Source organism: Sceloporus occidentalis, unplaced genomic scaffold, assembly GCF_023333645.1.
Source record: "Sceloporus occidentalis isolate IW3139 unplaced genomic scaffold, rSceOcc1.0.p SCAF_43, whole genome shotgun sequence".
Lineage (NCBI taxonomy): Eukaryota > Metazoa > Chordata > Lepidosauria > Squamata > Phrynosomatidae > Sceloporus > Sceloporus occidentalis.
This window is the reverse complement of record NW_028317023.1, coordinates 5525002-5595101: the sequence shown is the minus strand read 5'-3', so window position 1 is coordinate 5595101 and position 70100 is coordinate 5525002. Positions and strand designations below refer to the sequence as shown.

General features: G+C 39.5%; 1 protein-coding gene across 1 annotated transcript; it reads right to left on the bottom strand.

The window, feature by feature from the left end:
- Nucleotides 1-37322: 37322 nt before the first annotated feature.
- On the bottom strand, nt 37323-46201 carry LOC149289757 (BCLAF1 and THRAP3 family member 3-like). The gene is made up of 9 exons (XM_089490268.1): nt 45753-46201; nt 44859-45509; nt 42662-42831; nt 42002-42125; nt 41654-41717; nt 41185-41300; nt 40167-40275; nt 39069-39161; nt 37323-37337 (listed from the first exon to the last, which is right to left on the bottom strand). Exons 1-9 carry the CDS (start codon nt 46199-46201, stop codon nt 37323-37325), a joined length of 1791 nt encoding a protein of 596 aa, XP_089346394.1.
- Nucleotides 46202-70100: the final 23899 nt, after the last annotated feature.

Genomic DNA, 70100 nt, shown 5'->3' with positions numbered 1-70100 from the left:
TTGGAAAGTAGCGAACGTTGTGCCCATTCACAAAAAAGGCAGTAGGGAGGAGTCGGGCAACTACAGGCCAGTTAGTCTTACATCTGTAGTCTGGAAATTAATGGAAACAATGTTAAAGGAAAGGATTGTTGAACATCTGAAGTCACATGGGTTTCAAGATCAAAAACAACATGGGTTTTCCTCAGGAAGATCTTGCCAAACAAATCTTATTGATTGTTTTGATTGGGTGACTAAAGTAATTGATCAAGGTGGTGCAGTAGACATTGCGTATCTGGATTTCAGTAAGGCCTTTGACACTGTCCCACATAGAAGATTTATACATAAACTGCAATCTCTGGGTTTAGATCCCAATGTTGTTGAATGGATTAAGGAGTGGTTAAGTGACAGACAACAGAGGGTTGTAGTCAATGGTGTATATTCAGAACAAGGTCTTGTTACCAGTGGGATACCTCAGGGATCTGTACTTGGACCCATTCTCTTTAATATTTTTATTAGTGATATCGCAGATGGTCTTGATGGAAAGGTATGTTTATTTGCTGAAGACACAAAATTTGCAACAGGGTTGATGTTCCTGGAGTAAGAAGCCAAATGGCAAACGATCTAGGTAAACTGGAAAAATGGTCAGAGCTGTGGCAATTGGCATTTAATGTAGATAAATGCAAAGTAATGCACCTGGGGCATAAAAACCCAAGGGCAGAGTATAGAATATTTGGTACTGTCCTAACCTCAACGTGCGAGGAAAGGGATTTAGGGGTAATTATTTCTGAGGACTTAAAGGCAGACAATGCAGTAGAGCAGCAGGTAATGCTAGCAGAATGCTTGGTTGTATAGGGAGAGGTATTAGCAGTAGAAAGAGGGAAGAGCTCATGCCGTTGTACAGATCACTGGTGAGACCTCACTTGGAGTATTGTGTACAGTACTGGAGACCGTATCTCCAGAAGGATATAGATATGCTGGTTAAAGTTCTGAAAAGGGCTACTAAAATGGTTTATGGATTACAAGATAAACCTTACCAGGACAGGTTAAAGGATGTTAACCTATATAGCCTGGAAAAAAGACGGGACAGGGGGGATATGAAACATTTAAATACTTAAAAGGGAATCAACAAGGTAAAGGAAGAGAGTTTATTTAAAAGGAGAAATACTGCCACAACAAGAGGACACAACCATAAACTAGAGGGGCAAAGGTTTAATGGTAACATCAGAAAATATTACTTTACGGAAAGGGTAGTGGATGCATGGAATAGCCTTCCAGCAGAAGTGGTAGATGTTAATACAGTAAAGTCATTTAAGCAAGCATGGGATAGGCATAAAGCCAAGCTAGATATAGGATAAGGGCAAGTACTAAAGGAAAGTACTCAGAGGTTGGGCAGACTGGATGGGCCTACTGGTTCTTATCTGCCGTCACTTTCTATGTATGTTTCTATGTATGTTTCTATGTATGTTCTAGTTAAGATTCGGTCCATTCCCAGGTACTTATTTGGGCCTTTGAACATTTTTGGTTCCTGGAATTTTAATGATAATGTGGCATTCTGTTAAAGCAATAATTTAATATAGTTTTAAAAATAATGATTTATAGCTTATTGGATGGTGTGTGGGCACAAGAGCTCAACCACGCGATACAATACATGGGGCTGGTGTCCAAATATTTCCAGGGCTGCTTTTCATTCCCAGTCTGGCCCTGTTTGGGGGATACTACAGAATCCCCCCATGCTTTTTTAAAGGGGACACCACAAAAATTTAAATGGACGACACAGCTGCCATAGGAATTAAAGTGCATATTATGGCCAGAGGGCCCCTAAAACTTAAAATAACAGCCTTACTAAAGACAGAACCAATACCAGCGGTATTTAACGAATTAGAGTGCTATTTAGTTATATTGTTAGCCGGTTTATCTCAGTTATCAGTACCATGCTTTTTTGTGCATGTTACATTGTTTAAAACATCTGAGATGCGGGGACCAAGTTCCTATGTTCTATTTTTAAACCCTTTGCATGCTTTTCTTTACAGTTTATCTTGCTCAAAATATTTTGATGAAATACCAGCCCACCAAATGGTTCTGCTTTAAAATATTTATTTTTATCACGTTCCATGGAAGCCTCTCGGTGCAGTGTTAGAAATACAGTTAAGCAACACTAGAAAACAAAATTAACCCTAATTTATTTTGGTTAGCAAAATTCCTGAAAAAGTTGCTGGGCTGCTGTTCAGCAAAGAACGCATCTGTTTCCCTAAAGTTGTATGATGCGAAATTTGTATGTGTGACATCACTGATGACCATTCCATATTAACTCGGATCTGATGCTCACAAAAAGCAAAGAGACTGCAGTTACTCATGGAAACCCGTTCAATCCTTAAAACATTATCCTACCGAACATAGACACTGATTATTCTTTTATATCACAATCTGAACCGTATACAACAGCTAGATATCCATCCATGTATGATGGCTTACAAGGTTCAGTCCTGCCATTGCTTGCACTTTAATGTATATGATTGTAACCTATAAGTTAAATTAAGGAAATTTAAAACCACCTGGTGTGCTGTGTCTATATTGCCCTTTTTTTTAAAAAATGTATTAATCATAGATTTATAGAATTGACAATGACTCACCGCAGCTTTCTTGCATAGACATTCAGGTGAATCACAATGTATCGGTGGTTGTCCATACAGATTTACAATTCCACTTATCACAAAGCAGCCCGTCATGATGTTATTATTCTGACAGCTGACAGACTGCTCACACACACACACATACACACATTTACAATAGAATCTATTACCTTCATAGTTTTATTTCTATGAAAAAATGAATACAAGAGTATAATGCGATAACTGCCAACATGAAGGACATGAATGTGACAGGGATCAGCTGGCAAAGCCGTGATGCCACGTCACTTTATGTGCTAGCACTGCAATATCCGATCACAGTCCAGCTACAATATGTCTAAACTGGATGCTTTTGCTTACATTGTGCATCTGCATCCTCTGGAATATACAGTAGTTGGAAAGTATCACATAAGACCAACATAAAGGGAATGATTGTCTTATATATTACCCTCTCAGATGGCATTGTAAACAAAGCCATTTATTTAGTAACACATAGCAAACAAACATATGTGTCTAAATTGATATTCCATACATTGTGAGTCTTTATCTGGGATCACCGAGCTCCCTATATTCGGTTGGTTATATATATATTGAATTTGGTCCACCTGGTGACATGTTACTGTCATATTAAAATTATACACGTTACTATCTGACTTCCAAGAGCATATTTAAACAAAAAAAAAACCATGAAGATGACACCTATGTACCCCAAGTAAACGTATATATATACCAAGCTTTACAGAATGTCCTAGCAGAATAAACCTTTTATACCACCACCCCTTCAGATTAATCCAATGCCACGCTGACAGCATACTAATATACACTATATGTAATGTCCCTTTAAGGTGATAAGAGATTATAACATTTAGAGAAAAGGGAGTCCATGCAATCTACACCAGGAAGGAGTCATATGTTTAAACACACAGATAAACATTTACATGACCTCTGAGACAGACATGATCTTGTTTGCAGTGGAAGAATATACTGTGGTTTGTAATTGGCCAAATGCATTCTGTTAACGTAAGGTGTATACAAGAAATTGAAGTTGAATTCCATTAACATCTGTGCTGTAAATCCTGAGAAGTGTACACATAATATTCCAAGGAAGGGAATTCAATTTTGCCACCCAGTAAGAACCAAGTTCAACATCTTATTAGTGTCTTGCCCTCGGAGCTGTCTGCTCACCTTACACATTTCTAAGTGTTGCACCGTATGATTGTCTTAGGAGTTCCCTCTAAAGTCAGGAGCTTCCATTGTAAATCTGAGTGACAGCTTTATACATTACACAATGTAACCTATTAAAAACCAATACACCTTTTTTTCTGGCAGGACCTTCTGCCCTCCATTTTGTTCTTCTAATTCAATTCCTACTATTACTACTATTATTCATACTACATATTTCTTATGTCAGCCTATTTCTCGCACAAGACAACCTTAGAGGTCGGGTTTATGCAATTGACATTTCTGGTCTCAGCTATCCCCACCTATCTAGGCTTCCTGTCTTTATCCCATCTTCAATGCCACGGTCATTAATCATACACACCAGCCCTCCCCACAGATCCGTATATAATTGCCAATGTGCTCAATGTTTCATTTTAAACTCCTTAATACTACTCTTTTACATATATACCTTTATTTTTGCTTCATCTTCTTTCTCATTGCTGCACCAATTCTACTGCCCAACCCATCCTACAGACTACACCCAAGTCTTTCTTGAAGTTATGTCCCCCTTTACCATAAGATACCTTAATAAAACCTTCATATCTGTGCTGACGATATTGGTTTATACTTAAAAGATCTACATGGTCTAGTCACCGTGTTCTCACTTGGACCACATTAAAATTAGAATCAATTACCATGTTATCAGTTTCCTCTTCCGCCTTAGACTGCAAGCCTTGGCGAGCTGGGTTCTTCATACCGTTTGGTTCACTATATAGTTGACTGCATGATTTCCAAATTTGTAACATTATGAAAGGGAACACCAGACAATTCTTACATCACTTCTGGTGGTATCTGATTTATCAGTCTGATTTTATCATTTATTCTGTCTGGTTTTGAAAGGACCTCAAGTATGTTTTTCTAGCTCTTTAAACATGGTATACAGACACAAACCGAAACAATTAACAGAAAAGGCCAAAGTGTGCATGCATTAAGAATATCTCCACAGTTCAAATTGGTATGAAATGTATGGAAATTTCTGGAAAGTCTATTTCTCTGCCAATCAGACACTCTACTTCCCTGACTCATAAACCGTCATATTCTGGATTACGATTGTATTCCGGACCAGCGGTCACTGCTAAGTAATGTATTTGTGATCTCTGCACAGAGGTTTAAATCTGTCAAACGTTGAATCCAATGCCGGGTATTTCCTCGTAGTTTTCTAAGCTGTCAGGTCAAACAAACCGACGGTGCAGCCATAAACAGTTCAATTGGCGGTTCTCTGTGCCAGCAGGCAACTAGGCGGCATGCTGTCACACTGTTTTTGTATGGGGGTAGCTTTATTAAAATCATTGCAATGACAATTGTTCTACATAAGAAAACAGATAAAGGAACCGATTTGTTTATAAGACTAGGAAGAGGTACCTACAGATGAGTTTATACATTATACTCTATAACATTACGCACGCACCGTCATTCTGAAGGATCTTAGTTACCTGGTTACAAAGGTTTGTTAATATAATAATATATAATTACAAACACAACTTACCTACCAAACCACAAAGTATTACCACCACTTTATTGAAAATGATACTAAAAAAAGACTCAAATTAATAATAATGCCCTGGTACTAATTCACTGTGAATACTTTAAAATAACCTGTATCAAGGGAATACAGTCATGTACAAAATGTTAGCAGATTTCTAACACTTCTGACCCAAATCCATCAGTCACAATTAGCATAAGGAAGGAAACATACTGAAGTAGGAGATAAAACAACGCTTATTTATTACATTTCGAACAACAACCACCCTCACCGCAAACATACATTTAAAGAGCCATGCATGGGAATGGGGAACATGTATGTAAGATCCTGGTGATACCTTAGATTATGAAGCAGGATCACAGTCTACAGTGACAACTTTGGGAATCAACTAATTCAAAAAGCAAATGTCATCTGCTCATCTTAGTATGCATTGACTTAAACTGGGTATTACCTTAACCAGTCCACTTAACTGAAGAAAACTCTTTCCTCGTTAATTTGGCAACAAGAGAAACCCGGGACACATGTCTGAGGTTTTATACTATGAAGGCCAAACAGTTTTTATAATGTTTCTATCATCTTCACAGATCAGGCAGGTACATGCAGCTCTCTTTATCAATCTTCCGATATGTGAGTTGTAAACATAAGGAAAATAAAAAAGATTTTCTGCCCGATATAAGCATACTGAATCTGGGGTGTGTTGTCCTCCTCAGTCTCATATTCATCGGTTCCCATCTGGAACTCATTGGGCTTTATAATTCCACCCTGGGCTTCGCTCAACTCTACCCATGAAACAGAAGGTTAGGAATCAGTGAATCAATCATGTGACACTGTGCCGTTATCTGCATCTCTCCTAGACTATGTGCAATGGAAACTCTGAACGTATTCAACTGAGAACTCTTATTTTTTTAAATGCCCATATAGATCTATGGGCATTTTATTGTGCTGACTAAGGAAATCAATAAAGACATGCTAGGTTACTAGATAGGTACCCTTTAGCCAATCTAAGATTTGGTGGATACAGAATAGGGATTGGCTTGCATAATAGCTGTTTAATAGTCCTTCCTGTGTATAGTATATATATTTATTTAGCAATAACAGACGTACTTAGTGCTTAACAGTATACAGTGTTATAAAGAGAATGTGCAATAAGTACAGTAGTACAACAGACCTTAACGACCAGCATGCAATATGTATGAATGAATTAGGAGGTCCCTACCACTTGGTGCTTCATAGGGGAAGGACTGCAAAACTTCTTCAATATAGATTATAGAGATCGGGCGATTCACAAATAGTACTCAAACGCACTAAATGCAATTTACTATGTACCTAGCTGACAATAAGAATATCACACTACGATTAAGTCCATTAGGGATGAAACGCAGTAGGTAAACGCTGGTGTTTTTTTGGTTTCCTGTCGAGTGTTCATTGAAGACAAGAATGAAGTCTGACCTTTCATCATTTAGCAAAACAGTTACTTTCTATGATATATTTTAATTAAACAGCAATCTCTTCATATCATTTTCACATTTTAGTAAGTGTAAGAATTATCAGTGTGATTCATAACTAGATCCAAGATCCAAGATATAAGCATACAAATTCTAGAACTGAATCTGGATTGTGCCTTACTTGTTAACAATATCAAAGACCTTCTTTCTATGATGTCAACAATATACAGTAAAAGCTATGAGATGACAGACCTGCACGAGGTTTAACTCCACTAAGCATAAAAAGTTGTAACCTGACCATCTTGTATACAAAGCAAATGCAATTCAAATACAAAAATGCTATGTAGAAAATTGAGAATTTAGGTATAGACTGCTTGAAAAGGCATTGTAAGACTCATAAACACTTGCATATGTTTGTTTTAATTCAGACCCTTTCCACTACTCTTAGGAATGGTCACTTAAAAATCCATCTATAGACTGAGACATTGAGATTACAACCACGTTCAGTCCCACTGCTAATGCGAGGCTTCAACTGACTCACAATACCACAATATTATGTCTTTCAAACCATATGAGTCCACAAAAAAATATCCTTTTGCCTTCACCCCATTACATGTAGAGCCATCTTGCCAGCTATTTATAATTTGGTTCGGTAAAAATAAACTCTGGCCATCCATGAAAGGGTCGTCATCATATAACTGCTACAGTTCTCATTAAATTGTTTTTTTCCCTAAACAGTTTCTGAAATCCGTAAAAACTCAGAAAACGACAACTCTAGTGCAGTTGTGTAATATCTTACTAAAAAGTCACAATGTTCAATAAATTATGCATGTGAAAGTAAATGCATGGGTATAGTGAGAGAAGATGCCAAGGGGATGGGAACTAGCAAAGGGGGCTTGTCTGACCCCTAATTCTGTAAAACCTGCCACCGTCCACACAGTATGGAAGGAACATAGAAGCAAGACCTATTAAAGCCACTGCCTATACACTACTTCACTGACATTCATTTGGTCCCAGTTTCAACGTTCACCTACTTTGTATACATTACATATACATAAACTATATGTGAACACAGCATCTGTGCATAGCCATATGAGCTATATGGGCACACCGCTGTATGAAATGCCTTTGAGACCCACTAGCCAGTTATTTGTGACCCTTAGCTGGTTCCCTATCCCTTAAATAAGGTTGCTATAGTAACTGTCTGGGGTTTATGTCAAGCCTAATGTTGATAAATGATTGGCTAAAATGTTGTTACATTATTCCGGATAAGGTCTCAGTAGGATGTATACTGACCCTCCTGGTATACATTTAGTAATATAGACTGTTCTATGGTAAGCTCATCTTGGAAATGTCCAAAGTGTTTTTATATATACATGGGACATTACGTTGGGGTATTCCCATCAGCAAACCAGAATGATCCTGCTGATAAGAGCGGCCAGGGCCCAAACTGTGAGGCTTATCATCTCCACGAGAAATAACCCATAATTCAGATATGCCCTTCATCCTCTCTTAGGCCTTGTCAGTATCAGTTGGTATCTCTATGTTTAAACTACCCTTTTACATGCATCTTGGGCTGGTGGTTCTCTCCCTCCCATCACATTTCTTGTGTGTTTGCCCAGAACAGTTGAGTTTATAGGTGGGTTATTTTTTGATATACTGATTTTATACGTGGGCGAGATGCCCTTAAGCGGTGACTCAACTGTGTCCTAATATTATGCTTTTCTTGTTCTCAGTCTATGACATTTCAAACCACCAAGGTCTCCAAAAGAGGCTTCCTACACACATGCTAAACACTTATGCACAAATATAACATATGTCAAAAACACTTATTATAAGATCGTGAGCATGTTTCCTTAAAAATATGAATGTGGCATAATGACATGTATAAGAGAAAATTATAAACATATTTCTGTTGACTTTAATAAGCATGTGGTAGCAATTTTTGTCACATATTTCGGGGATTAAAATTGTTAAAATATTTATACCACATTTTTATGGGACGATTATACAAACAAAGGCTGTATAATCAAAGGTTCAAGGTGTTCAGTGGCTTTTCAGGTGGAACTCATGAGTTGCTGCTCTATCTCTCCCCTTTCTCCCCATCACTCATCTTTCTTGTTACCTCTCTCTACTCTATATCTCTCCCTTTTCTTTCTCCTCATTTTCTTTATCACTCCATTTTCTTAGTATATATATGACATCAGAGGTCTGTACGAACAGAACTCGCGTTCCTTTTATTTTTGTCCCATTGAAAAATTAACTGGTCAGTCAGCAACCTGGCTGCATGCCAGAACGGAAGCCTTGGCATGCCCATTGTGGCACATATGCCTTAGGGTCATCACCGCTGTCCTAGAAGTAGGGCTTCAGCCCTATTAAACCACCCCTTACAAAGCCTCTGCAAGGGATATCATCCCATTCTACAAAAGTTTTATTGCTGCTGCTGTGGCTGAAGACTTACACCAGAGATATCACTGCATCACCTGTGATAATTCCGACTGTACACTGCCAAGCAAGATGGGAACAGTAGCACAAGTAACAGGCAACATGGAAGGGGTTCATAGTACTGCTGGAACGCCATATCTGATATTTGCATCAGTTTCCTATAGGGCACACAATAACTGTTGTGTCCTTTAGTACAGTTGCAGACCTTTTTAACATTGGAGTTCAGTTGGAGAACTTCATTGGAGATTTATCCTTAAAATATATAAATCAAATGCTGTTTAATAGGCTCTAAAATGTAATATAGAATGTGTCGGCAGATAAGAACCATTCACCCTATCTAGTCTGCCAATATATAGATAGGGCCTAAAAAACTCAGCCTTTCTTGGCTCCCCCTGTAAGTTATCTTGCTATGCCATTACAATGTGGGCTACATGGGGTATAAAGCGCCACAGAGAAAGCTCATTGTCAAACTTTTATTTGGCCTATCTGGTAAGTTCTTGTGGGCATCGTAAGACAAGAATACCATCCTGGACTTCAAAGAGCCTGTTTTTGTGTACCGCTTGATGTTGATCCTCTGATCTTCATTTGAAAAAACCTAAAACTCAAATTGGACTACATTACTCCATCATCTAGTGTGACACCTTTATACTCTTGAAACAAAATCTTTTGTCCCAGAGGCAGATTAATTTCCTGCAATTTTGTGCAGTCCTTTGAAGAAGTCTTTAGTTCTTGTGTATTTCCCCGAGAACAAAAACATACAGAAGTGAATCTATTTCAATGAGGTTCACTCTTTTTTCGAGAGACCCTGGTGCATTTTCCCTCTGACAATGGTCCTACTTGTCTACGTAATTCATACTAGAGGATTATTTCTTACTGTTTATTCTGATCAATCATTAATTGACATTTTTTGTTAAAAAAGGCAGTAATATGTTAGTACATTAAACCCATGCAACATACATGTTTCCTTCATACAGTGAGTCCAAAAATGTTCTCGTTATACATTACATCTTAAATATCCTCAATTTGGACACTTAGAACATATATGTTAAAACTGACACTTGTTTTACAGTAGCCAATTAAAATACAGATACAATTAAGCAAATGTTAACTATATGTTAGTACGATATATAACAACTGGGAATTGTATTGTGCATTCTGTATAGAGAACGTCTCTGTAGTGCTTACTTCACGTGCCATTTATTTTATTCTCAAAACCGGGAATTAAAGTTGTAACCTAGACGTTTAAAGTCAGGCACGCCATTAGATCTTCACCGCGGTGGTAGTTAAAGGGTTATTTAAAAGACCTTTACTAAAGTTACCGCATTCACTCTCCTTGAAACTTGAAACATACTGTCTCCAGGTAGTGTTTTTTGAGGGCTGTGCTCTGATTTTTAATGATGTCTTAGGGTATCTTCAAAGTCATTCCCAAATCATACCGGCATCAGATGGGAATTTTCCAACAAGACAAATTGTCTCTTTCATGTTACTGAGAAAAAGCACCTTGCACCACGTTGAGTGACAAGACTTCCAATTTTCATGGGCGATCTTTAGAATCCACTTTTAGGTGCTGCCACTCTCATAACCTTTAGCCAGCCTCCTTTCCCTTTACATTTATTGTAATAGACAATTATACAGTGTTATTTTACCTGCCATTAAGGAAGCACACAATGCACTGCTCAACAATGCACTGATGGCCCTATGAAGAAGTAAAAAAGGGTTAATTTATTTGGTGCCCTTTTTGTACAGTAAGATTTTCCTTTTTCGGTAACAACAAACAAAGGTATATTCTGTTTATTCCACAAGCTGGGTTGTCTACTTACATTTAGGGTTTGCCTCTCTAAATGAAATGTACAGGTAGCAGTGGAAAGCCACACACAAACAATAGAAATGAGCACTGGCACTTCTCTTTTGGTTATCAACCAAAGTATAATGCACGCCATGATAAATTATATATATATATATATATATAAAGAGAGAGACATGGATAGATCGATATATATATATATATATATATGTACATGTGTGTGTGTGTATGTATATAGTAAATACTATGCTTGATCCATGGACAAAATCAAAAATCTCTTAAGGTATTATTATGCATTCAATTGATAGGTGTGTTTTGTTGTTTCAGTATGTTGCACAATAATGGGTTAATAGGTACACAATGGCATAGCAATGCCACACAGTGCCACTGTACCATCGCGTGAGAGTTTTAACCCTCGAATGCCACCATCACTACTGATGAGGCGAAAAGCAATGCACTGGGTGGGTTATTTGGCACAGTTAACCCTTTCACTGCCAAAGATTGGGTCAGACCCACCTCATCACGGTCGCTGAACCTGTTATTACTAATTCATGATGTAGCGGAATATTCCGCAGCAGAACACGCTGGAGGTCGGGACACCATATCAGTATGAACGGCAGCATTAGCATGCACCAAAGGGGCGATAACAGATACTGGTCCAAAGAGCTTGCAATTCATAAGAAGCAAATGGGGTATTTGGAATTTGGCAATGGATTTTTGGTCACCGCAATTGCTCTTCGGCAATCATAATGAATGAGCAACAATGATGAGCGGAAAGCCAGCGTGTTTCCATATTTTGGGTCTGATGTGCTTTATTTGCAGGTTATTCTTTGTTCATGGCAGGACCTGCAGATTTCTAACAAAAGCAACTTTTCCTCCTCCATGCCCCAAAAAACACACACAACCCTCAACCCCAATGTGAAATATTAGATGTGTAAGTAACGGCACTCACCCATTTATGTAGGATCTGGACTCTAAATTCAAGTGGGTGCAGCTTGAAAGTTCCCCAGGGGGGGGGGTGAATAACGATCAGAGGTGAGATGTGAAGTGGGGATCAGTATCGAGGCAGACAAGGCATTGCCCCCTCTATTTCCAACAAGCCCCTCTCCTGTCAATGTCACAGCCCGTTAGAATCCCGCAGCATTCTATATCCCGATCGATAACAGATCGCAGTGTGTGTGCGCCGGCACCATTCACAAAAACAGCTCTCCCGGAATACACCTTGTGCTGCAGCTGCAGACAGACCAATAACAGCCAGCGACGTGCTCACTGTCAGCACTGGAGGAGAACTGGCTGCTGCTCTTCAGAAAGTCCCTGTGATGAGGGGCTGCGCTTCCTTTTCCTCTCTATCACCTCCTCCTGCAGCGGCTGCTCGGGCAGAGGATGCTGCGCTCTCTGTGACAGTCGGGGACTGAGCTGTGTGTAGAAAGCATCGCGAGAACCGCCCACCTCCCCCTCCCTCTGCCTCTTCTCCTGGGGCTGTGCGCTGCTTGCCATACTCTGCCAGTCCCCTGCCAGCCTCATCACGGTGTGTGGAGGGAGCAGCTGCATTGGCATGGGTGGCAGCTCAAGGTCTGCGATTGTCTGCCAGCATCTCCTTTATCACCATTATTATCATTTACAGGAATAGCTACAATCTCCAGCATATGCTAGAACTTCACAGGGAGGCAGGAGGTAGAGTATTTGTAAATATTCAGGATCTATTTTTAATAAAGAAATAGGGAAAAAAAGAGATTTTTTTCAATATCTAAAATTCTAAAATCATTCCATCTTAATATATATATATATGCACTGTATATATATATATATATAAATATATACATACACACACTATATACATTACATAGTATATATATATATATATATATATATATATATATATGGAATAATAGTCAAATTCTTCAAGATTGTAAGCTTGCGAGCAGGGCTCTCTCCGCCTAATGTATCGGTTTGTCTTAGTCTGTCAATTCTTAAATATATGTATTGTATGAAGTGCTGCGTAAATTGGCTCTATATAAATAACAAATAATAATAATTTTTGAATGATATTTGCACGGATATAACACTGCCGTAGTAAAATGGGGCTTAGTCATTTTTAAATTAATTTTCACTGCTGCATAATGCAATTGTTTGGTGGTATTTTCTGCTTTAGCCTATTGTATTGAGATAAAGTTTCCAATTCGAAACTCTGTCACAATGGGGCGTAAGAACAGGTCCCAGACCCTAATTTTCACATTATAGCACCGTGTCGGGAAAGTAAGAGTAGCAGGTATGGCATGTTTATGACGGAGTGGTTTAAAGTTTCCTCTTGCGGTTGCATAGTGCTTGTCTGTACCTACAATCAGGGCCGGCCTTAGGGGTGTGCGACCTGTGTGACTGCACAGGGCGCCATGGCAACAGGGGCGCCTGCCCGGGACTTAAATTAAAACATCGTTTTAATTTACTACACTTGATCTTAGCCAAAAGGCTAAAAGGACAGGAGAGAGGGGCAACAGGGAAGGGGAGAGGGTCATGAGGGACTGTCCAAACTAAGCAGGGAGACCTGGCAGGTATAGGGCTGCCCTTTTTAATGCACAACAATGACAGACTGCACCGAACATAGAAACCCAGAACCTGAGGGCAGATCGGCCCTGTTTTGCCCCATCTATGTGTCAGTGTGTGATGACACTATTGGCTGGAGGATTAGGGCACTGATGGTGATGGAGGGTTTGCCGACGTGTCCTCGCTGAATATACCGTGTCCTTCAAAGGCTTCCAGAAACAATTTAATTTCTTAAAAGAGGGTGGGGCCTTTGAAAACACACCCACTCATAAAACAACTGTTACACTGTGCCATAAAGCAATCATTCCTGATGTTCCCTCAACAGCTTCATTGTGATGTCATCATGAACTTAAGAACAAAACACAATTAGACAGGATAATTTATTTATTTATTAAATGCTATTATTTCGTTGAATGATTCAGTGGGTGTGGCTTGATTGTGGGCGGTGCTTTAAAAAAAACACACTCTCTCGTAAACAAACCTTCCTCAAAAACTGGGCGTGGCTTCTTCCAGTCCCGCCCACTATGCCATAAACCAATCATTTCCGGTGTTCCATCAGCAGCCTTATTGTGATGTCATCGGTAGCACAGGCAATGAATAGAGGGGGAGACTCGTAAACAGGTCATTGCTCAACAGAGCAGGCGACCGCAAAGATGTGCAAAGCCGAGCGCGATGTGTATCTGAGCCAACTACTGTGTTTGGGGTACATTGGAGCTTTTATACTCCTCTGTATCATACTATTAGCACGCAAAAAGAGAGACGACTCTCACAGACAACGACATGGACCCGGACTCCATCTGCACCTCGTGCATTCTCTGGTCAACAACTCCATGTTCCAGATGGAGATGGAACACAGACGGTCCATGTTCCGTCTTATGGACAGACTCTCGAGTCTGGAGGAACATCTAAAGTCAGAAGGAGACTACAGGAGGCGGAGGCATGAAAACCAGTCACCGACACGCCGGAGAGAACATTGCGAGATCACCTCGAGAAGCTCTCAGGTGTCACGAGAGGACATATCTCACAATTATTTCAATCTGGCTGCAGACCATGCCCATGGTCTGTCTCAGGAGAACAAAGAGCTCCAGTCAGTTATCAACAGCCTTCGTAGGCAGAACGAAGAGCTGACAGAGCGTCTGGAAGGCATGAGTAAGGCAATCCCCTTGCTTGAAGAACATGTGGCCATCAAAGACCCTGAAATTCAAGACCTGCAAGACAGATGTCATGACATGGAGATGTCCTCACGTGAATCTATTGAAGCGGCTGAGGAACTCGATGATAGACTGTTCAAAGCATTAGAAGCCAACGAGCAGATAGCTGAGGCCAACGATCAGCTACAACAACAGCTGTCTGCCCTCCGACAGGACAAGCGGAAAGTGGTCACAGTCATTAAGGAGTTTGAAGATGCTATGGGAGAAATGAAAGCTTTAGTGCCGAGAGATGTACAGCTGAGCGATCCACATAGCATTATACCTCTCATGATGATGGAAGAACTGATCATCAAAGCTCAAGTCTTCAGTACCATTGTCAACAAGACTCACTATAACTGCTGAATCACCAATTTGGGTTGTGGCCCTCACCACCAAGAGGCTACACTCTAGGGAACTATCATCCAGCCCAGAGGACACTCTTTTGTCAACCAAAGAACATGAGAAGTTTCCATCTGTACGGTTATTTCTTACGGAGAATCTTCTATTGATCTCCAATCACAAATATCCAACCATTAATCAATTTGGCAATAAAACTCAATTTAACATCTAGTATGGATCATACCATTTATTATTCGGACAATGGGGGGATTCACAAGGATGGAGTGAAACCTTCTAAAAAGGGACGGGCAACAATATAATGATGCAAATCCTGAGATCCCACAAGTTAGTATGGTGGCGCCCATGGTATACACACAATACAGGTTTCTTATACACATACAGGAACATTGAACAGCGCTGCGGAATATGATGGCGCTATAAGCATCATTACATAGGTTTATTTATTGATTTCTATCTATACCTGGGTAATACCCAGTGTAGAGTAGTTGGGGTTCGCCCTCTTGTGGGAGCAATGGTGTTGTGGGGGGAGGGGCTATCTGCACATAGGGGTAAATGGGAGGGAAGTAGGAAGGGAAATGGGGACCCTGCACTGAAGTATAAATCCTAAAATACTGTCCGGTCACCCCGAGGCTCAGAAAATGGGGTAAAAAATCTGAGAATCTGCCATGCACCCTAACACCTAGAGAATGGGGCAAAACCCAGATAATCTAACTATTTACCCAGACACTGTGAGGATTGTGTAATAACCCTGAAAATCTGCCCATTAACCCCAAGATCGTAAAAATGTGGTAAAAACACTGAGACTGGGGTAAACACACTAAGGACCAGCCCATACCCTCTGACACCCTGAGACACCCTGGGGTAAAAACCTTGATGATCTACCCATTCACCCTAACACCTTGAGACTGTAATTTGCCTATTTACCCGGAGACTCCAAGACTCTGAAAATCCAAGACACTGAAAATCTGACCACTAACCCTGAGACCCTAAAATTGGGGTAAAAACCCTGATTATCTCCCCATTTCCCCCCGAGATTCTGACACCGGGGTACAATCACTGAGAATCTGCCCATTAATTCTGAAACTGGGGTAAAAACACTAAGAATCTGCCCATTAACCCCAAGATTCTGGGACTGGGATAAGAACCCCTCAAAAATCTGCCCATTTACCCTGAGACTCTGAGACTGGGGTAAACACGTGAGAATCTGCCCATCCCCCCCCCAAGTTCTGAGATTTGGGTAAAATCCTGAAAATCTTCCCTTTAACCGTCTGAGACTGTGGTAAATCCTCACAGAATCTGCCCATTCACACAGAGACTTTGCAAACGGGCAAAAACCTTGAGAATCTGCCCATAAACCCCAACACTCTAAAATTTGGGGTAAAAACCCTGAGAATTTGCCCATTAACTCAGAGATTCTGGGTAAAAAACACTAAGATTCTTATAATAGGGTAAAATCTCTCAGAATCTGCCCATCACCCCGAGACTGGGGCAAAATCATTTATTGCAAACATGGCAAAGTTGTTTATGTGGAATGGTTTCCATGGAAACCGGCTGGACGTCGCTAATGATTTCTGCACTTTGCCCCAGATTGCTAATTCGGAATTTTGCCCCTGCGGCTTCATGGGGCCAATCACAGATTATTATTACCCTTATGCCGGGAACATAAAGATTTTTTTGCCCCATACAGGTGCTTTTTATTACCGGACTTGTTTTCCATTAAAACAGCTTAGTGTACCCAAACTTTTGAACAGTTGTGCATTTAGTAAACATCTCTTTCATTGCTTTTAAAATCCTTTTGCATCATATATATATATATATATATATATATATTGGACATTCTCCTTGTTTAATGGGTAGATATACATTAAGTTAAACGAAGCATGATGCACTTATTATGGATTGACATCTGCATAGGCATTCTGGCTATTTTACAAAGGATGGGGCTCCCTACCTGCTATTGTGGCTGTCCAGGCAGTCTATGAGTATTAATTAGATTTCCAGAATGCCAAAGTGCCTCTGAAAATCTTTCACAAAATGAAATGTGAAACAGTACCTTTGGGATTTTAATGCGTGAGACAACCAATGGACGGATTAGAGTCTGTGTTATAGATTAATGCTTCCAGGAGGAAAATCCAGAGATAAAAAGCACTAAACTAAGCAAATGGAAGCGATAAGGCCATGGGTAACCAGCAGAATGTGCTTCCGGTCTTATTACATTATTCCATCAGGATACTTTGAACAACATATATAAATGCCCCATTATGAAGTCTGTGCCTGTTTAGCTTTTCCTAAAAAAATATTTAGAGAATATGCAAAGAAGAAAAAATTGAAAGGTACAGAATGATCTACAGTAGTCAAAGAAATATAAAACCAATTGAAGCTATAACCCGTTTTCTTCTGAATGCTTACTTAGCTACATAAAAAGTTATCAAATGGTCGTAAAGTCACATCAAAAGACTTGTAAAGGCCTGCCGCTTGCCTAAAAAGTACAAAAAAGTATACATCTTTGGCCATTTAAAAATGCCAGAAAGGACGCAAAATATATGCGCACCGTATAATGCATAAATAACAAAAGTGATTTCCCTTTCATAGCAGGGACTGTCACATTTTATGTGCACCTAAGAATTAAACCCTGAAGAACACGACGATTGAGCATTTATTCGTGCAATAAAAACCTACTCAATCTACAAAAAGAGTCCTAAATGTGAGAACACCTCTTAGAGAAAACACATCACCCTGCCTCTGTAACGCCTTTCAGGTTAATAGCTCATTCTTCAGGCAATATCTACAATGCTGCGTAATATTTCTTATTTGTCCAAATATTACAAAACACATCCAATTGTGTTTCTTGGCAAAATGACCTTGAAAACTACTTTATATGTGAAATCATGCCTGTAAACTTACATCAGCGGGATTAAACATGGAAAGGCTCCTATGGGCTCATACCGTTCAAATTCCTGGATCCCTTGGTGCCTGATATAATTTAGTGCAAATGTTGAAAAATATCAGTATGAATATTCATTGCATAAATATCAAGCATCATTGATTTTTCCATTCTTGTGAATCAATGGAGGATTTTGAACAAGATGCATTTTTGCAGAAGATGACCATCATTTTAATGTAAAGATATATATATATGTGTGTGTGTGTGTGTATATATATATATATATATATATATATACGTATATATGTTAAAAATGTCAACTGTGGCCTGTACAAAAGGCAAGAACAACCAGAAAATAGGGTTTGATATTTTATAACAAGTAGTAGGTATAAAGATATAATTGTCTAAACAGTTCTTATCTGTCCCCTGATTCTGCAGACCTTAAATGGACACTCCAGCCATCATGTGTTCTTTAATGTATGTAATAGCTGAGGTCCCTTTAAATTTACATGGTGTCACTTTTGCAAATCTCCCTATACTGTTCAAGCCCCCTTTGCATGGAAAGTGATCCCATTATTCTCAATGGGAACACTTTTTTTTTACCATTGACTGGCTGTGAAAAGCTGCCAATCAGTGGCAAGAATCCGGAGACCAAGGAGAAGAACAGAAGAACAGCAGCTGTGAGGCTGCAGATTCTACCTCAGTTAGTGCCTTTTCCCCCAATTTGAATATTGCACATGAAAGTACTTACAAAGTAACATAGTTTCATTTATTTCAGAATTTTGCTGTTTTTCATTATCAACATTTATATTTTTTGCTATGTTGTCAGCAACATAATTATCCATGCCCTCTTTATTTCTTGGAATATGTTTGTTGAGTGATCTGAGATACTTTTTTGTACCTAGAACTCATCACTAGGAAAATAACTCTGTTTCTCTGTAACAACATGCTTCAGAGTGGCCACTATTATGGCAGTCAAGAGTCAACACTGCTCAGAGAGTTCTTATCTCTTCTTAAGGCTTGCAGAACAGAAATGGAAAATAGATTCCGCGTACATAATGTTAATGAATATACAGAGGTCAACAGAGCTCAAATTATTTTATGGCAAGGATACAGTTACTGTCACCAATTGCAAATACTCGTTTGGTGCTTTTCTCCATTACTGGTGTCAACTTACATTTACAATACAGATGCAGCTTATATTGCAAATCATTAAAGAGTAACAGAGAAGAAGAATTGTTGCATTACATTGATTACAACATTATTGGTAGTTCTTACTATAAACCAAGGCTTAATTTGCCTTTCACTCACCTTTGAAACATGTTATTCCTGTCCCCTTTTACTTTTAAAGCATGTGGTCACATGTTATCAGGGTTACAAATCATTGTATTAGTCCTGCAACCTTGTTGACATACACCAGAGGTTTTCACATTGTTGCCGTTGACCACAAGACATTTCAAGGACTGTGTTAGGGCAGAAAGGGCAGCTCACCTAAAGGGCCCATGGCAGCTGGAAAAAACTCTTTAAGGATGCACAACATTATGAAGGTCTTCACCACTGCCTGACCAGAGCACAAAGAGCACTCAATCATGGTGTGTTCTACTTAATGTTGTTGGCGGCACAGAAAACCACCTCCAGTACCCAGTACCACCAGGCATAACTGTGTTAAGGACATGGCACTAGGAGAGTCATGTGCAGTAAATTGGCCCCATTTCAAGGTGGTCTTAGATACAGTATATATAATCCAGAGAGCTTCAGCCATCCAGAATCCGGTCGGATTTACAGTACTGTAGTACTGTGTACTTTGGCAGAGCTTTGTTTGTAATTGTATATGTATTCTTATTTATGGAGCACTAGTAGATTTACTTAGCAATGTACAGTTTACAGTATAACAAACCAGAGGTAAAAAAAAGTGCTGTTAAATTATAGGAAACAAAGTCTAGAGACTTTTTGATTGGGGGTACAATAGGTACGTAGACATACATGCAAAGGAGGTCCCTTTCCTAGCTTTCTCATATTTAGTGAATAAAATACTAAAGCAAGGACAACAATATTGATTTATTATATTAACTATGTATGACTAAAGATTTCATTTTGTTGTGGACAAATATCACTATATCCTTTTCCCTTATTATTTGTGTATATTATATTAATCACAATCTAACACGTGAGATTTGTAGCAGTAGCTTTTTGGTTGAGGTGGACCTCCCAGTAGGAACCACATTTAATGGTAAATCCTGGACAAGTACTTACATTGCAGTTTGGACACAACCTTGAATAGAGTACAGTATTTCCAGCTCCATGTTACTCTTAAACCTAATTAGCTGTAGGAATAACAACCATTAATGTCACTCACCTCTTATGACAGAGATATAGTTCTGTAATTATAGTTCTGTAGATTAGAGAACACTGGGATAGATACCAAGAGTGTGCTACAACCTAAATGAAACTAGGTTAGCACTGAATAATTTGCCTATAATTTTTTGTATTAAAACCCATGTGGATTCTTCATATTTTATGGTAGCAAATTATTACAATTCAGAAATCAATGTTAATGGTGGCAGCTAACATTTTGTTTCTTTTGCAAAAGGTCTCAAATTTCCTCAATGTGTTTTCTTGAAGGTAGTAACCATAGTGTGGATGCCTATGGTATAAGTGAGACTACTACTCACAAATATTCCTATTTCAATGGATTTGGAATAGGACAAGAAAGATTTCCCTTGAAATTATGTTTTCTGACTGAAATATGGCACCCTACGGAGAGAGCGCTGCCACTGGATAGAAACACTGGACTCTCAGGTAGTTACCTAACTGCCTTGCTAATTCTCCCTTATATCTGATATTGCACTTTGTATATTTTATCTACAGTATGGGCAAACATTTACTCCAGATTTAAAAAAAAAAGCATGTAGCGTTATGATAAAAATCACAAACAGACTCAAACACAGAACAGAAAAAGAGAAAAAAGACTCCAAGTATATTACCAACACTGGATTTTACTCATATTACGGAAAATAAACTCAGCACTTACAATTGCCAAGTAGTTTACTGTCGTAGGAAACGATTTAACAAGGCTGCAAAAATATCCATGACATACTCTAAGAAATGGCAAATATCAACAAACTGAGATAAACTTATTTATGCCCAACAATATTTTCTAAATGAAATGGCTTATTATAAACATGTGATATGCTCTCAAATTTCCGTTACGATAATGTCCTAACAGTTTTGTAATTGTTAAGGAGATAAACTCCTTATGAGATGTGCTCTATGAGATGTGCTGATTGTGTTGCTGTGTCAATAAGTACATTTCTATTTGGGTATAATTTTTGTAACCATGGGCATATTTGTATCATGCAAGGCCAAAAATCTCCATTATGTGAACTTTATCTCAGTGCACCCCACCATAACTTTTGTTATTGGTATTTCCTGTGCTTCTCCAAGCCTCAAACATAAAGCCAGCATGAGTCACAACCTCATGTTGACAAATCTCATTAAGGAAGAAGCATTTTGGCTATGATCAAGTGAGTACTTGTGAAAGAGGAAAAGGTTAGGCCTGGGATAGCATGAAGCCCTGAGGTTGTATTAGGTCCCCAGTATCTGGTCCAGCACTGGGCACTTGTATATAGTTTTTGTCCCATACGATTTGCCCTTTTTTTAACTTTTTTGAAATTTGATTTTATTAATACTATCCAAAAAACAACACAGGGCATGAATTTATTGAACACTGGAAAGCCATGGTGGAGCTGGGTCCTCTAAAAATGAGGGGGGGTTAGGTAGCTCTCTGAGCGCCCCCCTCCTCTAACCTCTAATTATTTCAGTGGCCCCAACCCTTGCGGGGAGGGACCAAGATGATCCGGCCCTCCTGCAGGCCTTATGGCTGGGGAGGGAAGGAAGGGGTAGGAGAGTGACCCCCAAAGAAAATAAAGAAGGGGACCTGTGGTTGTGACAGCACCACAAGGCTTGTCTGTGGATGTAGATTAGTCCATAAAAATGCTTCTGCTACAGTCTTATTTAAAATCCAGATTTTGAAGGTGCCTGCATTTTGAACCAGATATCTCTCAATTGGCAGCCAAAATATCTTCCAGTGAGCTTCAACAATTGGCACACCAAGTAGATTAAGTAATATTTTATTTTGCTCCCCAGTTTATAAAGGATGTTCTTGTGGCCAGACAGTAATGGGTTAGGTTTTGACACATAGAAAATGTAGATTTGCATTTACTGAGCTAAGAGGCTTTATTAGAGTAAGGTTCTGAACATTTGGGGTCAGGAACCAATAATAAGTTGGGGGTTGTGCCAAGCAATGCAATATATTGATAATTATTGTCTGCCAAACAGGGATGACATCAGGGGGGGTACATCTGGACACAGTACTTATGTGCCAAGACTGGTCGGGCAATTGGGTTGCTTGCAGAAGTGGGCACCTGCCAGCCGATGCGTTCAACGCAGCAGTAAGGAAGCAGCAGAACGGCAGCTTGCATGGAGCGAGCTGTAGTGGAATCAGGTAAAAGGGAGAGGGAGGGAAATTGTGAGTATAGTGTTAGTCTGTGTGTGTTTCTGTGTGTATACGGTTAGTCTGTGCGTGTGCATAGTGTTGGTGTGTGTTTCTGTGTGTATAAAGTTATTCTTTGTGTGTTTCTATGTGCATAGTGTTAGTCAGTGTGTGTGTATATTAATACATTTAACATATGTACTGTATGGTATTAGCATTTGTGTGTGGGCGGGTGTCAATGTATGGTGTTAGAGTGTATAAAAGTGTATGTTAACAAGAGTGTTTTAGTATTTGGTGTTAGCATGTGTGTGTGTGGGTGTCAGCGTATGGTGTTATCATAAGTGCTTACATAACAGTTTGGACACAACCTTGAATAGAGTACAGTATTTCCAGCTCCCTGTTACTTTTGAGTCTACTATAGCAATAACAACCATTAGTGTTACTTTCCTCTCATAAATTGTAATTTTCTGCCCAAACACAGTTTTGCTCTTGGTATAGATTAGGGAGCAGGTAGATACCAAGAGTGAGCTACAACCTGAATAATAACACGAAACTAGGTTAGCACTGAATAATTTGCCTATGAGTTTTTGTATTAAAAACAGTAATGTCCGCCGCTAGAGGAGCAGGCTCGGTTGGGGAGATCAAGGATCTCCCTCCAACCGGCTTAAAGTCTGTTAATACAGACATTCGATCCTGCTCCCTTGGGATGCGCGCGGCAACTGATGCTGTGCGTCGGGATTTGATGTCATATCCTGGCGCACAAGACTGAAGCCGCGCCCACCGCCTTCTGCGCTCACTGCACCAGAAGGACACAGATGAAGAAGAGCCAAGAGGAAGAACGAAGAGGAGGAGGAAAAGGAAAAGGAGCTGTAGCAGAAAAAGTGACAGTGACAGAGGAAAGGTAGGAAAACATTCAGTAAGCGTGGAATAGTAAGTGTGTGAGAGTGATGGGTGTTATACTGTAGCCTGTACCATTGCCAAAGTCTTGTTCATTATATAATTATGGGAGTTATGCTCTAAAGTACATCATAACTCCCATCACTATATACTATGCCAGACATTACCTGAATATGAGTATGACTATATGAATGAGTGAATGAATGTTTGTGAATGAGTGTGTGTGATATCATGGATGTGTAAGTGTGGGGGGGGATACCATGGCATAGGGAGGCTGTAATCACACTCCTATCATGCTCAGGTTCCAGCATGTACTGGCTGCCTGGGCATGATAGGAGTGTGATTGCTGTTAGCAATCATATATATTAATATTGTTATTGCATTCTTTGTCAATTGTTTCTTACTTTAAATAAAAGTGTGTTTAACACACCAAAATTCTCGGTTTCCGCCAAGTGAATGCGGAATTTTCGGTTTCAGTCCAGAATTTCCATTTTTTGTGCATCCCTACTATACTAAGCCAGACACTGAAGTGGTAGGCCTACACCACTTCAGTGGCAACTGGCCATGTTGTTCAGTAATAGAGTTACCTGAAACTGCCGAAAAGGCTCAATTACTAGCATTGATTTTAAAGAATGATCAAACTCTTTAAAGAGTATGCCTAGTAGGGCATACACTAAACATTTGCAAAGAATTAGGGAGTCAAGGGGTACTGCTGCATTAAGTTTACAGGGCCAGTCCTGTTATAAAATGACAAACCTGTTTCTTTAATGTTTGCTTTATGCGTATTTTGTCAATTTGAGCAAAAGCATGAACTATGATAGAATGTAAGGAAGCAGAACCATGACCCATGTTGGTCTAATTGTATATAATCTGCCAAAACATCCAAGCCTGTTGAACATTTGTTTTTTAAGATGATCACTTTAAACAGATTACAGCAATCAATTAACCCTTTTTTACTTGCTTTCAAGAAAAAAACCGTAGACAGACATCTTTTTTATCTGAGATGTTGGTATTAGCTCAGCACTTGAGCTACATTTTCTGTATGAAAGTAAATAAAAAATCAGTACATAAATTTGTGGCAAACATTTCCCTTTAAATACCACACATTAAAAATGATGCTTTTTCAAGTTTAACTGGCGGCTTTAATGTACCTCACTAGAATTTGTTGGTTTCTTTTCCTCTGCAGAACATACTTTCAGTATGAATTCCTGCCCCACTATTTTTAGGCATTAGACGCCTGGCTCTGCTGAAACTGCTGACTCTGCAGCTATGCAAAGATCTGAAAATAATTTGTTTGATAACCCTTTAGTCATTTTTTGGAAATATAAGAGCCAGAAGGTTATCCTTGTGGAAAGTACCAACTTTAAAATATTAGGAAACACTGAGATGGCGTATAAATGAATTTACATGTCATGGGCCTCCCTTAATAAGATAGCTATACCATGGTCACTGTGTGTTTTATTAGGGAAAAATAAGCAATTCTTATAATCAAAGTAAGACCCTTCCTGGCTTACACTGCCTATCCTAAGTTCTCCCCAAAGGTGTACATATTATGCTGGGCAACTTCTGATGCAGCCAGTCACTGCAGGAAAGTGCACCCTCTGAAATCAATAATGCCAAATGCGTATTCCAGTGAGGAGGGTCTCATTAGACCCTCTTGAAAATGTCTGGTGCTGGGTGGAGCTGAGAAAGAGAGCCATATTCTGTGTAGTCAGGCATGGCCTGGACCTAAGGGGAACATCAAACTTATCCCCCTAACTGGTTCTCTTATGCTATGGAAGACTGTGCCTAGCCAGGCCCACTCACCATAGCACACAGTTCCCAGACATGGCGTGTCCTTAATAGGTGGAGTGTCATATGCCAACGCTCAGCAGTAAGAATGGATGATGGGGAGTGAGCTACATAGAGCATCGTCCTGGATCCTGCATAGGACAGCACTGAAGATAAATGGTGCTAGTGAAAACCGAGGGCGTGTGCAAAGCAATAGAAGTTGCCTTCGACTGAGGCATTCTGATAAATTGAGGGAAGAAACACAACTTGACATTGGCCTATTTGTCAGCTGAGTGTTCAGTGAATTCCCTATTTGAATATCATGCTTTCAGTTGTTAGAGTGATCATCAGGGCCGGCCCAAGGCAAAATGCCGCCTGGGGCGAATTTTAAAATGCCGCGCCCCCCCCTTATCTACCCTTCCTCTCCCTCTGTCCCTGCCGCCCCCCCCATTATCTACCCTTCCTCTCCCCCTCCCCCCCTTGTACTTACCTTTCAGCAGTCCTGCGGCGAGTCTCCCTGTTCGGTCTCGGTGCCGGCTTGTAATGCTGAGCGCCGGAAATCTTCCGGCACTCAGCATTACAAGCCGGCACCGAGACCGAACAGGAAGACTCGCCGCAGAGGAGGAAGAGAGGGGCGCCGAGCGGGTACTGACAGCTTGGTAAGCGAAAACCACTCGGAAAGCCCCTTTCTCTCTCTTTCGCTTTAAAAAAAAAAAAAAAAAAAAAAAGTGCCGCCTGGAGCGGTTGCCCCACTCGGCTCCATTGTCGGGCCGGCCCTGGTGATCATTTCTGTAGCGACTGGGTTCAAAAGACCAATATGCAGCACCAATTGTCTCCATGGGTTATGTGTCAATCTCCGTTGCTAGTTTGGAGTTAGGTTGAGAGCACAGTTTTGGAATATTTTAGTGAGGATATCCTGAATTTTAGGGCTCTTCCTTGGCCATCTCAGCTACATATATCCCAAAGGGCAGTTGCAAAGTAGTAGAAATGGCACAATCACCCTATCAACCAAAAAATGTTCGTTAACATTTTTTATTCCGTGAATGTTATTTATACATAAATAGGTTGTCGATTCGGTGAGAAATCAGATTACATGCAGTAAGGCGCTTTCTCCTTTTCAAGGAGAACAATTGGAAGTTGGGTGGGACCTGATGGTCTTTTTTCAACTTAAATGACTATGTAATATCACATATTTAACAAATATATTTATACGAGAAGCAGAATCTAATCTGATTTAAACAGGCAGGAAGAATTATACTATTAAAATTTATGGGATTTTTTAGTGCGTAGTAGAACATCTTCTGCTCCAGTTTTACTTTGTGAAAATGATGTATTATACCTCAGTTTATGGCAGCTCTGTGTTATGTGTCCACACGGTCTTTATATCCATGGAAGTAAACATAATCATTGTTATGACAACCGCATCAACCAATGGTGGTTAATTCTGCAAAAGAGGTCACAAAGAAATGTCTGTGATGTAGCTGTACATGATGTCATATTGAGCCACAATGGCAACCTTTTTTTTTTCTTTTCTTAAAGGCCTCATGGACATTAATGACCTCTACAAGCCTTGTCATAGATGGTGCTGTTGTGGTTGTACAGACGCTGTTTCTATCCCTGCTTATAATATAATATTAGAAATACTGGTAATAATAATAACTACCTCTAAATAGAGGTAAATTTAAGACAAAGTATAATGTGTCACTACTATACCTGTAGATGAATTATCGATTGGGCTATGAACAGCTTTTAGATGCCGGCTGGTTACTGGTGACAGACACGGAGCTATTGTAATCCAAACAAGACCTTTAATTTCCTCTCTGTATTTTATGTAAAGATATGAAAGTCCCAGACTATTGTGTGCTGCAGTATCACTGGTCCAGGTAAGATGTAAGAATTCAAAATATTTCAGAAAATAAATTCCTAAATAACAATGTGTTTCCTGAACCTTTCGCAGTTGTTTGTAATTCTACCTAATAAAAAAGATTTTGGTTTAGTCATTTTGTTATATTTCTTTATTGAGCACTAGCATATTTGGTAGCACTGTTACAATGGTGGCACAATCAAAACTAACTATAAAATTAAAACTATATATACAAAATTGACAATACCTTTAACACACATTACGACAGGTACAGAAGGAGAAGACGACCCAGCTCTTCTGAGCTTCCAATCTATCAGGAGGTTGAGTATGTAAAGCTGTCAGAACAGAATGATTGGCTTTTTATTATCACATGACCACCATTTATTCTCATACTTTGACATTCTGTGCCCAAATTCAGATAATGCCAGGATGTGGATGAAAGATCAGGTACAAAAGGGTGATGAGCACGTTTACAATACATGTATCAGGAGGATCCTGTGATTAAACATTACATATATATATATGGGTGCAGATGACAACATGAACGTGTTGTGGGCAACAACCTGGGACTAAACACAAGCATGGCCATCTTACGCACATGAACCCATGTCCCGTGTGTCCCTGATATCCTAGACACATGCCTAGTCTGCCTGGTGAGGAACCCACCCCTGAAAATCCAACACATGGTGTAGCTATTTAGTAGTAAAAAACCTGTACTCGTGTCAACACTGCTCAGTATCCTCCCCACATGTGTCAGTCTCACTTAACCCCTTTCGCTCAATCACTGCAGTTTTCTTCAGCAGGGAAGTGTCCAAATGGCACTTTGCTACACCTTGATTCCGCACATAGTTACTACTTAGTTACGCTACCATCATGGCAATTGCTTTTATAGCCCTGTTAACTTATGTTGACTGTTACTCTGGCTGAAAGAAATATGGAACTAAACATTTAATCAATTGCCTTTCTAATGAAAGGGAAACATTAAAATTACATAATGTCAAATTTTATGCTAAGAAGATACTTGCGAAAAATTTAATCTGTGTCCCTCCCTTGCTCCTTCATGGTTGTATCTCCCTGGATAAATTTTCCTAATTAGTGTAAAGCTGTGGCTTTGCAGCAAGCATCAAGGTGCTATTGCTTTTGACAACAGAACTGTTGTTTAGTGAAGCTTTCTATGCCGAGATAGATAAATGATTCTTGTCCTGTCCTAAGCCAGCTTTAGAGCTGTTTCTAGCTTCTATCATAAACTATTTCTAGAAAACTTTACACTTAAAATGGCTTAAAGCAAAGGGCAATACCGAGATTTTATGTTTCAAATTAAATAAAAACGCATTGGATACACGTCTGTCCTGCTGTGAAAACGTCATGGAAAAAAATACATGGTGGGTAATAGGAACATCATAAGACTACACAATTTTTAACAAAAGCACATATTTACTAAACAATGAGCTCAATTAAAACAAAATAGTTTAATCCCGACCTTTAAATCAAGGTCACAATGTGCCAGATAAAAAATACTTTAGAAAATCTGACTTCTAGTATGCAAGAAGGAAATATTCTCATGGGATCGTAATTTTATTAAAATCTGTGAAAGATGACTCATACATTTGCTCCACGTTTCATGAAATTCACATATAAAACATAGTTAATCATTACCTTCAGTATACAGAAGTACACAGCTCTATTATTCATAAATCTAAAGGGGAAATGGAAAATGGAAAACAATTTACTTCAAATACAAGAAATGGAACACAGAAGAAGGTTCACAGTCATGGCAACATTTTTACTAAAAAAAGGTGCAGAGTTTTTTAAGAGATGGCGTGAAAAAAGGTGTGAAAAAAGGAATTATTATAAAAGATAACATGAAAATACATAATCATTACCTTTAGCATACAGACAGCCTTTACTCTTTCTGTGCCCTTACACAGCTTCAATGCTTGCCACAGGGCAGCTGTCGGGGACATGGGTGGCAGGTCAGGTAGGAGTCCCTGTGCAGGGGCAGGATCAGGTGGAGGCAGATGTGCCTAGTGGTAGAGGACAGTCTGCTGTAGCCTTAGACCTTTTCTTTGGCGTCATCTGTGGACACAGCTGGAAGAATCAGGGAGTCTCGGAACCGGCAAACACAAACAGGGTCTGTGGAAGAGAGGTAACAAGGAGAACAATAGCACAGTATTGAAGACTAATCGAGAAATGAAATCAGTCCACATCAAAAGGAGAGAGTCCAGATTATCATAAGCAACACGATGCAAAGGAGTAAACCAGGATCGTTGTCGGAGTCCACGCCATGGGGTCAAAACCGGAGAATCAGATGCGGTACAAAACACCACAGGATAACAATCAGGGCCAGAAACTATAATGTTCAAGGAAGCTAAGAGCACCCCCATGTTATAAAGGTTTTTGAGTGCTGGAACAAGTAACAGGTGAGTCAGGAGCAGGCAGGCATCTTATGTCCATGGGGAGGCAGAGAGTCCAGCAACCCAAAAGCCACCTGGTGGTGTAAGGAATAGATGCACTACCTTTCATATGCAGAGTCGCATGATTTTGCCCCTGCGTCTACATTGGCGGCCAAGGTCTCTCTGTTTAACTACTTTCCAGATTATATGATCCTCTTCATCGATTTAGTGGTTTAGGTGTTGGGGCATTTGAGCCTACTTTTTAAGTTTATTGTTGCTGTAATAACCTTAAAGATGTAGCATATCTTTGGTATTATGAAGCTTGCTTTGGTCATAACATTCCTTCAAAATCACGCAGAAGTGTTACTCTGGACAAGACTGGGTTTCCTTTACGTGCGTCCTAATCTATGCTTCTGTCATTAAACTCACTAACCTATACATCATGAAAGGCCAACCCTGGAAGTTTGGTCTGCATCGACTGGGCTGGCCCCGTATAATGCATAGTTCAATCATTGGGGTGACTTTTAAAAAATCTAAATTATTCAGCTATGTATTATACAGTGCTGAGTGTTGCTGGTGTTAATCTTTAATAATAAACTTGTGCATTCGGATTTGTATAAACTTTAACCAACTTGGCCTGTTCTGTGCATTATCTCAGATAAAGAGAAGGGTCCCAGACAAAACTTCCTAAAACAAATGGCAAAAACCCAGACATTTTGGCAAATGGCAAAAATTCAGAGATTGGTCCATTGGTTTGCAATGTTTACAAGTCGTTTTGAAGCCATTACAAGCCGTTTTGGCCCTCTTTGATGAGGTAAAGTGTGTAGGAGGGAACATATTAATGACTGTAGAATTAGTTTGGGGTCATTGATGGTGATGTCTATGACTGATGGGTCCAACAACCTGTGGGTGTAGTATTTTCCGTGTGCAGATTTAAGGTGGAGAGCAGTGACAAGCACTACTAACTAATACAGGCACAGAGCAGATCTGAATTCATCTGCCATGCAATTAAGAAACTAGCAACTGAACAACTGAGACCAACCTTAAAATGGCCGCCGACCATAGAGTTCTCCCACCAACAGTAAAAGTGTACCAGAGTGCGCTTTTTCCCCATACTTTTTTTCCACTTTGACCAATCGGCATTTACAATGGAAGGGACAAGCATTAGATATATGTGTGCTGACGCCATTTTAACAGTAACAAACTGATGAGAGTTGGAGTGAGAGGCAGTTAGTGCCAATGACAGTTACATTAATATATACCTACCATACAGTTAATTCAATAGTTTAGTTCAGAAAATTTCCTGGCATGAGATGGATTGGAAAAGCTGTAGTGACCTGTATATCAGTTAACTACAGACATTTTTTGCCCATTTTATTTTAGGGCTGTTTGTTTACTTTAAACACCTCTAGGTTTTGGTCAACACAAAGCAATACATTATTGAAAATATTGGCGACAAAATTAGGCATTTCACTTTGCTTGCAGTGTGTTTTAGTTGTTTAAATAATAAATACTGTTCCTGAGGAGAGTTTAGTAAGATAGTTTGTGGAGAACACAACATTATTTTTATATTATTATTATTAAATTGACTAATAAGTATTGGTGACCGAATCACAGGGATTTGAGTTTGTGTAATTCCTGAGTAGGGTTCTAAGTTATATTATTATTTTTACCGAAAAGTACAAAACATTTGGAAATGTCTGTGAGGAGTGATTCCATTTTTCATGGGTTAGGCAGAGCTGGCAGAAAGCATGTCCGAAAAAGTAGACAGGTGACCCCTGGTATACCAGTTCCAAATAGGCCCCCCCCAGTGTACAAAACAAGAGGGTTTTTCTGTGACAGGCAACATACTCAATAAAACCCCAGAGAAGACAGTTCTCCCCACACCTGGTGAAGCAGATGGCTTTCGTGAAAGTCAATCTTCCCAAATTAGGTTACTAGTACTCTATATTTGAAGTGAGGGAGGTACTAGTGTTGCTGCTCTATCTCCTTCTGTACTCTGGGGAATCAGTTCTGCACCAAGGGACTGCATGTGCCTATCTGTCAGTGCCTGCCCAGGCCACAGACCCTTCTACTGCTCCTGTTGCTCCTCAATCTCTTTCCTTACCTTGGAGAAAACAAATTTCTCTGACCAAAAACAAATGTGGCAAAAATGAAACAACAATTTTGCTTGCCGTGCATAAGTCAATGACAATGACACCAGGGAGCTACTCTCCTGCAAGCTCCTGCTAGCTATTAGTTACTATAGTATAGCTTATACTCCGTTACACTACTATGGGTTTGCACCGGTTTACTTACTGTTGTGGAATTGACCATTGAACGTGACAAAATATGGGACATTAACCTGCTATGATACAATTTTCAGTTTTACAGATTTCCTATAGTTAGGTTGCATCTGCTACGTTCTGAGAATACCTGACAGCTTTTTTTGTAACAGGGCAAAGTTCTAGTTATCTGCTTATGATTTGCGTAAAAGGAAGCTGGGTGGGGTAATTGAGCTAGGTGGAAACTTCCTCATTTAAGAAAGTATGAACTAATATGTGCATTCTATAGCAAACATACAGCATTGCAAATAGTATTTTTTATATTAACTGTTTCCTAGATAAAGTATAACTGGGAATATTTACAATTTCTGAGTGTTTTATATTATGCAATCTCTAATCACAATTGCTTGGTCATTTCAGATTCTAAAAAAATATTTTTTTATCAGAATAGTAACATGGTATTTTAGGTTGAAAAAATACCTAAATCCATCAAGTTCAACCCTTCTATCAATCCTTCCGGTTTAGGAATAGATATGAGATTTAAAAACCCATAAGGACCTAGAGTTCTACATGCCCTCCAAGAATCCATGAGTTGCCTTCATAATCTGTAATACGGAAATAAGCAAGCAATACAGAATATTCATCTTGGAACCATAGAGGTTCCAAATTGGTTGAGTCCAGGACCATAGTTGGTTGAGTCCAGGACAAATTGAAAGCTCTTTTGGAAATGGCTCAGCTGAGGTTAAACCAATCTGCAGACTGGATACTGTGATCTTACCCTAAAATGATAATCCCTATGACTTGGTAAACTAAATGAAACTTCTAGATGTTTGAAGAATGGTAAAAGAATCTGCAGTCCATTTTCCGGAACATTTCGATGTAAAACTGAAGGCTTTGCAAATTCCCCTATGACTATTGTGATACTTTTTATAAATATTACTGCAGCCCTGGTTGACGTTACCATGATAGAACAGATGTCTCTCCATCCGCTTCTCTTTTTGTCAGGGTTACAGATTTCAGAGTATTTATTGACCATTTCTGAAGCTATATTCACTGGCTTGTTTCACAGACAATTGGTCAGACGCATCAATCAATACTGGGATGGAGTTCAATAAAAATCATTCTGAAAGCCTGGAGACCTCAATTGACCCACATAGCTGACTCAGAATAAGTCATTAGCTCAGTAACTATTGTTATCTTATTTAACTGCATTAGTACATCACACTCTAATGATTCAGAGAGCCCCTCAAAATGGAAAATGTATGCGAGTTAAAGTATTATTTGCTACTATTAGTTGGGTATTTTGCTTTGTTTTTCAAGCCCCTAGCTCCAGCAGGAAATCCTAGAAATCAATCAATGTATACATAAGCAAATGATCTGGCTCTAGCTAATCCATTGCATCATCACAAACAGGTAGATCTTCCTCTCTTGAATAATCCAAACTATAATTACCCTCCTCACCCTTTGAACTAGTGATCTTCTTCCTGTCATCTCACGTTGAGGATCTGCACACTTTAGGCAAGCTCTTTTGTGTTTAGGTCCACCAGGGTAATTTCCAATTAGACTACCAGAGGGGAATCCTGTTTTTTAACCCCCTGGAAGTTCCCTGTAAACAGAACCTTTAAAACTGGAAGGATATGCCCTTATGGCACTTCTATAACTAAAACGTGTATCTGCTAAATCTAATATTAGACAAGACCTAGTTTTTAGTATTTTGCCAACGCTTGCTGTAGGAGCTGAAAGGTCTGTTAGAAGTACAAGAGGGACCTCTGGTGATTAAACTCACAGTTACACATTTCCTTCAGATGGCCTTCATCAGATTACAACCTAACTGTGCTGGATAATGTATTACAAAACTACATCGTTGTATGTATCAAACAGAGATGTATGGACATTATATTATGTTTTTCCCTGTGGAATGAGGCAGCAAACATAAGACTTGTTTCTATAATGACTTTTTTTTATTAACTTACTCAAAATATAAATTATAAAATGATGATAGTTACACGTAACCTGGTGGTCCATACAGAACAAAATATATAAAACCAAGTGCATGGTTGTGGTCCACCCACAAAAGCAAGACAGTTGGGAGGCATGCCTTCAGTGGGTGGTCAAGGCGTAGGCATGGCCCAATGCTGCTCCTCAGCCCAGACAAAGAAAACATGGAGACCCTGACTGACAACTCAATCTTTAGTGAATAGACCTATAAGGTCTCAACCAATGTGCAGAATCTGTCCCCAATAACGTCTAATATCATAGATTGCTTGACTAATTATAGTAGCCATCTTATGGCAATTACCAACTAGACATCCTAAGACACATCTTATTTACTTTGGTTCTACTTTTGGTTAATGGCCCTTTACTTTGGTAATTTCTTTTTAACCTACAAGAGTGAATTAGTTGTGCTCTCATCTATAATACCATGGAGTCTACAGAATCTCAGACCTTCTAGCAGGTAGCCCATGTGAATTCCTCAAAGATTATTGAATTGAGATTATTAATAAACGGCACAGACAGCTTTACATGGCGGCTAATAGAGACTACACTAAGTGGCTTGGTTTACATTGGATGTCAAGTCTTAAGTGATTTCCACGGTAAAGATACAGGTGCAGCCACTGTCTTTGGGAATATAATTACCTAACATTTTATTACATGACAGAAGAGGCTTCAATGCACTCAGGCTCCGTAGGCACCGCTAGTCTAGTATTTTTTTTTACACTAAGAACATTAACACATTGAATGCTAAAGGGGTTAGTATTTAGAATATCCATACATAGATTTGTGACAGGAGAATGAAGAATACATTTACGGATAATTAGGTTCGCCTTCAAGTATGTGCGTAAATTCTTAGTAACGAGCAGCTGCCGTAAGGTAACTTTAGGAAACAGCGATACAGTATAACGAAGCAGTAAAAACAGACATTCCCTGAAAAGTGTGTGAAGCCTCACAGGCTTCTAGATCGTTGGCTCATCAGCAGGGAAGAATGGATAATGAGAATATGGACTATGAATCGGCTCTTGTTAACTGCACAGCTTTTGCCTAAACCATTAAACTAGATCGTAAAGATGCAGGCAATCATTTAATACAATCGCTCTCTTTGTGATAGTAAAGTGAATATGTGCCTTCTTTGTAGAAGCTTATTATAATATCACAGAGACACAGCAAAATGATCTGGCCTGCATAACGCATTTTATTTTAAATAGTCTGACGCCAACCGGCTCCATAGTCACCTTTGTAGAAGAAGGATGGCATTTTTTCTCTTTATTTGTAGCAGAACAATCATGCTTAAATCTTGTGGACCCCTTTCCAATGGATAGTTTCAAATGGCATTCTAGAATAGACCTCCAATACTGCATCTTATTCAGTCATTTCTTGCTCATATGCGGTAATTTTAAAGAATCTCCGTAGTACATAAATGTTACAAATATCCACTCCAAAATGGCTGGGAATTATCTATGAATCAGATTGCAGTTAAAAAAAAAAAAAAATAAACACTTCACACCAGATGCCAATTTCATCTTTGTTGCTTTTATTTTATTCTATGGATGGATGTCTCCATTTGGAGCAGCACAGGCATACCCTGTCTTCAAGAACACTCGCGACGAAGGACAAAGTTGCAGCACAACCATTCCAGATTAAGTACGCTCGCTTCGTGAGGACACATAACAGCATGTCGCCAGAGCGTCTTCTCATCTTCTGAGCGTCTTTTAAACGCTTCGTCTTTTGTGGTGTAACTAGCCTGACGATTGCAGTGTAGTACATTTTTTAAGTACGTTAATATGGAGTATGCCTATACATACAACTGTCTCTAATCCTTGCAAATAGCACTGTTGTATTAACTTGATGGCCCCTATAGAGAACTTTGTCTTTGATCACAAATCCTGAAAATCCATCCTCACCTCAATATTACAAATCTTTAAGATCCCATCAATTCACTTTACATTTACGCATCCTTAAAGACTCATCTGCTTCAATTGAAGGCCTCCAAGAAATGAGATTTCAGAAACTATCGATGTGGTTTTTAAAGATGTCACATCTGCAAATGACGCATGTAGCTGGTAGAACAGTTTCTAAATTATCATTGTGTCACAAGCACAATTTTAGGTGTTTGGGACTAAGTCGAGTAGTCAGTTAAGGGAAAACATGACTGACTAGACTTGACTGCAGTCGTGACAGTGTGGGACTTCACTTTTTGCGTGTTACAGACGAGGGCAAGCAAGTTCAAGGGAACTTGTATGTCCTTGCCTGAACCTCACAAAATTATCTCCAACCACATAATGAAATAATAACAAAAATAATAATAAATGGTTCAAATAATTGTTACAGCAAACAAAGTGGATGTGTGCTGTGCCATGTGTTGGGAATTGTTAACCTTTTTGGACCAATTAAACACATAATTTTTGCTTTCTTCTAGATGAACAGCTGGGAAGGATGTTCTAACCACACGAGACAGGTAAGCTTACTGCAGTAAAGATATCCTGGAAATGCTGACCCAACCCAATGTAAACAATGTAAACACAACCTACATTCAACTTTTATGCTCAGGTGATTAATGTAGAGGTCTCATATGTGATGGCACCCAGAAGAATAATAGGTGGCAGATATTGTAGGTTACAACAAACTGAACAAAGCCCTATTTTATTTTCAATGGCAAATTAAAATAAGATTTTGATTCATTGTATTCATTATTTCCAGGGCACTATTTGGGATATGACAGGCATAGAGACATACCCCATTAGGTTAATGAGATTTTACCGCACATCTTTACACGTTTTTTTATCATATAATTAAATACTTAAAATGTTATCTGTCATCAGTCTATTGCATCACACATCATATAAGACCACACTGCACTGATTTTAGCAGGATGTCAAGACAACAGTGTTACATCAGGTTTATACATTTTAAGAGGAAAAAGAGGAAAATAATTTTTTGCCCCAACAACTATCCAGACAGAGGTGGTTGCAATACGAAAGGTTAGAAAGAAAAAAGTGGAGGATTTAAACACACGAACCACAGCTAAACGATTCAGGCACTTTTATTTTGTTAATACACAAAACATTTGAATGCGTGAGTCTTCTGAACAAACACAAAAAAACCCTATTTTAAAATGAAAATACTGAATGAAACAAGCTTTTTAAAAGATAAAAAAAGCAAAAACATAAGAAAAATAGGTATAATAAATAAGACAAACCAACAAACCCCACATCCCCTCTGAAAATGTTCTTGCAGAAACGTAATAACCTGATACTAAAACTTTCCAGCTGAACACCGCCTGGCAAAAACAGCAGTAAAAAAAGTATAAAAGATTGTGCAGCATTCCTCTAGAGAAAAATAGTATTTTTTTAAGATTAAGAACAGATACATTTTAGTTGCAACTCTCAAAAACATGGATACGATGGTGGACAACTACAATCATCCTTAGCCGCGTACGCTGATGGATTATAACAGGTCCAATAACAGTCTGAAAGCCACAGATCAGGCAGTATCTCTCTCTCTAGAAGATGTCCAGGAAAGGATGTCCCCTTGAAAGACACGATCTTCATTATGTTCGAGGTACTGTGTTATACTCCCATGGCAGCATTCCCGCGTCCCTATAGAGAGAATCAGAGTATCTTGTAAATAAAAAGTGAAATAATTCCCATTTTCTTATAGCGCACTTCTTAAGAGACACCTCTCTGTAGAGGAAATGGGTTGTAGAAAAACATAAGGTACAGAGAAAGAGGGAGAGTAATGTGGGATTTGTATTAGTGACTGTATATTCAGTGTATTGTATAATGATCTCTTTACCTATAATAATAAATGTCCGCATACATAACACAATCACTTCCTCTCATAGAATATTTTACGGAAAGCACTCCAAAAATGTGAATAATTATGCAGTTTGAGACACGTCCGTGATGATCATGAACTACTGTATTTATATATTATTACGTTTAAATATTATTATTAGTTTCCGTTTTTTGTTTATGTACTTGCAATGCCATCTGAGGGCAATGTGATATTTCACTAGTAATTTACCGTACTTCACCGTATTTATTAGCAGCAAACAATTAATGTCGTTCTGTGCTAGCGATGTATATGCACAGCGTGTTTGTGAGTCCAACTTAACATTTTTAATAAAAGCTCAACTCATGTTCGTTTTGTGAGTTCTCCTACTCAATGCAATCACTTTTTGGTGTTTTGAAGATATCTCACTATTGTAGTTCCTTTAAAATTTTTGTGCCCCTTTCTTAGTCTGTTAGAAAATTCATATCGAGAAACACGACAACCGTATTTTAGATTTTATACAAAAGGAATGGGAAATATACAAATAATAGTGTCAAACACAAACAGTTTAGGGATTGGATTAGGTCAATTTCTGCAAAATTACACCATGTCTGTAAAACTTAAAGGGACGCCCCAGCCATCATATGCCTTGTGGCCCATTTAAATTTGTGATGTGAGTTTCACAAATGCATGGGGGGGATTCTGCTGACCCCCCATATGAATTTGCCCCCTTTCCCCAGCCTCTAGCTAAACACCCTGCAAAAGATTTAAGCCACCCTACACGTGATGTACTCACCCCTGGTCAGATCCAGCACTAACTCTGGGAATGCTGTAGGCAGGGGTCTTTTAAGACCCCCGTGAACACGCGTGAAAAGTGTTGCCATTGACTTTAATGGGAGCACTTAACTATGTGGAATAACTGGACCATGGAAGGGGGCTGCTGTTGCTGCAGGGAAGCCTCTTCTGTTTCAGGGAAGTGCTATATTTTCATTTGGGGGGGGTGTACATATTAACATGTCTGATGAATCACACAGCCAAGCAAAGCCAGGTTTATCAGGGACGGCTACTAGTTAATAAAACACATTTTAGATGTTATAAACCGAGACCAAAGAGGTTTAAAAACAGGCCGTATTGGGTATGGATCGCCTTCCAGTTCATACTCTGGGAAGTAGGCGACAACATGAGCGTGGATTTAAGGTTTTCAAGCAGATGTAAGAGCGAACAGATAATTGTCCACCTGTTCAGAAGTTTCAGAGCGAGGCATTTGCGCTATGAGGCCAGTATTATAAAAAAAGAACACAGACCTCACATACACGCGGGAGAAGGACAGCGACAACTGCTGGCTTGTGTTTGCTTAAAGGGTCTTAAAAAAACCAAAATGACTTCTGCTCACCTTGCGTGTTTATGTGTAAGAGCTGTGATCCCAACCTATTCGCATATCATCCAGTCTTATCTTTCCATTCCTTACACGCAATCGCAATGCTAATCGATGAATCGCTGTAACCAGCAAATGACTTACTATATTTTTCTTAGTTGTATGCCATATTTAGTGTGTTCTTAAAAATATGTGTTTCGGTTTTATTTTTTTATCTTATTGTTTCATTGTTTTTGCCAAGCTGCAATAATTCAAAATTACATACCGTGTATGGCTTTCGAATATTGTTTGCGTTTTCAGAATGGCTTTGAGAAGAATAAGACGGGTAGTGATTTCTCCTATGATAAGGACCCTGGAGCTGAAAAACAGATAAGAAAAATGTAAGTTCAAAAATTAAAAAAACACACTTTGCCCATTTTTTCCCCGTTACGTTTTACTAGGGATCTTGGCATCTGATACAAGGGCAAGTCGCATCCCGTGCAGATGTTATCTCTACACCCAGTAAAGCAAAAGGGCATTATAGGGGGGGGGGGCATCTCCCCTTATGCTGCTGAAATTACAGCCTTATATATAAAATTATATATATACACACAACCGACCTATTTTCAAAGCATACGCTGTAAGTGGTTTTCTTTTTAAATAGCTGCAACAAATGGATCTTCATGGATGCTGCTTTGTTCACCCATAAGTGTAAGCGAGTATTGGACACCCTGACCGCAGAGTCTAGGATGATGTGAGTTGCTAGTTTGAGAACATAAAGGCTGCAGACAGCCCAGACTGTCAAGCCTCTTAACCCAGACTAGTTTTTTAAAGTGTGTAATAAATTAGCAGCTCACAAAGATGCTTGTGAAAATAAGTCTTTGCCCAGAACTAATTTAGAAATGACTAATGTTGTGTTCCCAAGGTCCCAGACACAGGACATACTGGGAAATAAGGCGTATTTTCTTCCAAAATAATGTGTTTGAAAATTAAATAAAAAGCTAAACGTATGGGAAGCTAGAAAGCATGGCTAGATACTATACATTAACACAGTGTGGATCTGAATCGGTATCACCTTCTTTTTCCCAGCATACCTTACAATTTGCTTTTTTAGGCTCTTTTTATTTTATGCGAGAATGGCAAGACTGTCAAACACAAGCAATCGGGTTAAGTTAAGGAACACTTCAGTTCAACATTCAACCTGTTCAAACATGTACATCACAAAAGAGCTATATTAAATATCGCTGCTTTTATCCTTAAAATGTTCAGACGTAGATATTATTTCATTAATAATTCCCCATTTATTCTTTGAACAATATAAAGATGCATTTTTTGGTACCAAGCACACTATTTAGTACAAAAGAAGAACTGTAGTTTTTCTTACTGGAGGTCGCCCTGGAATCTTTCGGAAAGGAGGTCTGGGACCCCTTGAAGATTCGTGAAACTCGCCACTTCCGTTGTTCTGTGGTCTGTATGAGCTGCCGGATGACTCCCTTTAAAGGAAAGATTAGTTCATTATGATTAGCCAGCAGAGTGCTCCCTAGTACAGCCACTACACCCTCCTTCAATGGCCTATGGTCCTCCTCCCAGTAGCATCTGTAAGACCTTCCATGGTCTTCCCTTGTCATCTAGTGTGCACTGCCACAGAATGATCTTCAACCTACTTATCTTACAAGAACTAGGTTTAGTCTTTACTAGTTGGCTACTAAGCAAGGCCTTGGTGATTTGCATCCTGTTAAGCATCAAATGCTCTCACCTTCTCCAGAAACATGCCGCATGTTGCCTACAATAAAGGCTGGACGCCAAATTTCCACCTGTGTTACTGTTTCAAAAAAGTGTTGGTGTTCGATGCACAATGGAGCTTCATGGTAAGCAGTATAGCCATTTAAAATTAAATGGCTAACGTGACAGTATTTGCTAGGGTGTGCGCTGAATTTTGTTTTGTTTTATGCACATGTTGGTCACTTAAGCAGCACCCCGGAATCTGAATTTGTATGTACTCTGGCCATTCTGTGAGCACAGGATCTCAGACAACATGTATGGAAATGAGAAAGCCAATGTCAGCGAGAACGTCGGGACTTGAGGAAAAAATGTATTGGTCCGAGAGAAGATGGATTTTGTAGTCAAAGTTGATACTTTTTATTGGAACAACATAACAAAAGATGTAAAGTTACATAAGTTTTTGGGATCTGAGGTCTACTCTATTTGAAGAAGAGACCTCTGATGTCCAAACTGGATTCAACATAGCAGCTGGACATATTATGACATTTGATAACAGCAGACATTTTCCCGAGTGTATGCTTTAGGGTGTGATACTTTAGACATCTGAAAATCAAGATAAACTATATTTTTACAGTTAATTAATGAATTACTAATGGTTTGCCGGGCTCAGGATGACTAACCTCTCATGAAAGCTGACATCACTACTACCATTCTCTTCACTCTGCAGCCTCTCTTTTCGACGCCTCTCTATATCATGACGTAAATCATTTGGATCTTCGATCACCCTCTGGCTAGGCTGAAAAAAACATTGCAAGGACGCCTTCAGCATTTCACCAGCTGCTCTGGTTCTATACAAATTAAAAACATCACCTGCCAAAAGTTCTTAGACTAACATTACATGCACTCCTTCAAAAGATCTCATTGGGTTTATGATCTAGGTGGGTTACAATGCCACTGCTCGTGTTAGGAAGGGGTCACCAGGCTACAGGAATGTAGTCTTCACCTTAGCTATAGACCATGTAACTTATGGTTCCACATTGCATGAAAGAAGGCTGAGCCGCCTTTTACAGAGAATGTTGAATAGCCTTCCAAAAACAAAATAGTGTAAATCGGGTTCTGTACTAGGGTACATTAAAGGTGAAAACTTACTGGTGGCACATCAGTTCTGTTAAGAGTCTTTTTCTGAAGATCTTCTAGGGAAATATCAAATCGCCTGGGATAAAAATCAACGAAGAGAGAGAAACATCAATTTCAATGTAAAAGAATATGTATATTCGGTGACATGTATAAAACTGTGACATGACTTCAGCTCAACGCGGACGGGGGTCTACATTTTGTGGGTGCTAGACCATGTATGCAGGTGATGAAAATAACATTTTGAAAGACAAAGCCATGTATATTGACATTGATTCTAACTGCATGTGATCAATGAATTCTCATAGCAGACCTTAGAAGTTTACAGATACATGTAGCCATCTGACATTCAGGGATGCTCACCTGTGGATCTCAGGATTAGTTTGTGGTGTGACTTGCTTTGCACTCAGATCTTGTTTATTGCCTTCTGCTTGCAATTTGGAAAATCGCTCATGAAGTGTGATATCAGCAGACATAAAATGGTTTGCTAGGAACAGTAAAAAATGGAAATACACAAGTAATAATTAGGGATCCACCGAAATGAAAATTCTGGATTTTCTAAATTCAGGACCCCCCCCCACAGCTTTAAAAAAAAAAAAACACTTATTAAGTAACACCAAAATTGGACAAAAATCAATAACAATATTAATATATACTGTGTGTATATATATATATATATATATATATGATATAATATATATCTTGTAACAGGTGACAATATTAATATATATATATGATTAACAGCAATCACACTCCTATCATGCCCAGAAATACCCAGATTCCAGCATGTAGTGGCTGACTTAGCATATGAGTGTCATTGCTGTTAATCCTATATATATATATATATATATATATATATATATTAATATTATCACCTGTTACAAGGTATAGCTATGATCTCACCAAGCATCCCATTTAGTAAGCTGTGTTCCTGCAAGCTTGATTGCCTGTTGCCCCTGACCTGCTGCTGTTAGCCAGAATACACAATTAAATATACTCCTGTGTACAATGTGAGTTACCTACCTTTGATTTCATGGATAATAGTGATAATTTCCTGAGCGAATTCAGTTTTGGGTACCCCAGCGGAACTTGCAGCGGCAGAAACTCCTTGTTCCAAGCCCGGTCGAAAAGTCTCCTTTTTACCTGTGGTCACCAAATCCTTAGACATCTGTCTATCGCTGGAATTGTTATGTCTGAAATGACCATGCAGGAACAACCGGTTAAGACCTGATTTTCTAACGTAACAAAGAATAAATAGTCAAGAATATATTTCCACATAAGGGTGTATATGTATATATATGTATTTTGAATGGCAATCCAAGTGTGAAATCCAAGTGTGTCAATCAACATAAGCATACAACGGTTGGCTCTACGCCCGAGTCATGTGGGAAAGCTGATATATGGACTTAATGCCTGCATTTAGGCGTTTCTGGATAGATAATGTCTTTGGACTGGCTTATCAATGGACAAATAACGGTTCTTTGAACCTAAAGGGAAAACAGGGGTATCCAGTAAAACAATTAGGATCAAAATGTAACACTTTCCTATCCCAACGAGACAATATTATGAGATGTGATTAATTATATGACACAATTTTTCATAGTGTCATTATACCTGAATTGGTTGTCTCATATGCTCATCTGTTATAATTATTGCTAATGGAATTAATGTCAATTTTCAGGCAGGACTTGAGAACATGATGACAAATAATTTAGATATGTTGGAACAGTCTGCGTAACCACGTCCCATCATATATTCAACCTCCAAGCTGATATCTATCTATCTCTATCTATATATAGATATATATAAATAAAAATCTGTAAAATGTATTTAATAACCATAACATTTACATACTTGCGCATATGTCATGGATCTAGCCAACAAACAAAAAAGCTCTTGGAAATTCAGTACATTCTGCTTTTACTTTTTTAATAAGCACACAAAAACAGCATCTAAAAATATATAAAACATTATCTTACCTTATCATATATCTTGACCTTTTTACGTCATATAATAAAGGTCCAAATTGTGGGCATTTTACAGGGCAACAAATGTGGCCACCCAATCAGAAATAATTATGTTAAACTTTGGTACTTTTTCTGTGTTAATTTCCAGGAGTTGGAGGAAAAAAACTATAATTTGCACGAAGGCGGAAAAAGTTTGCAAGGCGAGAAAAATTTCATGCAACTTTCGAGATTAACAACAAAGTGATTTTCAGATAACGCTGCTTCACTTTAGACAGGACGAGTGGTGTTTGTGGGAAATGATCTGCGTGAAGCTGAGCAACAAACTTTTTCATTTATTTTGCAGAATATCAAATAAATTATTCAGTATCCCATCCATAAGTGGCAAAAAAGGTAAATTATTTCCCATTATTATCCTCTTTTCACGTTTCTGTCTAGACCAGACATACGACAAGAGAAAAGTCCAGCAATGCTATTCTTCCTTCATCCCGCAAGATATGTTTTAACTAACTTATAATTTATTTTCTAATTTATGTGAACTTTGCTTCATACGGGCAAATTTTCTTTCCCTGAACATTTTCATATTCAAAATAAAGTCAACATTTCCATGTAACATGCAGTCCGTTTTGATTGACAGAAAGTTTTCCAGCAAATCTGATTATGTGGAAAGAAATTCAAGTTTTTTTTTCTTTGGAGAATTAAAAACAACATTTATCCAATCATCAGATCTTCTTACGGCTTTCCAAAGATTAATGAGAGTGAAGTCACTGTATGTGTAAAGCATTCCTACGGATGTTTATAACAAATTTAATAATTTCCCAATGTTAAAAATATTAGGTTTGGACGGATGGTGTTCATTTGATACTCAGGCGTCCTATACAAAGGGAGTGAGTGAGAAAATGCTTGGAATTTCCACTTTAAGCAGAATAAAACTTGTCTCAACCATCTTCCATCTTTAATTTTCTCTGCAGCTCTTACAAAAAAAGGTTCTTCCTATAAATCTTGATTATTTTCCATTAAAAGAATCCTGGCAAGCTGTTTTTGTATTTTTTAAAAACAAATTACTGGCACAAAAAGGTGAATTTAATTATCAAAAGCAACTCCAAACGATAAACGTTATGACCCGTTTCATCCTAAGTTTGCACGTGTTGTCATGAAAGAAGCATGAACTTTTTAACTCAGCCTCACCAAAAACCCAGGACATATCAAATATGGCATTTATCATAAAAAAAAAAAACTGTTAAAAAAAGAAATACCTATACTTATCCGTTGGTTTCGTCAAATCCAAATTAACTGTGATTGTTTCTGTTGAAGGGATGCTCTTTGAAGCTGTGTTTGATACAGAAGACTTAGGACTGTGGCCTTTTTGCTCTTTATGGGGAGTTGGTCCCTTACGCGAGTCTCTTTCATTTCTCTCCATTTCCTTGTACTTATGATTGTGGGCCTTTGTGGTATTATTTTTAAACGAGTCCCTGTCTGCACTATGACACTTCTTCAGACTGTGTTTTGGAGAAGACTCATTGTAATTTCCCTTTTTCCTCACGTTTTCGGTTTTTCTGTGGTGGTAGGAACTCTTTCCATGAACAGGTTTTCTTTCCTCCGGCCGGTTGTATGTGTCAATACAGTTAACATCGGACAACAGTTCCACACCAGCATAAGGAGGTGATTTATGACTGTAATCATATTTTAGCTTTGTGAACTCCCCAGAGTTTGCGCGGTGAAGGATGGGGCTGGGTTTTCTCACGTCAGCGTCTTTTGGCCAGTCGTTGCCATGATACGGTCGAAATGTATGTTCTGACTTCCACTGGGAATTTCTTGGTGGCGGTCTGAACTCAAGTCTTTCAGCTTCCCTAGGTCTTTTTGAGAGAGGCTGACCATGCTCTCTAAAATTACGATCCTCAGGATACCTGTGTTGACATAAACTAGTTTATATTTCTGTGTTTATAAATGATAACAGCAATGCCTTATTCTTGCATATTACTATTACCATTAAAGGTGCCAATATGGCTACTTTATAATTAGTTTCACAGTTAGAAAAGGGAAACTTAGTTAACTAATTCTAGCTGGCTGGCAAAATGTGTCTCCCAACTTAATAGCCACACCAGGCAAGAATTTACTTCACCATATATACATGAAATCGATTATTGTACCTCTTCTGAAAACAGCCATGCTCTTCTGAATTTCTTCTTGCTGGCGTGAAATAATTATCCGTGTGTACTTCTTGGTTCCAGTGATTTTCACTTTCACGTCTTTCCCAGTCATTTTCTCTGTGGTGAGGTTCATGAAAGTTGTCTTCTCGTCTTCCCACCTGAAAACCATTTGAATCACTGTGTGCGTTTCGTCCTTGGCTCCGATGTGGATAAAAATCACGATCATGATCTCTGTGTGGGACATCATCCGGGTATTTTGCAGGGAATCTTTTATTGGGTTCCCCATGTCTCTCTGGGGAATAGATTCTTTTTGGCCGATTGACAGGTTCCAAAGGAGGTTTTCTTAGGTCTGGGGTAAGAAAACTCTGGTCATTTGGTCTGTCATTGAGCCGATTATATGGTGGTATCCGTGAATTGTTTGGTTCAGGTCTTTCTTCATCCCAGTGCATGGGTCTTCTTTGACCTCTACAAAATCCTTGATTGCTCAGATGTCTCTGCCTGTAGTGCTCAGGGCTTCTATGAGTTGGCAGCCTACAAAAATACATAAATAGCTTGTCAGCTCGTTTGAGCAGGGTCCTCCTCAACTGTAGTTTCTGTAAGTCTTCTCGTTTTGTTATATATTAATTGTTATGTCCTATCTACCCTTTGTACAGTGTTGTAGAGTCTGATGGCGCTATATAAAACAATAACAATAACCTAGTTTGCCTATTTTTTCTGAAGTAATCACCCAGACCATGATCAGTACTTGGTCTTAGCTTAGCTAGTTGTTCTACAACTTACTATTTGAGCAGACAGTAGGACTTCAACAAAATCCTGAGGGAGAATTTGTGACTGCATTTGGTGGACAGGAACATAACATAAACCATACAAAATAGCAAAAAAATGTACATTCAATAAAAACAACGTAATTTATAGATGTTTTGATGCTTGATTAGATTATGATTTAACAGGTGTAACAGTTTTGCTTTGTAAATATCTTACATATCAGTCTCAGGTAGGGTTTCATTTACCTGTGTTTCCAATGAGGCGACCTGGATCTCGATTTTGCCATTGTTTTACTTTAGCCCTAAACAAGGAAAAGATCCAAAATCTAAACATACAATACTCAAACAAAAATAGCATTCATTAACATTCTATTTATTGATTGCTTGGTTGTTTGTTGCAAAAGTCCTGGGTTGTAAGGCTATAACACATCAAAGTTTATAAAACCTTTAAAATGGACTGTTATAGATTATAGGTAAAATTAGGGTAAAAAGAGTCAGTGTGCGTATATATATTTACTCACAAAGTCCATTGCACACCATTCCAAATCAAATATTCCAAGCCGGGTGCTAGTAACCAGCAGTTTCCAAAGCACTCTCAAAGGATGGTCAGCACTCCAGATTCAGTGTGTGTGTCTATAGTGTGTGTAATTTTATATATGTATAGTGTTAGCCAGTGTGTGTGCATGTGTATAAGAGTGTGGTGCTAGCATGTATGTTGTTTATGTTAGCATGAGTTTGTATGTCAGCATATAGTGTTAAGAGATTGTGTATTAGTGTATGGTGTTAGTATGTGTGTACATGAGAGTAAAATGTATGTAAGTGTATGGCAAGGCTCGAAAAACTCCTGGCGCAAGGAAAATAAAAACATGATTGAGGAAAAAAAGCTAGCAAACCATAATTGGCAACCCCTGCATTAGTCACTTTCATCTATTTTTTTTTCTTTATATTAAACCGCTGGCACACTATCACAATTACATTAACATACTGACAGACTTAACACAGAGATACATATTAACATACTAACATACTTAAACACACACCCCCTCCTTTTTTTTTTACCTCTACCTTGGCTCAGGACAGCTCTTCTGGCCAATGCTCCCTCAAGGTCCTTACACGCTGGTTGTGTCTGAGTGCTGGGAAATTTCGTCAGCATGTGGAGACTGAGTGAGCACGGCCTGCTGGTATGTGGCCCAGTGGGAAAAGGTTCGGTGGCCCTGATGTCGAAGGCCGCCCTTATAATGCAGAGGCTTTCATTACCCCAGTGGCTTTAAGCTGGTGAGGTGCTGGTAATAGCTCTCCCTGAAACCTTAGGTACCAAGAAGGGACTTCTGGTCACCATGGTGACCTGGGGTTTTTCCCTATATATTTTAACACATTTGCCTATACAAAACTATGTGTTTTTTTACATGACAGATGTGTCTCTTACCTCTGGTCACACCAAATACTATAATAATGTGTTTGCAAGTCTTGACGTCCGAGAACAGTCCAAGGATTTGCCTTCTTTAACACGCTTCTGTTTCATTCCATCCCATCTCTTTGTGGCTCAAGAAAGGCGATAAGATCTGCTGAATGTTACAAATGTCAGGTGTCAGTTTGGACAGACACGCACATATAAACATTTGTTACAAATACATTTTTAAAATATAGAAGAACACTTCAGCATATTTAGCAAACCCATTAAAATCAGTGCTATCCACCCATTTGGGGAATTGGCTATGTAACAAATATAAGTCAATTATGAATCTCCAAGGACAACAGCTGGCTCCCAACACAGTGGGGTTCCTCTTGAGTAAGCCAGTTTCAAGGAATTACACTTGGGGCAAAACCCAAATGTCCAGGAACTGCCAATACATCAAAGAGCTATCTCTCTACCAGGTGGGAACAACAAACAGGAGATACATGTGTTTCTCCTACAACAAAAAGGATTGCAGGAGACAATATCAATATTCCAGAGAGCCACCCTGAATTTGCCCTGAGGACCATCAACTTCACTGAGAGCGATCTCTACAGGCAGCTGGTGTAGGTACAAGATCGTGCCTTCCTAAGGAGTATTGGACAGAAACTCAGAAGATGATTGGCTGGGGCTGTTTGGGCATGCTGGCTACATACACACAGAGTCACTAGCATAGTGTAGTTAGAGTCATAGAGCCTTGTATTTCAGACGCTTCTCTGTATACTCACATATAATTATTTGTGTAAGTGGAGTTTCATACAACGAGGAATCGATAGTAGTAAAAGGGAAGCCAGACGGGTGAAGGTTATAAATCCCGGTATTTAAGGGGCTTTTCTACAGGCTACACCTTTTGTACACTGTACTAGCGATAGGTCTTTCAAGTAATAGTGTGTTAAAAAGTTACATAAGTCTCTTGAAGGCCTCGGGCCATGGAAAAGTAAGATCTAATTAAGCTTGGCACCTCAAAAGACTTTCTTTTCATCAGTGACAGCCACCTATGGGCTGATGTGTAACTGACAAGCTGACCTATAAATAAAAAAAATAGAAAAAAAAAAATCTAATTTTTTTTGCAGTAAAATCATATATATACCGTATTTGCTCAATTATCAAACAAGGTTTTTTTCAGAGCATTTGAACTCAAATAGAACTCAATTAGAGGTCTGACTACAAGACCCAGATCCCCCGCAGCGCTGCAGGGGACTTGGATCTTGCTCTCCGGCAGCCGGTGGAGGTCTGTGCAATGCGCGCAGACAACCCCTACTGCTGCCGGCAGTTATGCCGGGGCTTCTACGACGGAGCGCTGGCCTCACATGTGCTCAGTCATAGAAGCCCCGACGGAAGTGCCGGCAGCAGCAGCAGGCGTTGTCTGCTCGCATCACACAGACCTTCACTAGCCTTTACTATGATAACAGTCCAAACAACTTCCGCAGAATATGTACTGATCCATGAACAAGCTTGGGCATATAGTATTTTCAATCACCTGTGAAATTCCATCGTACAGAGTAAGGAACGATGGGCCAATTAAATTCAAACTGCCTGACAAAAAACGGAACTATATGTTACAATAACACATTGGAATGACGCTGTATTCAAGCTAATAGCAATAACACACATCCTCTCCTAAGTCACAATCTTTTACTTTGCTTTAGAATCGACGGCTGTAAACACCTGTGTTGTGGACATGGATTGCGTCGTCCATTATTAGTGATTCACGTCACAGATGCAATATCTGTATCTCCCTTTGGATAAACCACTCCCCTAACTGTGGCATATATTATAATATCAATTAGTTCTATTGTTTATACTTCTATTGTTTAAGAAGTGCATTACTTCTACCACCAGGTAGCACTATAGAGTGAGTAATGTGTACATCTATTGTTTATCTAAGACCATAGATAATGGCTACCTACATGAAAAGCCATGTGGGCTATACCAAGAACAATGGGATATCAGGAACTCCAGGAAGAAGGGGGAGGAGCAGAGGAGACTGGGAGGACAGGAAGGAAGCAGCATGGCAGAAGCTAAGGGAGCTGTGAAAGTTTGCCAGAGAAAAAGTATGAAATAGAAAGCTGCTCTTTCATCTTGGGCTAGTTAAGTGCCAAGAAGCTAGGACTAGTTAAGTGCCTAGTATTGTAACTAAGAATTAGAAAACAACTACTGAAAGAATCCTTTAAAGTCTTCTATATGATCCTGGTATCTAGAGCCATTTTGGAAACTGAACACCAAAGGAGTGATTTGATATGCTGATACTCTCTGAAGTTAAGTACATATGTTATTACAATGTTATTAGAATATAATTGTTGACTGTCTGTAACTTTGTTATGGTAACCTTTTTCGATATATTGTTTTTACCGCTAGAGGTATTAATAAAGTATATCATTATATATCATAACATCTGTTGGTATTCGTCTTTACATAATTTAACTGTATTCCTGAATCAAATTTATTGTTGTATTGTTAGATGTGTTTTGTCTAAATTGTGTATTTAAATATTAGCATAATTTTGCATAAAACAGGCCACGACCACAACAACCTGCCACACCTAATTATCACTGTCACCGCGTATGTGTTGTAAGGTCTCAGACAGCTCATCAAAAAATGCACCGTACCATTACAATTTAAAAACAGGTTCTCTTGTGGGAGCCAAATATATTTTTCAAATGCTCTCACAACTTTTGAAGTTACAAGCAACTTTCTTGGAGTAATCGCTGAGAAGGAAAAAGCTCGAGAAGACTGCTTTGTGGGTGCCGGCCAACAGTTCGGTGGTTACACAGAACAAAGGTGTTTCTCATGAAATATACCTTCTTTTTAAAAAAAATGTAAAGCGGAAACGAAGCATAACTTGATTTTTGGTGGAGAAGCCAAATGTTATTTAAAAAATGTACTGTTTTAGTAATGCGAGGTACGTGTGAAAAGACTTGCCAAAGGCACTGGTTGACAGTAAATCATTACAGGGGATTTCTGCAAGTCATTTGTCTCTGTCAAAGAAGGCGCAATAAAGTGGATGGCAGGTTTTCTGAGAGTCTGGCGACAAATTAATTGGCAATACATAGTTATCCCATACTTCACAGTTTTACGGATTATGGCTTTAATCCTAAAATTAGCTGTTTCTATGACACATAGGAAAGTTTTCCGTAAAAAAAAAATCTTACTTCAAAAACCATAGACGTGTTACTGAAAGAGACAGCAAGAGGAAAATTAAAACTAAATTTTCTTTTAAAGGACTTTTTCTTTTATTCACAGCACAAAATATTCCATAAATGTAAATTACATTCACCTTGACATCCACCTACCCATGCATTTGAAAAGCCATTTTTTTTTTTATTTTCCAGTTAACCGCTTTTTTATGTTAAAACGTATTTCCCTGTATATAACAGGGACTCCTCCATATACAGAGTTCTATGGTTTCAATGCTGTCCGTGACATGGGATTTCTATTTTGCCACAAGGAAACAGCTAAGAAAACCTAATACTCCCTCAGGTTACATAAGATTTTTTTTTTTAAAAGCCACTAACATATGTTGATCCATTACTGATATAGTCTCTAAAATACTTCCCCAACATACAAACATCGAAGGTAGATAGATCCCAATGTGTGAAAATCACAAAAATGTAAAATAAAAAACATGCCAAGAACATGCTAAGAATATACGAATGATGTAGCGGTACATAAACTGTTGGGACATCAGATGATGGAACAAAATACTCCAAATATTCTGACAAATACACCACTGAGCTCTTGAAACTTATTTTGGGTTTTATGTTGGTCTTGTGAAAAGTATCTCTTTCTACAAGACTCCACAAAAGTTAACACTTAGATTACTAGGTTCTTTAAGAGTGTTTTTGGTAGGCCTTTCCTAGGTTCTTCAGCACAAGCACCCTCACCTTCTCATGCTTGCGGAAGCAACCTCAGTTTTGGTTGCATTACTCAGAATTCTTTCTGCGTTCTAGCAGGGTCCAAACTAAGTGGAGTTAACAAGAATGTAGAAATGTGCAACACCTGCTAAAACCCCTTACACTTACAATCTCAAGTGTTGTCAAGTCGCTGCCTAAATACTATAGAACTGGTAAACAAATAAAGGTCGATCACTATAAGATGCTGTTGTACGGACATATCTGCAGAAGCAGTCGTTATGTCGAGACTCACTGACACCCCAGGGTCAGTTAATGATTTCCTCATCTTGCCATTGTTGTTAATCTGAGTAATTACCAAGACTCTCTGAATTTGTCCATAGCCTTCAAAAGGACTAATGTGTGATGCCTAAGTTTTGCATCTTATGACAAATGTCACATTTACAGTACACATTCATACATCTGTGTGTTACTTGACTTGACTTCTTCAATTTATCTGAATGCGTTAACCTGAAGAACACTCAAAAAAAACCCCATGATCGCTGGTGGTGCCCAAGGTTCTGTGACACAGGGAATGAGGTACATTGAGATGTCACACCAAATTAGCTCCAGCTCTTCAAAAAAACAGCAGGAGGGAGAGGTTGTTTGCATGAAATTTAGGAAATTATAGATGACGCGAGAAGAAGCAATTTGCTAAATGTAATTCTAAAATAACACACAGCCGTCGATTTATAGATCAAATAACGCACAACAGAGGTGGACACAATTATATAGAGTTTAGCAGTAAGACACTCCCAAAAGCCAGAGGAGAAGCTGATTCATGGAGACTTTACATACATTCCTCATCAGTTAGACATATTTATTAAAGTCAGTAGCTTGTGACCTCATGGTATACCTAATATATAAACTGACCAGATGTGTTTCAGCAAAATTTGATGTAATTCTATAAGTAATATCAGGAGAGAATGAGATAGTTGGGTGGGTTACGCTATGTCAGACTTTGCACAATATATACTTAACAGTAACAATTTGAACAATAATGAAAATTATTTAATTCTTAGAAATTCTGTATTACTAGTATGTTATTTCATTTTGTTTATTGAGGCTTTTGACAGATTAAAAATAATGGGTCTATCTTGTGGCATTTAAACCAGTTTAAATAAAATGTATCTTTAGACCTAACCTAGGGATAGATGTCTCAATCAGGGGGTCGTCCTCCCAAATTACCTCCTTGGAAATAAGGTGGAGGCATTAAGTAACAATTCACAGCTTAACCTTTGGGTTTTGTAACCGGAAGTCTATTCCAGGTATCTATAACCCTTTCTGTATAGTAGAATTTTCTCATCCCACAGTCCCCTATGAAACGTATATTATATATATGGTCATACCACTTGAATGTATGTACTGGGTATAATATATATGGTTAATAATACATGACTAAAATACAAAGTGCTGAATGGAATAATATAAGTGTTATAATAGAAAAAGCCATAAACACGAGTTCAAATGTAAGGAAATCTGATCTAATCTACAATCGGCACTTTGCAGGAAGAAAAAACACCTCAGCATTATCTGTTGTTATTTTCAGTATGAAATATATGCCAGCAGATTCTCAAACCAGTCCTCTTTAAACCCTTAATATGCCAGGACATATTATACAGGCTTTTAGAGACTCCAAATGCATCCCCTCATTTTTAGTATAAAAATGATTGCGCTTTTTAACAGTTCTAGTTTTTGCTTAATATTAATAAGTGTGGTGTTTTTCATAATGCCAGTGATTTTATTTAAACTTTTTTAGATAGAAAACATATAGGAACCTTCTTGTCGATAGAGCTCAGAATCTCAGTCCAGAGTTTACAGATAACTCTGTGTTTTTCCAGAAAGAATCTAGATAAAACCAGACTTTGATGTTTCAGAACCATTCTGCTAAAACTTGCACAGTTTCAATTGTTCTGTTCTCTTAAGGTCCGTGATGGAAGGTAAACTCAAGAGATCTAAATCCACAACCAAGTTGGGCATCAGTTTGCTACCATACTTGGAGGTATCTACATCTCTTCAACCTGCGGTTTTCGGCGACAACATGCTGCGAATAGAAGATATACAGGGCACCGTTTCCATCTCGCTACATGAACAGTCTTGCCATTTTATATGATATTTCCCAAGATGATCCAGCATGCTTGCCTGTCTAGTAGGGTAGAGTGCTAGTGGCATGGGCAGTTCTTGGCTGGGTTCAGTGCTGAACGAGTGTTCTCAATGACTCAAACCCAAATCTGCTGACTTGATGTCTTTTGACACAAACTAAGTTTGCTTCAATGATCCCTGAAAATAAATCTATACGGCTACTACTTTAACCATGTACAATATACCAATCCAAGACTCTGCTGTCCTATGATGAATTGCCAACACTAGTAAACAAAAAAAAAAATTTACATAAATATATATATAATGTGTTTTGTGAGCTCAATTCCACATCGGTCGCTACTGTACTGTAGGTTTTGACGTATATTTGTAAAAGTGATATTACCGGGACCGTCTAATGTCCTCAGTAGCCTCACCAACTTTGTGAGTACTTTTGATATGCATCTTTAAAATAAGAGAAGCTGCAGCGGAACCCATCCTCTGACAAGCCAGCGCTGGAACTCACTCCCAGTAAATAAATCATATGGCAGGAGATACGTTTGTCCGAACACATCTCCTGGACAGCAAGGAGGGGGAGCAGAGAAAATTCAAAGGGTTAATATTATATCACACAGGGGAAAGTGCAATGGCTGCGTTGCTTTTCCTAAATGTATTGCTTAGCCTAGTGGAACCAAGAAACCCAATCCACACCGGCTGTATTAACCTCTCAGTCCTGCAGCAAACAATCATTCAGTAGACCTTTAACAGTTTTTTTTTTTTGCCAGCCTTCTTTACAGGTGGTTTACTTTGCGGTAGTCATCATTATTATGTCAGAGGCAGACAAACAAAGACAGGCAGATATCGAAGAAACAATACACCAAGGTTTAGTGCGGTTTTTCGAAAGCATTATTTAAATTCCCAAACTTAGATCAACAACACGGGTGGTGCTTTTGAACAATAATCCCTATTGTATGATGTCATCATACCTGGGCAGCACGAGGTAAAAGAAATAGTTTTGCCAAAGTAAACATACACACGTAGCTATCACTACGGCCACGGATTCTAAATAACCTGCACTGCACAGCGGAAGCCATCTGTGGGAAGTAGTTGTGGCGCAATGTCTGAAAGTAGAGTTATCACCATAGCAACCAATAAAGTGTTCCAAAAAGTACCAACTGGAGAAGCAACCATTCATTTAATGACCTCAGAGTATGATTAATAAATAATTTTGAGAACTACTATGGAACTGCACTCTGAAAAAAGTATCACTTTTTTTTATTGTACGTCTTTCTGATAGCGTTATGTTAAAATATATACATTTACCATCCACCCCCTTCCTCTAGAGACATGGCGTTTGCTAGTTGCTGAAAAGTTACTCTAAGGTAGTCACAGAGGTACGAGTAGCTCAACAAACACCCACTGGACCTTGTTGTGGAATAGATAATATATCTGTCACGACGGCCACGACCCAGGAATGACCACCGCAGAAGCTCTTCATCGTGAAATTCTCAAGATTGTCAGACATGGACTTTGATGATCCCAGCCGGATACCTGTAAAGGTAGAGCTTCAGGTAGAAATGCAAAGCAGGCGGTTAGCCAAAGCCGGGTTCGGCACACTTAACGGGTAGTTAGACGAAGCTAAGGTCGGTACACAGAGTGGGTAGTCGGGATACACCATGAGTCAGAGGCTAGCCAGACAAGCCAAGAAACGTCAGGAACCGATACAGCAATCACCAATAGCAGGACCACACTAGGGCCCACCTGCATAGCAGCGTCTAGCCGGCCCACCCCTTGCCGCGCGTCACAGATATACATCCTTCCCGACAGGACCACGCAACAGAAGGCCGCCTGCCTTCCCATAGCAGGTCTCAGCTGTGACAGTATTACTTTGATGCAAAGCTGGCTGAGGGTTTTTGGAACCAGTCTGTTGGATTTTGGTGCATTTACCGTATTACAGGCCTCAGTACACGTTTGTTTTTTGTTTTTTTAAAGGATAACCATTTTTGTGGTTCAGACAATGCAGAGAACGGAGGTTGTTTAAATTCTGAAAGGATAGTAGCTACAAGGAAACGGAGGCTGAGTTCATTGAAAAGAAAGGTGAGGCTCTTTGTAATGGTATTTTGAGCGTGAAATTCCTGGGTGTCTACATGTCTTAGACATTACAACAACACAGAGGAGCGTGTCAACCACACAGATACATGTAACCTTACACGTTTAGAGCAGTACCCTAACCCCAGAAGTAAAGTAAAGCCTTAGTGTGATTTTTGGGCCCCAACACTAATACTTATGTCTAGAATATAATCTTAATTTTAGACCTAATCAAACATTTTGGAAGACATGGCGCTATAGAAAACAAAAAATAATAATGTTCTAGAGCCGAAGCTGGAGACATATGCTGTTCCTTGGACTTGATAAGCCCACACTTGGGTCGCACGCCCCCATATGTCCAGGTATCAGGCTTGGCAAATGGTTAGAAAACATAGAGACTTTGAGGTCTATTCACTAAAGGAAGAGTTGGCAGAAGAGTTTGCAGAAGAGTTGTGGTTTTAACTTTCACTTCATTATTAATAATGAAGGGCCAAAACCAGCATATTTCTCTAACTAATGCGACATTCACAAGACATAGATAGATATAGATATACGGGAGAACTTGGAAAGTTAGCCTGTGAGGGCGCTCAGCCACCCCCTCTGGAACTACAGTCCGCTGCTATAAATTTAACAGTACTTTTGGTATAAATAATAAAAAAGAAATAAAAATGTAAACAGTAATGCACATATTTGAAATCAACTTTCTGCAGACTTCTGTCCGATCGTCAATTTTATTAACCGCATGACAAGTTTTATCTCTGCTTGGTTCACATTTGCATAGTTATGCCAGTTATACTTAAGACAGTTTTATGTTTATTTCAGGAAAGGTGTGATTGAGACCAAGTTATATTTTCTGATGCAGATCTGAGAATGATTCGTTGTTGTAGAATTCTTTTGAAAGAATAAGTCAAAATGTATGGCCCTACATTGTCACCTGGAAGATAGGAGGTTCTAGATCAAAATACAAACCTTGATTAATCCAGAACTTCTATTCTGTGCAGTCTTTAATGAGATACAATGTTGTCTAATTGTTTGACGAGCAGCCTACTGGTCTGGACCCTATCTACCATATAGGCAAGGGGACATAGAGATGGGATTTCACCTTCTCTGCTAATGTTTCAATGCTATATAACACATTAACTCTTTCATGAGAATATAATATTTGAAAGTATGCCCCTGAAACTTGATTTATCATCAGTGCAGAATCAGGGGATAGGATGTGGGTTTGAGAGATGTCCTAAGTGTCTATACCAGGGGCGTCCAACATGCGGCCCGCGGGACCTCGAGGTGCGGCCCGCGTGAGATCGGCAGCCAGGATCACCAGAGCCCTGCTGCTTACTTGTGGGAGGGTCTATTCTCTGCTCCAGTCCGGCCTCCTCTGTGGGGAGAACGAGGGAGGCCGCGCCCCCTGCTGAAGTCTGTGATCGGCATTGAGAGAGCTGTAGTGCAGGTAAGGGGGTGGGGGAGGTTGTGTGAATGAGTATGCCTGATTGAGGGAATGAATCTGTGAATGAATGAATTTATGTCTGTGTGATAGCATGGATGTGTAAGTGCTGGAACCTAGGCATGATGGGACTGTGATTGCTGTTAACAATCCCACTCCTATCATGCCAAGTCAGCCAGTATATGCTGAAACCTGGCTAGCTGCCCCCTTGTGTATTGATGCTGCCAGCAGTATGGGGTCTGCACTTACAGCCACCCTGTTCCAGCATGTACTGGCTGACTTGGGATGATAGGAGTGTGATTGCTAACAGCAATCTGCTAACAGCAATCACAGTCCCATCATGCCTAGGTTCCAGCATTTACTGGTTGCCTGGGTATAAAAAGAGTGTGTTTGCTGTTAGCAATCAGACTCCTATCATGCCAAGTCATATTGTTGATTTTTTTGTCCGATTGTGGTGTGTTACTTTTAATAAAAGTCTGGTTACACACTAAAATTGGACAAAAAATACAATGCCCAGCCAACCAGTACATGCTGGAATCTGGGTATGCCTGAGATATATAATATATAATTTTTTGTACAATTTTGGTGTGTAACTTACTTTTATTAAGTGTGTGTGGGGGGGCCATTTTCAGTTTCGGCTAAGTGAACCCTGAATTTTCGGTTTTGGTCCAGAATTTTCATTTTAGTGCATCCCTAAAATAAATAGAACTATTTTATTTTTACTTATCCAGAATCCTGCATTTGTAGTCACAAAACTTTCTAGGCCCAGAAATCAGTGAGAGGAAAAGTAAAGGTTTTGTGTCATTTAATTTATTTTAATCTGCATATCTTATTAAAGGCCATATTTTCTCACAGTGAAAAATGAGTGCGGCCCGCGCACGGATACAATTCTGATGAAGTGGCCCACTGCAGAAAAACCTTGGACGTCCCTGGTCTATACCATAACCAACGGCTCAAGTGTTTCTTTCCAAATAAAAAATTTTAATTTTTTTTTTTTTTTTTTTAGAACGATCACTGAACAGTACGCCCACATAATTATATACTTCATCGACTAAAATTCTTGGACTAGACCTTCAAGTTTCTGCTGAAATAAGTAAGTATATTTATTTCTTAATATGTAAGGGGAAACAACCTGTTCTGGCAGTAACTTTGATATGAGGACACATCGTCCGCACAGATAAAAGAATTCTAACAATGGATCTCTGTTGTCATTAAAAACAACAAGCAGAGACTGGTAAACATTCTTTTTCAAGATTTATATGCAGAATTCTGGTAGCCGTGCATGCCAGAGAATGATACGTGCATCGATACTGCAAAGGGCAAATATGCCTTAGCGTGTTAGATCGTCGTTGCGGAAGTTTCGATGGGATTGGGTTTTTGACGTAGGGCTCATCTCATTGGGGCTGCACGTTCTTCAAGGTTTTTTGTTTTTTTAAAACAGGAATATATTATTTAATCAAGGAAGACATTACATATGCCATCTGGATGTCACGTGTATCATCAGGGATATTCAGTCCTATAACCTTAATCTTCAAAGACCGGCAAAGACATAGTAATAGAAATGGGGTCTAACCAGATACTATCTGTTGCTTTCCTGTCTATTACATCACAACTGATTGTTCTGTATTTTTGACCGTGTGAAAACATTATGTTTGGATCCTGATGCTTGTAACTCTGTGAATACGGTATGCAGGCTTTTTCACTGAAACAAAACCATTTTCAACTATCGAGAAATAAGATTGCACGATCTACACTAACATAGTCAGAACAAATGTACCCCTAGACGAAGGTGTGTCGGCGCCTGGAAACCCCTTTTTCCCTATATATATATATATATATATATATATATATATATATTACGCCCTACTGCAAGCTAGTTTACATAATAAACAATGGCTGGTATCCCAAATCAAATCAAGCCTTGTGACAGACCCATGAGTCGGGACACATCTTCACCTCTGGGAGTTCAGGGTAATTTCCATGGCTCTGCTGTAGTTACACTATGGTGAAAGAATTACTAACTACGTAAAATGGAACTAGGGACACTGAAATGTCACATTTTACATATTTATTCCCTGAAAAGCCCCACCACCCTAAGTAAATGTATGCAATATATGTGGCTGTAAATACCGTGTACACACAGCCCATGTAGGTCACAGTACACAACACATTGAAAGAACATAAGGAGTTAAATGCCATAATCATGCTTAAGAAACAAATTCTAGGTACAAAAGACACATATCCACAAGTATGGCAACCAGATTGCACCCTCTTCATCAGTATACCAGCTGAGCGTGGTTGGAGTTATAGAAAATAAAAATCTATTGAGCCCACTAATTGTTTATTTTGATATTTATATGAATTTATGTGTCCTTGATGTTTTACTTTACATTTTTTTCATGGTGGCACCTAAGACATCAATCATTGATCCCCACCTTTTTATACTCCAGTGGCCTATTCTGTATCTCCTATGTAGCTGGCATTCACATGGTTAAAGGAGATAATATTAGACACTCTAATATTAGACTCTGATTAGATAATCTGGTCCTAAAACGTCACTTTCAGCCTGTCTTTACAGATAGAGTCTTAAAGGACTGACAGTCTACGTCGTACAGCACTGTTCCAGCAAACATACAAAAGGAAAAAGAAACTCCCATGAATATTTTTGTAAGCGACGTGGAAACGCTCCGCAAACATCCGAAACACAACACAATAGGACGGGGCCAGAATAATAGATTTGTATTCAGGTCATAGTTCTTCTTGCACCTTATTGTATAAAGCTCTGCGTAAATTGTTGGCGTTATATAAATTAAAGATAATAATAGGTGTGTGTATTATATATATATATATATATATATATATATATATATATATATAGCTATTTAAGGCAAATATGATGCATAGGCAACTCAATTCAACTTCTAATAGGTTTCCCACGGTATGTGAACCACTCCGATATGACGTATATACAACTGACATTCATCCTCTGGCATCCTAAAAGCAAAGCCAGGGGCAGTCAGAGGAGTAGTCTACTAGTAGACGGAGTTAAGCCTAGTCCTTAAGGTTACCTTCCTTTCCTAGCAGTAGGCTTGAGGAAGCACTACTTCTTTGGAGAGCTGCTTAAAGCTCTCCTAAGCTGCTTGTGTCAATTGTTACTTCAAAGACAGCTCAGGTCCACAGATGAACCTGGAATATACCTTCAAGCTAACCGAGTTGCTACTGGCTCCTGCGGAGTTTGCAGGGCCAGTTGGGCACAGAGCCCAAATCACCTTCAACTGCAAGGCTGCAGGATCACCATTAGATATAATTATCCTTCAACTGCTCTTAGCTGACAATAATGCGGTAAACAAATGCATTGTTTCGGCAAACATAACAGGCAACGACATTACGGAAGGCAAGTGACGTCACAACGTAACGATTGTCACACGGCCGGACGTGACATCACAATGCAGTGAGAACTGCTATCTATGTGAAAGATATTAAACCGCTTCATTTAAAATACTGGAGCAAAGAGCTGATGCTTGAACGTTAGAATGGCGTCTTGAAGATGTTCCACTCCGAGCTCCTGCAGACGCTGCTTGTCTTGCAGCATCAGAGTACGGATGGATTGAAGCCTAATGTAGCAGTAACTAAAAAACACACCGATATTTACTACTGAGCGGGGCTGCCTCTGACCTCAGATATATTTGGAATGCATATGTTCTATGTGTGTGTTGAGAGCTGTTAACTCAGCACAGACATACTATGCTCTTATCATACTGCCTTGCGTTAGACAATAAAATTATATATATATATATATATATATACACATTTTTGAATATTTTGTTTTGGGGGGGGGAGTTCAGATACTGATATGTACCTTAAAAATATACAGAGAGGGAAGCATTCCAAGGAAATGCTGAAAAAAGTTAAAATTTAAGGCGAGCTGCGTCTCCGGCATGAAATCCTTTCTAACATAGGAAGGACCGTAGTGGTGGAACTATATTTAACGGACTATATGGTAAAAGAAAAGCATCCGTACTTACGTAGTGCTTGACAGTAGGTGTAAAATAAGACCCCTAAGAAAAACAGCTCTTAAGTTTAAGTTTCCTGCCCGTGATTGTATAGGTAGGGATGAGTTGGACGGTAAAAAGGGGAGCGCAAAGTGTCATTCCTCTGAACTTGTCAGTTTATGTTACTATATCACAGATAATTGTACACGTGTACAAACAGGCAGAGGTGAAACCTTCTAAGTAACGCAAGGTGTCGGCGGGGGGCCTGGAGGAAAGCTAGTAAGGAGGAAATAAATACGCTTATTCCACGTGATTTGCAGGAGAGCTGCAGTTTCGATTCACCAACTTCGTTTAAAAAGGATAAATCTGGGGAGATTTTCCTGAAACAATAGCTGGTGTCCCTGCATGACACACAGAACATATGTAGCTAAGCTATCTCGCATTATAATTATTATTATTAACGGCATTAAATGATGCAACCGTCAGTTCTATATGTACATTCTACCACTGCCAGGTACACGTATCATCCAGGCCATTTTCTTGGGGGACAGAAGTCCACAAAATACTCAATATTTCCTGTAGGCCATCCATCTGGCTCATACTTACATACCTGCAATTAACTAAATGAACTAAACATTTAGCGCGCCTCCGATGGGCGCCAGTCCCTTTATAAGTAAAACCATCAATCTGTTGTACATCCATCAGGCTGTTAAAGGGACAGTTTACGACATTGACTGCCCTTCTAAAGCAGTATTCATGCTGAAGGGGGGTCTCATTAACCCCCCCCATGACATTCACAGAGCCAGGGCTGAAGCTGACACATTAGCAAGGTGGGCTTTACAAAATCTAAAGAAACTTCTCAGCTATTGCATTCATTCAAACAATGCAAATCGCTCTCTAAAAGAACATTAAACAAGTTTAAAAAAAAAATATTAGCTTTGGCCGTTGGCCCCGACTGCAGCGGATTCTCATATATAGTTAAAAGCTGCCTAGCTTGCCTCGGCCCCGACGGACACTTTCCTTACACATACAGTATCCCCGCCTGTTTGGAAATGGATATTGTACATTGTTGAATTCTTTATACGTTATACCGGATATTGTATACGCTACAGTGGATATTGTATACGGGATACGTTTTCTTTTCACTTACTGTAACTGAAGCGCAATGATCTTCTTCAAATAAGGTTTATAATAATTAAAAAAAAACTATTAAAGTAATCATTTACTTAGGAAGCCGTTTAAAGGTTAATTACACATCTACGCCTTCTTTGTATGGCCACAAAACCCAAAGAGCATCGCTACCATACTTCAGCTGTCGCTGCCTGTGGGCAAGGACTAATGTGCACGCACGCCATACAAAACATAATTAGGTGTGCTGGGAATTTTACAAGTTGTGTGTTTTTCTCGTTCACTCGCCGCGCATGTATCCACAAGGGCAACTACAACACCAAACTGCTTGGAGACCCCCAAGGAATGAGTCCCACACCGTCACCAACAGAACAGCGGCAAATGGACCGCAAGACCCGCTTCAAATCCTCATCTAGTTTTCTTAAATCTGTGACCGGCATTAACCCCTTCGTGACACAGGGTTGTTGGTTTTTTTTTACAATTTTAGCGTATCTTTTTTCACCCATAACTCCTTGTCTATGTTTAGTGTACCCACACAAACGGGGCTCTCTCTGTATACCGCTTTTTTGTGTGTAATCTGTCATTTGGTATGAATTAAACATTAAAAAAAAACATCAAAAGCACTTAAGAAAAAAACCCACATTTTTTGCAATTTACTTGGGATTTCTTCCATTTTGTAAAAAATTTATAAAAAAATATTCTTATTATTATTTATTTATTTTTATCAGAGTCTTTATCGACCTATGTGAACAGGGTCTGAATAGACCTTTGCATGCAGCGTTTGCTGGAAGGTGGGGAAAGCGAAAATGCATAGGGGGGATTCTGCCAAAAATGTAAAGTGACCACGGGGCTATCACATGCATTACAATGCATGCATATGATGGTCGCAATGTCCCTCAAGTGCATATATTTCCGAGATGATGCAGGGGGTGGTTGTGTATAAATAGAGATCCATCCTAGAACAGCGGAATGGTCCTGAATGGTCCCAAGTGATCAGCTGGAGCGTTCCTTTAGTGGCGGCGGTGAGAAGACCACTTTTCTCACTCAAGGGAATCATGATCTGGAAGGACTAAGAAAATGGCTACTTGTCTCCTGGTGTTTCCCCAGTCTGTCAACCAACAGATCCAAAGACACGTCAAGTAAATTAATTGTTCTAAACCGGGGCTGAAAACTGACTTCTCTCCAGCTATGGATGGCCCGCAGCTCTCGTTTCTAATGAGGCCACAAAAAGCGACTTTTATCTCATTTTTTAAGGCTGACGTTTGCATTTGGAAGGAAAAGCACACAACATTAATTACATTATACCAATAAAATCTGTGTTTACAGTATTCACAGATACAAGCAAAAAGCATACCGCTTATTTTTTGTTTTCCTTGGAATTACTGCATTTAAGGTGTGCAACTTATTTTTGCCCGGGTGTACATAATACTGTAGAAGAGACCTCTGAGGTCCCAAAATCTTACTTTACATCATGTCGTCCCAATAAAACATATCAACTTCTACTAAAGACTCCTTTTTGGGGCTAGTATGGCTATACCAACTTTTCCTATCTACAAGAGTAGCAGATGGTCATTATTTTGGAATAACTGTTCTGCGTATATGACGGGCGGTATACAGGGAAAATTATAAATACTTTATTTATCAACTATTACGGTAAATCATGTTTATTTACATAGCTTTAGTGTTAATTCCTGACTATTAATAGGCATCGAGCTGCTCGGGCACTTCTTGGCATGCTGTGGAAATGGGCATTTTGTAGAAGTTTAGGTGTTTTTCGGTAAGAATGTGATTTGGGAGATGGGGGAATGGATTAGGAAGCAGAACAAAAGGAAATTACAGTGAAGAAACGAAAGTGCGATGGAGCAGCTTCCTGTGGGGGGAGATGAGGGGGGAGATCCCATAGGAAACAGCCGGGGGGCATTAAACATAGCAGCACAGGGACTAATCGGATTATGGGGCCTCGGTCACTGCAGTCCCGGTGCTTCACTGCACAGGCTCGGGGTCACACTGCTGCATGACGGCCAGCATGTCCCTGCGCTGCCCCAACGTATCCGATCTCTAAGAGCCCCTGTACCCCAAACAGATGCTGCGGGGACATACGGGAGATTTACATACACAAGGAGAATGGTGCCCCGCCGCTCGGTCACTTACCCGGGAGGCGGAGTGGCGGCTCTCTCTCTCTCGTTATTAGGGGATGTGGAGGGAAAGCAGAGGTCGGACGTTCAGTGCGGTGTGCGATCGCCTGGTCACCCCATCCGATCCGCTGCTCCTGCTTGCTGGCTGCAGCGCTGTGTCCGCCCCCGGAAGTGAAAGCAGAGCTCTGCCCCACTCACGCACTCACATGCTGCTGAGCTCTGCTGTCAGGAGGGGACGCACACAGGCGGCACCCATGCCTAGCATGCCAGGAGGGGACACACACTGGGGGGTACACGGCCCTAGCATGTGTCAGGAGGGGGCGCACTGGGGGTACGCGGGCCTCGTATGTGCCATGAAGGGACACACGCTGATGGGGTACACGGGCCTAGCATGTGCCAGGAGGGGACGCACTGGGGGTACACGGCCCTAGCATCTGCCAGGAGGGGACGCACTGAGGGTTACACGGGCCTCGCATGTGTCAGGAGGGGACGCACTGAGGGTTACACGGGCCTCGCATGTGTCAGGAGGGGACGCACTGAGGGTTACACGGGCCTCGCATGTGTCAGGAGGGGCCGCATGGGGTTACTAGTAGTGATGGGAAGTTCGGATCATTAAAGTGAATCGGATCATTTCGATTCGTTCACTGAAATGATCCGATTCATGATCCGGATCTTCGGATCACTCAGTGTGTCTGCACGGAGTTACTGTTTTCCAGTAACTCCGTGCAGGCACACTAACGATTGGCCCTGCCCCTTTCATTATGAATCCTCCCCCCTGCCTCCAGTGATGTCAATGAAGGCAGAGAGTCGTTCAAAGATTCGGATCTTACAGGGATCCGAATCTTACAGTGATCCGGATCACTGTAAGATCCGGATCATTGTAAGATCCGGATCATTGTAAGATCCGGATCATTGTAAGATCCGGATCTTTGAACGACTCTCTGCCTTCATTGGCATTGTAATCATTCAGAGAATGTCACCATACTGTTATAAATAATACATTCATAATCACTGCCCCCAGGATTTACATCCCCCTTTACCTGCAACTGCACCTTAAGCTAACTTTATTAAATTAATTAAATTAACCCTCACCATTAAATTAACCCTAAACACCCCATCAACCATGACTGCCCTAAAATTAACCCTTAACACCCCATCAACCATGACTGCCCCTAAAATTAACCCTTAACACCCCATTAAGCATAACTGCCCCCAAATTAACCCTAAACACCCCATTAAGCATAACTGCCCCCAAATTAACCCTAAACACCCCATTAAGCATAACTGCCCCAAATAAACACTAAAGACCCCATTAAGCATAACTGCCCCCAAATTAACACTAAAGACCCCATTAAGCATAACTGCCCCCAAATTAACCCTAAACACCCCATTAAGCATAACTGCCCCCAAATTAACCCTAAACACCTCATTAAGCATAAATGCCCCTAAATTAACACTAAAAACCCCATTAAGCATAACTGCCCCCAAATTAACCCTAAACACCTCATTAAGCATAACTGCCCCTAAATTAACACTAAAGACCCCATTAAGCATAACTGCCCCTAAATTATCCTTAAACACCCCATTAAGCATAACTGCCCCTAAATTAACACTAAAGACCCCATTAAGCATAACTGCCCCTAAATTATCCTTAAACACCCCATTAAGCATAACTGCCCCCAAATTAACACTAAAGACCCCATCAACCATACCAATTTATTAGGTAATTTATCTGGAGTACATGCAATTAATTTAGGGGCAGTTATGGTTAATGGAGTATTTAGGGTTAATTTCAGGGGCCGTTGTGGTTAATGGGGTCTTTAGGGTTAATTTCAGGGGCCGTTATGGTTAATGGGATCTTTACGGTTAATTTCAGGGGCAGTTATGGTTGATGGGGTATAAGGGTTAATTTTATGCTGATGATTGAGGGTTAATTTAATTAATTTAATAAAGTTAACTGTAGGTGCAGTTATAGGTAAAGGGGGGCAAACTCAGGGGAATCTAAATCCTGGGGGCAGTGTGAACATTATTAATGTATTTATTTATAAAAGTATGGTATCAGTGATTTTCTCTGAATGATTCGAATCTCTGTAAGATTCGGATCCTTGTAAGATCCGGATCCCTGTAAGATTCGAATCATTCGACTCTTCGGTTCATTCGACTCTTCGGTTCATTCGACTCTTCGGTTCATTCGACTCTTCGGTTCATTCGACTCTTCGGATCATTCGACTCTTTGAACGAATCTCTGACTCTATGAGTCATCGTTCCTGTGAGAATTAATGAGCTGTAACCTGACCCCAGAGTGCTCTGCAGATGACTCACAGCTCTAGGATCAGGTTACAGCTGCATGATGATTCACAGACTGAACCGCTACAAACGAATCGTTCAGTCTAGTGAACCGACTCATCCGGATCACTAAAAAGAACCGGATCAAATGAACGATTCGTTCATGATCCGGACATCACTAGTTACTAGAATACTGTTACTGCTGTTGTCGCTGACGTCACTATTGCAATGCAGACAAAGAACCCGAATAACTGTTACCCAAATACAAGGTGTGTCTGTGCTGGAGTGTCAAATGTATACTAGAATCTGAGAATATACACCTGATTTTTTTTGGTGTGCTATTTTCGTTTGCTCTGTTTGATATGTATCCATCCAAATATATACACATACATATACACACACACACACAATATTTAAGTATGCTCACATACATACCTCCAAAGTGTCCCCTTTTGTAGGAGGGACAGTCGCTGCACCCCACAGTCCTAAACTGCATAGTAATGTGACAGAAACAGCCAAAAAACAGTTTATCTAAAAAAGAACACATTATTCTTTACAAAAGTTCCTCGATAACATATGCAGCCATCCGTAGGTCCAGGTTCTCGGAGTCATAGTATTGCTGCATACCTCACAACTTAATTATTAACTAATCATTTATGTTAATATCAGTTCTTAAAAATGCATATATTAGCGTCTTTGAACATTGAGTTATTTTCCCAAAAGCCACCGAAGTCAATCTTAATCATTGTTAATTAGGAAATGGATATAGCAATACTGGCCCAAGACAACGGGTCATGAGTCTGTCATGGTAACCCCCTGAGGCTGAGGACACGTTGGGGTATGTTTGAGTTCGGGAGAGGGGGCACTGATGGATTCCTGGGGAAACTACCTGCCTGCCTGCCCACCCCCGTCATATCTAAGTCACCCTGTGCTCATTGGGGGACACAGTGACCAGGAAACCCCATCTGGTCTCCCCTAATCTGATTTACATGGACTAGCCAGCTATGGGGGCTCTACAGCAGGACCTGGAACTGTGGGGCGGCTAGGAACAGTGGACATTTTGAGCTGAGTCGTTATAGACGTCTGTTGCCCTACCACGTTACCCTTTTGGGGTTATGTTGGGCTCATGGTGGGTCACAATCAGAGGTGTGTACAGAGAGGGAGCTCATTTGGGAAACCTGTTTTTATTACCCATACTTAGAAATTGGAACTCTGGCCCAGCTACTATGCTCAGAGTATTCCTAGGAACGTTCCCAATGCTGTCGCTCAGGGTCCCGACGACTGATCAAGTCACTTTTTGAAACATAACATCTTTGACCCCTGCTGACTCAAATAGTGACTCAGTTGGCTGGGCATTGCTGGCCATAGAAATGTATGGAGGTGACTGGTAGTGATGGGATTATACTCCTGGTTTTATTATGTTTGTGTGTATAAATAGCTGTGCTTTTCCTTATAAACTCAGTTTGTATTTTCCACCTCAACATTAGTTCTGTCTGATGATTAGGATGGGCAGCTATGACAACTTATTGTTCTTTTCGGGACAATATTAGCACTGTGTAGGTAAGCTCAGGCCAGTCACAGTGCCAGCACGGCTCCCGCTTCATCTCGCCAGCGTTAGCCTCACCCAGCGCTGAAGGGGTTTACTGCTGGTATCTCGGAAGGAGGCAGCGGATGTACCCAGTTGGAGTACAGGCTAGAGTCTTTAGCCAAAGGCGATTCTTTTTCTTGGACCAACACAGAAGCAGTAGGGTCACATAAGCTTTTGGGGCAGAGTCTCAGCTTTGGGTGGCCTGGCATGTCCATAGATTAACTATTCATTGCTTTTACTTTGTTGTTTCTAGAGTTTTGTTTGTAACTAGTTAGCTGTAAAAGCCTTTGGTCATTGTATTAAAGATGCCTGCCCCCAACTGTAAAGGGATGCTTTACAAAAACAAACCACCTCGTGTGTCCACCTAGTTATCTAAAGATCTTGTCAAATACAGCCATAAAGTTCATGAAAACCTGTCCAAAGCATGGTGTAAAACCAGTTGCCCAAAAGGTTGAGGATAGCCTGTGCTGGGTGCCATAAAAGGAGAGCAAGTGGGTTTGTAATAATTGGATACTAAGTTAAAGTCAATTTAAAGTTTGCTTCTATAGCTTCCAAGCTGTCAATCAGCAGCAGGAAAATAAATAAATGGCAGCATGAAAATTTAAAGGGACAATACAGCTATATTTAATACTAATGATGGCTGGAACGTATATGTGCTCTACTGAAAATGCACAGGGCTTCGGCTACTGAGTCCTTCATATTCTTCACTTAATTATTAAAGCTAGTATGTTGTAGATGAAACCCCTGTTTGCAGTAGGTATTAGAAACAAAACTAGGCAGCCGAGTTTGTGGTATAAACCTGAATGTTTTTGTAGTGCGCTATTAAAAATAATAATTTTAATATCTTGGGTTATTTACCACCAATTAGGGAGCCCACAAACTTAAATAAGCAGTTTTGTACTGGTTTGTTAAATTTAAACAGGACTATGGAATCTGCTGGTGCTATGTAAATAAGCGTTATGTAATGTAAATTGTTCTAACAGTTCTCCTCCTTTGAAATAAACTTCTGTCCTGTACTTTAATTCCCTATAAACTTCATGTTTATGTGGTGCAAGCCGACATCTGGGTTTCTCCGTAGGATCCTGAATGGACTTTAAACTAACCTGTGCTTTAGACAACAAATGGTTATGCTGTGTTGCGGTGAGTGCTGGATGTTGTTGTTAAGCAGTGGTTAATCTGGAGTTATTTATCGCCATCTATTGGTCAGATATAGATAAGCAGTTCTCTATATACTTGGAAGCTTTTGGGAATTTATTGCAGATAAGAGTTTTTAGAATGAAATTAACTTCACATGCGTGTGAATCCTCTCACTAGTAATGAATGTGAGAGGATCTACATGCATGTGTAGTAACCTTAACACAGCATGATACCTCCAAGTACAATGGCCCCATAATGCATAGCGAACATGCAGTGTTTGAAGTCACAATATTGACCTGGAAAAAGGACAGAGGCTCTTGTTAATGAGAAAAACCCATTAGGGTGAAAATATACCTTTGCATCC

What these genes read in the sequence shown, in the direction of transcription:
- LOC149289757 (XM_089490268.1), bottom strand. Translation starts at nt 46,201, where the DNA reads ATGCACTGGGATGAAGAAAGACCTGAACCAAACAATTCACGGATACCA. An exon ending in AAACCAACGGATAAGTATAG is followed by an intron (nt 42,832 to 44,858) that starts GTATTTCTTTTT and finishes TGGTCATTTCAG; the next exon opens with ACATAACAATTCCAGCGATA. An exon ending in AGATTCCAGGGCGACCTCCA is followed by an intron (nt 39,162 to 40,166) that starts GTAAGAAAAACT and finishes TCTGTTTTTCAG; the next exon opens with CTCCAGGGTCCTTATCATAG.